The sequence below is a fragment of the Trachemys scripta genome, chromosome 8, assembly GCF_013100865.1.
Source record: "Trachemys scripta elegans isolate TJP31775 chromosome 8, CAS_Tse_1.0, whole genome shotgun sequence".
Lineage (NCBI taxonomy): Eukaryota > Metazoa > Chordata > Testudines > Emydidae > Trachemys > Trachemys scripta.
The window spans coordinates 16,566,458-16,631,170 of NC_048305.1; the positions used below are offsets into that span (position 1 = coordinate 16,566,458).

The following is a 64,713-nucleotide window of genomic DNA, read 5'->3' on the forward strand; positions in this document are numbered from 1 at the left end:
GGAGGCAAGGGGGCTGCCCGAAGCCCAAGCGCTACCGGCTTCACGGTTTGCCGGACAGCCTCCAGACCCTGCGCCCCCGGCTGGGCGCTTCCCCTCCCGGGCTTCAGCTGCGCTGGGGAAGTGCCAGCCGGGGGCGCAGGGTTTGGGGGCTGCCCAGCAAACCGTGAAACCAGTAGCGCTGGGGCAGCCCTTTCCTCGTGGCTGGGAGTGGGAGGGAGGAGGGGGCGGAGTTAGGGTGTGGAGGGGGCGGAGTTGGTGGGGCTGGGGGTGGGGAAATGGGCGGGGCCAGGGCCCGTGGAGGGTCCTCTTTTTTTATTTGCTGGATATTGTAACCCTACCCAACCCTTCTTGACTGTTAGTGTTTCAATATAAAGTTATAGGAAACATGGCCATAGCAACCAGACTAACATGGCTGAATGGCATCCAGACATCAGCCCTGTGTATATTAGAATGAAACAAGTTCTCTGCAAGATCACCCTGCAAGTTTTCCAGGGACGATATCCTCATGAAACCAACTTCCTGTTGAATTACTATGAAAATTCAAGGGGCTATGGTTTAGAGCTTTAGCATGGGGGTATTAAGGATAGGAAAGATACAGATTCTATACCAATGCTCTAGTTATTATTATACAAAGCCTCCTGTCTTCAAGATTCTATCCAGTCTGTATTTTCCCCCAGGTTCTGGGATTCTGCAATGATTCCTTTGAAATTAAGAATGTAAGGAACAAGAAATGGCCAAATGTGATTATTCCAGGGACTCTTTAGAGATCCAAGTTGAAAAAAACAAAAAACAAACAAAAAAACCCACCTCAAACATATTTCCTGGAAATAAAAAAAAAAAAACAAGGGAGAGAACCAAATAAGAATATTTCAGAACCACTTAAGGCACAAAAGAATTAGTGTTCCCTCAATGAATTTTTCACACACACAATACACCCACTCACACATTTAAACAAATGAACAAACAAACAAACAAAACCTTATAAATCAATAACTCTATTTCTCTTACAGAGTACAGAAGAAAGAGAATAAAAAATAATAACAGTCTCTCTCTTTATGTATATAGAAAACTTTCCAGATACGACGGTGATGGGGAACTTCTGAATACCTACAGAAGATGCATCAATAGAGATGTATTACCTTTCCTTTCTGCCCCGCAGGAAGTGGTAGAAATTCATGGTTTAGCATATTGAAAAGTAAACTGGGCAAAGCACAGTAAAGAACAACCCTGCATTAGCAGGGAGACGGATAATGTGACTTAAAACAAGCATTATTTTAAATTGCCGGTGTTTTAAAACCAACCAAGGTTCCAAGCCACCAAATGCACGCTTAGTTTCCTTCATGAGCGTAGGCCAACTGAAATCAATGGGCGTCTGCATGTTGGTAAAGTAACTCAAGTACATAAGTTTGTGCAGAACTGGGTGCCTGTGATTAGAAGAACACACAGTAAGAGCAGTTTGCGGTTATTGCAACTGTGGAACAAATAATAATTTTGCATATTGACTTGTCAATGATATTTCTGACCGTGTATTGCACATAATGTACAGAATGAATGGGATTTATTTTTAATGACAAAATTAGTCAATCTAATGACCTTTAAAAAGCACGACACAGTATTCAAAATATATTATAGCATGAACATTGGGCAATTTTTAATACAGTTTGAGTACTTTCTTATCTCATTCATATATTATTGATGGTGAATAGTAGATTGTTGTAATAACATCTATTTGATTATGAGTAAAAGATGAATATCTGGTTTACTGACCTGACAGTTGCAAAAATTAGGTTTATGAACATTTTTATTGCTTTTATTTTTTTATAATAATTGTCTCAGTAGCTTTCTGTCACACCCAGACATATACAGCACCCTTCCTCGTCCTGCAAAAATGTACAACATTCATTACTGCTGTTAACCTTTCTAAGCACAGGCTCACACAGTCAACAGTGAGCATAGTGTGGGGGCCTGCAACTTCTTGCATTTGGCTCCTGATTTTGCAAAGGGCTCCGCTCATTGCAGAATTGGATTTAAACACTACCCTTTGCATGCAGCTACCTTATTTGTGTTCCCATCAGTGGACTTGTTCTCTTTTTGCTTGCAGTGATTCTCCACCTATGTAACTACATTGACTTCAGGGGAATTATTCCTGATTTACATGCGTGAAAGGAGAATCAGGCCCTTGGCATGCAAATGAGAGCTCCTGGAGTGCAACAGGGACATATGTATTTTTGCAGGTATACTTATGACTCTCAGATTTTAAAATGTGGCGCTCAGTATTTATTCAGTCATCCTATCCTGCTACATTCTGTTTTTTTAGGAGGTCAAGAGGAGAGCCAATACGGGATGCTTACGTTGCCAATGTTCAAACCTTCCCCTAGAAGTAGAACAGTATCAGTTTAACTTGAAAGCCTTCCAAGTAATAAGTTATTTTTTTAAACCATTTTCACAAGCAAAGTCAGATATAATCTTTCTCCGAGTTTTCCAAGTGACTTAATGCTGCTTCTCATCTCCCTCCATCTTTCTTGGCTTCCTATCCATCTCGTGTGATCTACAGCTTACTGTAGCTAGCCTGTCCACAACTCAGATCTGATTTATAAAGGCAAAACAATTGCTCTGGTCTACTTCCTTGCATTGTACTTATCACTAGTGATGCACATTGCTTTATTTTTAGTGGATGAAAAAATAACAATAGTTAGTTCTATGTTAATGAGTACTAGATCAAGGCTTTGCATTGTGCGGATTTGTTACACACAGAATTATACTTTGAAAGGTTTAGGTTTATAAAACAAGTAGCTTATTTTTAAAATTCTTTATATTTTTTAAGTGGTCTATGTCATTGTATCCTGCATCTTTTAAATGGAGAGGAGTTTCCTTGTCTGTTCAGAGGCAACTGCATTGCAATTCAATGGCAAAATGTTGCTCACAATCCTGCAATGAGCCCTGTATTTACTCATACAGAGCTTCATTGGACTTCAGTAGGGGTCCACCTAAGTGGAGCTCCTAGCAGAATTGAGGCATTAGTTTGCTTGTCTCTTTCACAGAGATTTCTATATTTTCCTTATTACCTGTTTTTTAAAATCTGTAATAAAAGCATGTTTCTCCTTTATGCATGTGAAAAATGGAGCTTGGCTTTTATGTTTCTTTCACTTCTCTAGGATAGGAAATATTTCTCAATTAAGCCCATTCTTTCTTTACAAAGCAACCTTTTCAACTCCCTCACATCAACTGCACTGAAATAAACATTACACAAAGAACAATAATGTTTTTTTGCTAACTGATCTTTTATAACAACTCTACAGGCACAAGCAGGTTCGGGTGTGTTCTGGGCAAAGTGCCTCTCTGAGTCTACCTCTCACTCCTATATATAAATGGGAAGGGAAGGAACAGCTATTTTTAAGGATAGGGCTGTGCATGTCCCTAGTTCCACCCCAAAAACAAGGGTAAGTTTTCTCAGGTCTCAGTGTAATAGCTGGATTCTTTCCGTGTGTGGAATTTCTTTGTTCCATTTCATCGCTAAGGTCCTGATCCTGAAACCACTCCTCCATGTGAGTAACTTCATGCACAAAAGTAGTCCTACTGAGCTTAATAAGGGTATTTGTGGGTGTAACTGTTTGCAGGCTGAGAGCCCCCAAACAGGTTCCTAATAGTCATATAGGAGTCTACATGTCCATAAACAAATTGTCTTAAGATGTAGGTTGATGGGATGGGACGGAAGGTAGCCAAGGGGAATGCCTTTAGGAAAGAAACTTGCTATATAGAATTATACTACTGGGGAATTCCACGCCCCAATTCAAACCTTCCGCAGATTTCTTGGCTCCCCTGCAGAAAAATGGGGGAGCAAAGAAATCTGTGGAGCACACACACCCCTTCCCCAGCAGCCCGGGCACATCTGCTGGGAGCAGCTGGCAGCAGAAAGCAGATCACTGCGAGGAGAAGGGAAGAGGGAGGGGGAAGGGGCATGCCTGTGTGTGTCAATGGAAAGATGTTAAGGGGGTGGGTCTGGGTGCCTGCCTGCATGTGAAAGAGTGAGAGAGACTCACTCTGTCCCTCTCACTGGCTGTTGCTGAGAGCTTGTCTACACTGGCACTTTACAGCGCTGCAACTTTCTCGCTCAGGGGTGTGAAAATGACAGTAACAGAATCCTCAGCTAGGAAGGTTTATGTGCTTTCTCGCTTTTTTTCTGGTGTCAGAGAGGCACAATGGGGTTAGATTACAGCCCAGGATCTATTTTACTTATCCATTAAAAAAAAAAAAAAAGCAGGACAATGATTAGCAAAACTGTATGACTTTCATGTGTGAAAGTCTGAGCAATTGAAAGCAACATTCTACTTTACAGAACACCAAACACCAAAATAAAAGTAATGGCATTTAAATGAAAATCCAGGATTATAACTGAAATGCAGGGCATTGGTTACCAAATATTTATAACTTAGCTTTCAGCTGTTTAGGAAATGCTGAAGTTATTGTGATTTTTCCCCCCCCCGTATGGTAGTTTAAATAAATTACCAAAATAAAATTAAACTGGTGTGATATATTTCATTATTTGACAAAAAAATATGCAGAATTTTGGATTTTTTTTGCGCAGAATTCCCCCAGGAGTGTCATACACTATATATGTGTAGTTCTGATTTATTTGTAACTGGGAAAGCTAAAAAAGTATACTTTCAGAACTGTTCCCTGACTTTCAATATTAATAACTTTGCAGCCAGGGAACATATTTTTCCTTTCTCTCTTTTCCTGTGTTTTACATTGTCATTTGCTAAACATATTATGACTTACTATTTACCTCACTCTGAAGCTTTGAGACCTTTTGTGGCTTACCCGCGCCTGGAATTCCTGAAATAAATCATTGTATATTTGCAATAAATCTTATGAAGAAGAAAAGGGCTAACACATGCAAAATGTAATAGTTTTCCATATGGGCATCTGTTTAAACGATCTGCACTGAAGTACATTAGCAGGTAAAGGGGAAAAGGAATGACTTAGTCTATATCTTAAATCCATTAAAATCTGTGTCTACTAATGGAAAAAGTTAGAGCAGGAAAACTATCAGTTATTTAATGTGTGTATATCTTTGGTGTGTTTAGATCCTAAGGTAACTGTCATAGCAAAGAAGCTTGCTGAGAGTTAAACTGGGTTCCAAAAATGGTGGTGATGTAAGATTGAAGTAAAAGTAGCTTTATTATCATTGTTCTCGTGAATGTGTGTGCAGATAATTTCAGAGGAGTTGAATGTAGAGGCTTTAGACCATTTCTGTTCGGTCGGTACTTATACTTAAATTGTAAGCTCTCCGAGGCAGAGACTGTCTTTTTGTTCTGAGTTTATACAGCACCTAGCATAATGGGGTCATTGTTCAGGATTGGGGCTCCTAGGTGCTACAGTAATTCAAATAACAAATCCAGGATAACAAAGTTAGTCTAAGATCTTGTCTACGCTTGTGGTGGTGTGTAAGGTACATGCAGCTATATGCCACAGTGAAAAACAGGCTGCATCCACACTGCAGCATGTGGCTACACACCAGCAGTGAAAGGCTCTGGAAGGGGGGATGCAGCAGGGGTCCTGCAAAAGGGAGGCAGTGGGACACCTCAACCCTCGTAGGGTCCCAGGGCTCCAGCTCCAGCCCAAGCCCAAATATCTACACCTCAATTTTTCAGCCCCACAAGCCTGAGTCAGCTGACCGGGGCAGTCGTGGGTTTTTATCCCTGTGTAGACATATCCTAAGGCATCTAACCTCCAGAGTTAGGAGCCTACATCCCCATACGCAGCACTACTGCAATCCTCAAAACTCCTGCTTGTCTGTTCCAACTCTGAAGGTGTCTAAGCTCACTTGGCACCTAACTCTCCATTGTAAAAGTTTCCTAGGCACCAAAGTTTTAGAACCTGGGGTACGCGCACTGCTACCTCCCAGAGTGATTCATGACCTGGGGGAAGATAGGCTTTCAGACGCCTAAGTCAGATGTGGGCCCAATCTGGTAGGCAGCCTCTGAACACACCTACTGGATTGGGTCCCATTCAAAAATGGGGAGGAGGAGGAGATGGTGATTAGAACACATACCTGCCAGAGGGGGACTAAGGATTTAAATAGAGTCTCTCACCTTTCAGGAGAGTGCTCTAACTACTGAGCTATGGGATATTCTGATGTGGATAAATAATGAAAGAGGGACTAGACCTGGGGTCTCCCACCTTCCAAGTGGGTGAATGCCCTAACCACTGGACTACAGAATCATTTTTTTTCTTTCTGGTACACAGTGGATAAATACTTAAATAATCATTGGGCATGCTGGCTTTTGTGGATCATGTTCTAAGGCGCTTATCTCTCCCCATTCATTGTATAGGCCAGGGGTCGGCAACCTTTTGGAAGTGGTGTGCCGAGTCTTCATTTATTCACTCTAATTTAAGGTTTCGCGTGCCAGTAATATATTTTAACGTTTTTAGAAGGTCTCTTTCTATAAGTCTATAATATATAACTAAACTATTGTTGTATGTAAAGTAAATAAGGTTTTAAAAATGTTTAAGAAGCTTCATTTAAAATTACATTAAAATGCAGAGCCCCCCGGACCGGTGGTCAAGACTCGGGCAATGTGAGTGCCACTGAAAATCAGCTCGCGTGCCGTGCTGTAGGTTGCCTACCCCTGGTATAGGCAGTGTTCTTCCTGTGTTCTTCTTTTTTTTTCTAGGCACCTGAATGTTAGGCATTGTGACACTTGGTATTGCAACACCCAAGTCCCTTTGTGGATCCCATCCCAACAGAATATCAGGCTAGTAGACAGGAGTGGAATGAGAAAAGAGATTCCTCTTTAAAATAATTGGCCTTCAATGGTAAGATTATGCTATTTTAACTTGTCTGGGTTTTTTGTTTGTTTGTTCTTCTCTGTTGAAGGACCAGGGCTTCAAAATTGGGATTCAGATTGTACATAAATTTGAATAAATTGAAAATGGATGCAATATAATGAAACCATTGAGAGATACTGGGAACAAGTTAACAAGAAACAGCTGGATGGCTCAAGGGGTTGGTAATGCTATACTGGATTTCTTTATTTCTTGACCACCATATCAAATCTAGTGCAGGATGGTAGATAAATGCATTTAGTTTAGGTAACACAGTTAAATAAGCAAAATTCCTGGAAATTATAAAATAGAAAGAGGCTGATTTTTAAAACCAAGCGTAGCTAATCAAGTGATATGGACCATTCCTATTGAAAATCATATTTAGGCTCTCTTGTTTCCACTCGACAATATGTTCAAAGATCCCTATGTATTTCTTAACCATAAGCAAAGGGCAAGTATAGTTATAAAAGGGGTCAACTTCTGTGAATGTATTCACAGTTATAGAAATCAAACACTAAGTGTGCTGTATTCATAATTTCATTAAAGTGCATACATTTAGTAAAAAAGTACTGAAGAGACAAATCACTGAAATTGATTCTATTTGTATCACAGTACTTGGCTTTTGACTCATATAGTCAAAAATGAAATTACTTTGCTTTGCTTCTGTCAGTGTTGTCTGCAACTTCCTTGAAAGAAACCAACCCCAGCCCACTATCGATGTATATAACATTGCTGTGTGCCCATTCTAAAATGCTCCAGATTTTTAATTTATGAACTGAACTTGGGCCAAAAAAGGCGAACTTTGCCTAAAACTAGGCTTTTAAATAAATGACCTGGTTTTCAGAAGTGTTCAGCTCTGACTTCAAACAATAACAATTCAATGGGAACTGTGCTCTGAAAATCAGGCAACTTTTATTCAGCTACCTAAATGTGTATAAACAAATAACTTTAAGCATCCAAGTTGGCCAGTTTTGGCCATACTGGCATTTCTGATCCCTGAAGAGACAGAACTGCCTATTTTAATTATAGGACAAATATAGCATGGGTTCTAATAATGAGTAATGCAAGCTTACCCTGAATCAAACTATCAGCACACACAACCTCGTTTAGGTTGCAATATTATTCAGACTAGTGACTGGGAAGCCCACCAGAATTCTTGGAAACATATTCAGCAGATTAGATCAAGATTAAATTAACTATGAATAACACTGTGTTTGTACAGTTCTTAAAACATCAGCCTTCAACTGCAGTAATCAAATTAGTATTGTCCTCATAAGTGAAGACTGCAGGACTTAGTCCATTGAATCTTAGCCCTCTAATTACTTTCACACACACCTGTAAGTACACTGACAATTTCTCTTAGAGTTGGTAGGACAACTCCCACCTTTTCACGTTCTCTGTATGTGTATATATATCTCCTCATTATATGTTCCATTCTATGCATCCGAAGAAGTGGGCTGTAGCCAGGGCCGGCTCCAGGCACCAGCCTGGCAAGCAGGTGCTTGGGGTGGCTACTCCGGAGAGGGGCGGCAGGTCCAGCTATTTGGCGGCAATTCGGCGGACGGTCCCTCATTCCTGCTCGGAGCGAAGGACCTCCTGCCGAATTGCTGCCGCAGATCGCGATTGCAGCTTTTTTTTTTTTTTTTTTTGGCTGCTTGGGGCCGCCAAAACCCTGGAGCCGGCCCTGCCTGTAGCCCACGAAAGCTTATGCTCAAATAAATTTGTTAGTCTCTAAGGTGCCACAAGTACTCCTGTTCTTTTTACACTGACAATATTCATCAATATCTTATTTGACCACCTTCTGCTCCATCTGATGTTCTTTTCCTGAATATTCAGGAAAAAATGAAGTGACAGCAAGGTAAAGAGAGAAGTGACTGCCTGAAATGAAGTGGAGTGATGGTTTCAAACCCACTGGATGGATAGCACGTTTCTTATGTCATATGTCTAGCACTGTTAAAAAAGAATCCGTTTTACTGCAGATCTTTGCCCTAAAATATACAGGGTGCAAAGGTTTGCCTTTCTACTATCTCCACTGTCTGTATTTTGTGGCTAAAAGACTTTGGTCACTTGTGCTGTCAGGCTAAGATCTTTCACAATCACTTCCTTGATATTAACACATTTTTTACATTCTTTAAAAAAAAAAAAGCTTTCCACTTTATGTAGTCTTATACACCTCTGCAAAGTGATAAGTTTTTAAAGGCATCTATTTTGTGAGGTATGAAGGCAAAAATTGGCCTAAAAGATTTTAACTGTACATACAGACCATGCATACGACATTTCAGGGGTTTATGATTAGAAAATGTCAGGCATGGAGAACTCAATGCATATAGCACAGCCTTGGTACAGCTCCTCCTGCTCGACACTCACCAGGCTGCTGTTTGGGCCTCACACACTGGGCCCATATGCTTTAAGCTTCCTTGGGTCTCAGCAGGCTGCACTGTCTCTTTCCTTGAGCTCTCTAGGACACGTCCTGGACACAGGTTCTTCGTTGCTCCTTCACCGAAATGGGACTCAATAGTCTAGCTCAGTGGTTCTCAAACTTTTGTACTGGTGACCTCTTTCACATAGCAAGCCTCTGAGTGACCCCCCCCCTTATAAATTAAAAACACTTTTTTATATATTTAATACCATTATAAATGCTGGAGGCAAAGCAGGATTTAGGGTGGAGGTTGACAGCTCATGACCCCCCAGGTAATAACCTGTCAACCTCCTGAGGGGTCCCGATCCCCAGTTTGAGAACCCCTTGTCTAGCTGCCCTAGATCCCCAGGACTAGTACTGACTCTTCCATCCTCCAGCCCCCCATACACACCCCAGTTGCTTAAGCATACCTTTTCCCAGAGTTCCACCTCGTGGATTCTCTCGTGTACAGGTCATCTCTTCAAGAACATGGGATAGTGGAAGCAAAGAGAGACACAGGCTTTGCCAAAATCCAATTACTGCAAGAAATATACTGAGCTACACAAACAATAAAACACCTAAACACATTTTCCTGCTTTGATTTCCTCACCATCCTTGAGTGTTCTTTGAGCTTAGGTCAGTGTCCTCTAAGAAATCCAGGATCTCCTCCTACCACCACCACCGCCTGTGGCTTCTCCTCCAAATCATGGAGTCTCTGTTTTCTGTGCAGCCAGCTTCCTTCTTCCTTGGCTGGCCTTATAATTAAAAAAAGGCCCCTCTATTCTTCTTTCCTACCCAAATTTTCTCAGTCTCTGAGTTTATTCTGAGTCTCTCAGGACCTGTAATTTTTAAGACCCAGCATTAACACCTTGCCTGTCTCCTGAGCAGAAGGCATCTGAGGTAGAACACAGTAAAAGACAGTCATAACTTAAGACAGAAGAATATGAATTCCAGTTTGCATGAACTGTCTGTAAATTGTATATAGATTCCTCAAACCATTGCAACATATCTTTCCAGAAAGAAGAATCAGACATCACGTTACCATAAATATAAGGAGAAACCTGTAGAACACGGGTGAGCAAACTTTTTGGCCCAAGGGCCACATCTGGGTGGGGAAATTGTATGCAGGGCCATGAATGTAGGGCTGGGGCAGGGGATTGAGGTATGGGAGGGAGTGTAGGTGTGGGAGAGGGTACGGTGTGCAGGAAAGGGCTCAGGGCAAGGGGTTGGAGTGCAGGAGGGAGTGTGGGGTGCAGGAGGGGGTTCAGGGCAAGGGGTTGGGGTACAGGAGGGATGCGGAGTGCAGGAGGGTGCTCAGGGCAGGGGGTGGGGGGGTTGGGGCAGGGGGTTAGGGAGCCCAGGGCAGGGGGGTGGGGTGCAGGGTGCAGGAGGGGTGTGGGCTCCAGCCCAGCGCCGCTTACCTCGAGCAGCTCTGGGGTGGTAGTGGCGCGCAGCAGGGCTAAGGCAGGCTCCCTGCCTGCCCTGGCACCGCGCCGCTCCTGGAAGTGGCCAGCATGTCCGGCAGTGGCTCCTGCTGCCTTGCCTGTTGGTACCACCCCCGAAGCTCCCATTGGCTGCAGTTCCCCATTCCCAGCCAATGGGAGCTGCGGGGGGGGGAGGGGTGCCTGCAGGCGAGGGCAGTGCACGGAGCCCTCTGCACCCCTGCCCCCTCAAGGGCCTCAGGGACGTGGTGCCAGCCACTTCTGGGAGCGGTGCAAGGCCAGGGAGCCTGCCTGAGCCCCACTGCACCACAGAGCTGGCAATCTCGTGGGCCAGATTGAAAGCCCTGACAGGCCAGACCCAGCCCATGGGTCATAGTAGAACATTGGATTTTCCCTTGAAAAATCTTTATTTAGGGCAGAATAGAGATGTAAATATGTATGCCACCCTTAGACACGTTAAAATCCAGAACTGTGTCACCCAAAGCGGGAAGAAAAACAATCAAATGATGGCTTTACAAATTCTATTTTATGTCACTACTTGTTTGTATGATGTTGTTTAAACACGTTTCAAAACAAGAGAGAAATGGAACAAAACATTATTTCATCCAGGAAAAGTGCCGCATGTTTCTGGATCTGTTCCAGGTGACAGACCAAAAATGGAAGCAACTTTATTTTTTTTTAAATGAAATTCTCATAGAGTGATGCAAATGTTGCTGCATTTTTTCCCTACTAATATATATAGACCACATAGTCCACTCCTGTGTTAAAACCCATGGAAGGAGACTTTGTGGGAGGAGTCTCTTACAGAGATTTTCCTGCATTGTCCTCTTGTATGGGAGGTAAGATTGCCTTTCTCTGCAGAAAGGGGTGCAGGTCACATGCTAGGACCATCTGGGTATATCTCACTTAATCAGTTCCCTGCACTGGTAGGGGCCTTGGGCATTGGTGCACCTTTATCCCTCCTGTCTCTGCTTGTGCAGAGTCTCCTAAGGACTGTAATACTTTGGTCTGACTGTAGTTATTGGGCTTGGTGGTGTTCAGTGGCCTGTGATATACAAGAGATCAGACTAGATGATCTGGTAATCCCTTTTGATCTTAAACTCTCTGATCCACAGGAGGTCAGAACAATGTGAGTAGAGACCCTGTGCCTGGAACCTGGCCTCCAGCTCTCTGGCAATATGGTTCCAATGGAGCTGTGCTATTAGGACATCCAGGAAGCTACATAGAAGGGAAAATCTCATGGTGTTAATTTATGGGGAAACAATGTGTTAGCCCCCAGCCCATACTCTTCCCTTCTTCTTTCACTGGATCTAACTGGTGAGAATGGTGCCATAGGCACCGACTCCGTGGCTGCTCCAGGGCTGGAGCACCCATGGAAAAAAATTAGAGGGTGCTCAGCAGAGCCGGATTAAATCTCCTGTGGGTCTGGGGCTACTAGATTTTGTGGGATCTCTGGGAGGGAGTTTGGGTGCAGGAGGGGATTCTGACTTGGGGCAGGGGGTTGAGGTGCAGGAGGGGGTGTGAGGGGCAGACTCCGGCCGCGGAGGCACTTACGACAGGCAGCTCCCGGCCGGTGGAGCAGCAGGGCGCAGACAGGCTGCCTGCCTGCCTGCCCAAGCCCCACGCTGCTCCTGGAAGTGTCAGGCTGCTGGCACATCTCTGCGTGCCCCTGGGAGGAAGGGGACAGTGTGTCTCTGTGCGCTGCCTGCGCCTGCAAGCACGGCCCCTGCTGCAGGAACAGTGCTGGGGGCGGGGGCAGTGTGTGGAGACGTGCCAGCAGCAGGCCTGCTGCTTCCAGGAGCGGCATGGGCCATGGCATGCAGGCAGACTGAGCCCTGCTGCGTCAGGGCCCCCCTTAGCCCAAGGGTGTGTGTGTGTGTGGGGGGGGGGGGGCTGCAGCTCCTAAAGCCCCTGCGTTAATCCAGCCCTGATGCTCACCACCCACCGGCAGCCAGCGGCACTGCCAATCAACTCCTCCCTCTCCCGCCCAGGCCAGTGCCTAACGCCTGCTGTGATCTGCTGTTCTGTGGTGTGCAGGAGTTACTGAGGGGGCCAGGGAGAGAAGTGGGGATGGTGCGCTTGGAGTGGGGGGAAGGGGCAGGAAGGGGTGAAACTGTGTGGGATTAGGCTGGGTTGGAGGTTTGGGGGAAGGGGTAGGGTGGGGCCTGGGGCAGACCGTGGGGGTTGAGTATCCCTGGGGCCTGGGAGAAGCCAGAGGAGGAGCTTGTACCTGCTTCAGAAAAGGGAGAACTCCTCTACATGCAGTCAAGGTGGTGGTGGGGTGGGAACGATCTGGCTGTGAATTCTTCTGAGTGGGAAAGATGTATTTCCACAGACCAATGATAAATATTCACTGAATAGAAACTCTCTGCTAAAAGCTCCTATCCTGGAGCCTGATGCTAACTTCACTGTTAACTTAATAAATCCAGATTTATAGGTGAAAATTATAGATTTTTTTCTACAGATTTAGTTAATAAAAATTCCTCTTATTTTTTCCTCATTCCTGTCTGTCGTATTAAGTGTAGATTAGTGGGCCCCCAATTTAATAGTTATTCTTTAACCTTTAAAATGTTATTTCACAGTTAGCATTTCTGAGACAGTTCTCTTAGCAGATGATTACAGTTTGAATGTAAGCGCTTCGAACTCACTGATGTTCTCTGTGTTGTCTTTCTCCCTTTTCTCGTCTTCCCCTACATTTGTTTTCAATTTGTTCCACAATTATGATCCCATTTACATTTTGTAGGTCAAGTTATTAGTATTTTTGTTCAGTAAATAAACTATAAAAATACTCTGCCCAGGGCATTTCTATATGGAAATAAGGATTAGACTAGTAACAAAATGCATTGATTTTTTTTTTTTTAGTGAATTTGGGAATTTTTTCGTACTTTATTATCTAGGGGCTTGTGCAACCTTCTCCAATAAATCTGGCTAATGCACTTCAGTCTGACTTGTGGATCTACCTGCTGTTCCAAGCAAAGGATTCTTCTGAGAGCGGAGGTTGCCAGTCATACTGAATTGTGGGATGATTCAGAGGCATCAACAAAAATTTAGTCAGGTCACATCTGTTTTCAAATCACCACGTGGTACTTTTGACCAGATTGGACCTAGATTTCCCAGAGATCAAGCCCTAAAGTGTGAGGAAGTTCAGAAGGCCAGCCAGCGCAAGCCCTCTGCATTATTAAACCCTACTTTGGAGCTGTGTGGTAGGACTGAGGGCAGAGTATCCATTCACATTAGCCTCCACACCTGATGCAGACAAGGGGACAGCTAAATAATCTGGATTTATGCTGATCCAGCATCCCAGTACTCCTCTGCAGAAGGGCTTTGGACTGTTACTCCAACTCCTAGTCTGACATTGGCTGCATGGGGCTTCAGTATTAACCCTACAGTCCAGGTTGGATGGTGGATTTCACGTCCTCTAAACCCTCCCAATCACTCATGCTTTATGCAGGGAAATAAATTTTACCTTTGTGAATTAGTATCAGGGGTAGCCGTGTTAGTCTGGATCTGTAAAAAGCAATAGAAGGTCCTGTGGCACCTTTAAGACTAACAGATGTATTGGAGCATAAGCTTTCGTGGGTGAATGCCCACTTCGTCAGACGCATATGTCTTGCGTCTGACAAAGTGGGCATTCACCCATGAAAGCTTATGCTCCAATACATCTGTTAGTCTTAAAGGTGCCACAGGACCCTCTGTTGCTTTGTGAATTAGTTACAATATCTATAAAAGATAAATGAAATTGGGGGGTGGCGGAAGAGTCTTGGATTTTCAAAATGTGTCAGAATTTTGGTTTTACAAGCTGTTCAATAATTGGGATTCTACTTTGCTCAGGCTGAGTCTGCGTGTGGACAAAGTGATGAGGTAGAGGAGAATTAGACAAACATCTCTGATTTTGCACTATATCTATTTTCTAGAGTACCCCACGCAACTTCTTGGGCACTGTCTATTCCAAAAGACACAAACCTCTCTTGGGCTCCTCCCGAGAAATGCTAAATTTTTCTCAACTCCCATTTAAATCAACAAAAATTAAGGACCTTGCAAGGTCAGGCCTGGGCATTTTGTAAATAGGAACCGAATGGGTGCTTGGCAGAATGTGGTAAAATGAATCTGGTAGGAAAGCAGGAAAGAGCTATGGAAAGAAATGTGGTGTCTGCTGATGGCTTTAGTAAAGCATGGATGCTGCAGTCTTCAGAACTCCTAACCTCATCTGAACTGATAACTTTTAATTGGAACAAGAAAATCATCCTGAATTTGAATGTTTCCATCTGTGATTCTATAAAGCAGCCACAGTATCAATAGAGTTTTGCCAAGATGCTGGATTATCTTCTCTTGTTGACAATTAACATTTGAACCACCTACTGAAAAATCAGACGACTGACTTGTTTTAATAAAGTGAATATTAACTGAACAAAGCAGAAGGCACTAAATTCATTAAGGTTCCCAATAACCTGTCAGGAATCTTCAGTGTTTGTCTCTATGGTGTGATTATAATAATCTGAGCTCCAACCCTTTTGGATAATTTAACAGGTTATTAGAATTCTTTCTTTCTTTTTCCTGTAGGCAGGGCATAGTTTATTTATTAAATAAATTTGAATTTCTGGTGTCAGCATACCTTTCAAATTGAATCGGAACACTTCAAAGGTTGGGTATGGGATTGGCTTTACTCTATCTCCATTTCACAGAGACAAACCTAGGCAGACAGATTAAGTAACTGGGCCAAAACTATAGCGTGAGTCAGTATCAGGATCAAAAGACACACGAGCTCCTGCCTCCCCCTTCTGCAATGTGAAGCATGCCTCATCTACAGAGAAAAGGGTTTTATTTGTGATAATCATACTTATTTGACAGTGTTATAGTAACGGTCCAAATCCTGAGGTTTCTGATTCAAGGAAATCTCCCATTGATTTCAAAGGGAATTTTGTCAGAGTGAAAATTGAATATTGATCCAATTCCTATTGAAGTCAATAGGAATCTTTCATTTGACTTCCATAGGAGCTGGATTGGGCCCCAAGTTAAAACCTCAGGATTTGATCCCATGATTAAAAATCGCTTTGAAGATGTGCACATGAATTGAAATCTGCTGACTTAAAAGTGAACTTCAGCAATAAAATCCTTGCTGATGCATGCTGCTTTGCCAGTGGGTCTGGAAAGCATGTGAAATAAAAGACCTGGATTAGAGCTCAGCTGATTCACTGGAGTATGTTTTACTCCAATGATTTATCTGTGAGATTCCTCAGAGCAGAAAAGCTGGGTGGGAGGAGATCTATGTGAAGTTCTTGGAGGTGCTGGCCAAGGTGTAACAGCATGCTGTAATATATTTAGCAACTAATGTTTCTGTGGTTTGCAACCCACATGAGAGGGGAGAGTACACCCTGTGCATGGGGAGCTATTTAATGCTTTGGGCAAGAGAGCAGAAAGATTAGAGGTGGGGACTTTTCCTGGCTTTCTCATAACAATAAATCACTGCTTCATAGACTTCCTCCCAGGAGAAGACACAGGCAGGTTAAAAGACTATTTAGCTTGATCTGGTCCAGAGCATGCTGGTAACTTCATGTCAAAACAAGGATTGTGTGTAGTGGGAGAGAAGTGGGAGAATGGCTAATGGTATGGTCTTTCCAATAGAACCACACAATGCTACTTATTTTCTGGCATCAGCTCTTGAAATATGCATCTGCTTTTATGCCTGGCTGGGAAAGCAAGTGGATCTGGTAAAAAGAAAAAAAAAGAGAAAAAGAAAAAAAAGATGAGAAAATAAGGCAGGTCGCCAAGAAGAAAACTAGATTTCCCTATGTTGCTACAAAGGGGGAGGAATTAGGGAAATCAACATTCAAATATCATTAGTAGTGATGTAGAGCATTACTTGGCAAAACAGCGCTATTACTATTAATGATGTGGTGGAGTTGGGGTGTGTGAAGGGATGGAATGAAGCATCTCTTAATAAAGAGGAGAAATTGCAGTGGGAGGCCAATTCAAGGACACTAATGCCTCATGTTATACAGGTTTCCACTTCATCAGAATTTCTTTATTAATGAACAGCAGGAAATCCTTGCTTTCTTCCCTCAATATTTCCCACACTGGAAGCAAAGAAATCAGAGGAAAAGTAAGAAAAACAAACAAACATAAGAGCACAATGCTTAAGCCTTTTCCAAAAATATTGAAGTGATGTCTTGCTAATGGCTTGACAGCTTGAAGTAGGAAAGAACAGAGGGTAAAAAAGGGTTGGTAACAGTTAATAGATTCTATAGCAAAGTTTTCTAACGGGGGTCTTAGAGAGCAGGCTGGAGAATTCATACTTGGAGTGCTAGCTGGGGACAGGGTGCTAGAGCAGTCCAGTGGTAGGACTTGGAAGACCTGGGTTCAAGTCTCCACTCTTTGAAAGACTTCCTGTGTGACCTTGGACAAGTCTCTCTACTTCTTTTCTTTAGGTTCCCCATCTGTAAAATGGGAATAATAGCACTTCCCTTTTTCACAGGACTGTTGTGAGACTAAAAAAAATTTAAAGATTGTGAGGTGCTCAAATACTATGGTAATGGGAACAGATAAGAACCCAAGAGAGCGTCTCTGCCTTATTTACAGCTGCTAAACCGAAAACTAAAAACTCTTTCATGTCACTTCTCCATGTAAGCCATGGCTTTAGTTGCCATAGGGATGTTAGCAATTTCAAATAGAGGGTGGGGGAGGATATGTCTTTATGAATGGAGGGGGAGGTGCCCACAAGACAGTCTGTTATAATGGGATCCACACTATGAAAAAGTTTGAGAAGCCCTGATCTGATGTGTTACTCTGGAAGGGGGGGAATTACACTAAGCCCAATCAAAATCTTTCTTGACTTTGTTATGGTCGCTGAAGATGAGCAGGCTTCCCGCACGAAAGGGAGGAAAAACTGGTCGAGACTGCAAAATTGGAGCACTCAATGTACAACATGAAGTGGCAATGCTTTCTCAGTCATCACCAGGGTTACCAGTGCACTGAGGCTTACACCAACATCTGTGCTAATTTGAAAGGCCATGATTGAAATGAATCCCTTGTTCTTTGCAGGAAATAGAAATCTGAATTGGTAAAGTTGTGAGTTAACTGCTTGGTAATTGAATTCCTATTGATGTAGCTGGGTACAGATGAAGAGGGAGGACAAAAGGCTTTTCTTGTGATCAACTGTGGTAGATGAGAGTTTAGCTGCTTTAGAATGAGCAATACTGCATCAGACATGCTGCAGGCCCACCTAGTGGAGACCTAAAACATAACAAGTCCTAGTAACTTCTTTTTCTTTTCTTTCTTTTAAATGTGTGGTATAAAATAGTTTAAGCCATGCCATTTAGCTTTAGTTTTTAATCTGTACCATTTACATGTGTATCACCTGTGCTGTTAACTTTAAAAAGCCTTAGAAGACACAAAGACGCTATTTTCATTGAAACAAAAACCCTCTGAACTAATGGAGGGAAAAAGCCAGTGGTGGAGATTTTCAAAGGCACTAATAGCAGTTAGGAGCCTAACTCCCAAACTTCTCTAGCCTGACTCACTCTTGCTTGCATATTTATACCTGCCTCTGGAAATTTCCACTACATGCATCCGACGAAGTGGGTATTCACCCATGAAAGCTCATGCTCCAATACGTCTGTTAGTCTATAAGGTGCCACAGGACTCTTTGCTGCTAACTCCCAATCATTTTCTTCAGTGCGAATTAGGGGCTAGAGTCACAAGGGAATTTAGAGGTGGCAATGCTGAGCATTGCCATGCCTAACTTTTAGAAAATCACTGGGATTTACAAAGCCTGGGTTAGACACCTTGGCTCCCTATACAATGAATGGGGGGAGGGATAAGTGCCTCAGAATAGGATTCACAAAAGACAGCCAATGGGAGGTGCCAAGTTGTGTGCTAAGCCCCACCCCTTTCTCAGGGATAGGCACTTCGGAAGCTTGTCTTTGGGATTCTCTGCTGCAAACCCTTTCTCGCTATTAGGCGCTAGGCTGTTGTGGCAAGAAGCTGGAGAGGAGGAGGATCTCCCTTGTGGGGTGACCAGACATCAAATGTGAAAAATCGGGATGGGGGTGGCGGGTAATAGGACCCTATATAAGAAAAAGACCCAAAAGTCAGGACTGTCCCTATAAAATCGAGATATCTGGTCACCCTACTCCTTTGTATCTTTTAGCCCAGTGGTTGGGGTACTCATCTGAGATGAGGAGGAAAAGGGAGTTGTCATTTCCCAGGAGAGGTGCCCTAATCATTGGGCTATGGGATATTCTGATTTGGGATTCCCTCAGTCTCACCTGTGAAAGCTATTCTGGTTTGGATTAATAATGAAAGAGTAATTGGGGAAAAGCAAACTTGAGCAAGACTTGGTAGCCTCGTGGTTGGAGCACTCACCTGGGAAGCGGGAGATCCAGTACCCCTGCTCCAGTGACCTTTTAAAAATTATTTATCCAGTGGAACAGCTAAGTTCTTTTGTGAATCTAGCCCTGGGTGCCTAATTGCCATTTGTTCCTTTGCAAATCTACTCTAAGATTGGACACTTGAGGCTGACTTTAATCCTCCAGCCTTCTGGAGTCTGCAAAACTTGGCTGCAAACCTGCATGATTAGGCTTTATGGGAAGATTCTGGTAATTTTGCTTTCCTCTGGGCCTGAGATACCAGAAAAACAACCTTGTTTCCAGTGTTTCAGCAGAAATAAGGAAGTGTAGAAGTGCACAAAAAAGTAGAGGAAGAAAAATTGAACTTAATACTTTCCAACCCCCAAAAGGAGTTGGTTCAAATTTTAGGCAACAGTTCGTGTCTATTGTTCTCTCTCTTTCTGAATAGAGTAATGCACTAGAAATCTCATAAGGGCTTTCTCATAAGATTTCCAGCCCAGCTGTTTTTGACCCAAGATGTTTATCCAGCAAAAATATTCTGAGATTCCCTTTGCTCCTTGAGAGCCTTTTCAAAGTTCTTTGCAAATATACTTTGCTCTGTATTTTTGTGCAATACTATTTGGAAATCACACTTGTGTTCTCAGTTATGTTCTTCTGAATTCACCTGTATGGGAGAACTTAACATATGGATTATAGTGAAAGTGCATCTTCACAGTCTCAGCTAGGAGTAGCCTGTCTAAAAGCAGGTATACCAAATGGTGACAAAAGGAGACAATTTCATTGCTGGATCAGAATTAGGCTCTTAAACAGCTGAGGCACCTCCACAGCTGTGTCCCTGAGCTTTTATTTAATATAGCCCTCAGAGAAGGATCAAGTGGGTTATGTTTTCTTTTCAATTTCTTGTTATAAAAAGTTGCATAGTATGAAATTAAATTATGGTTCTAGACACGTGCTGGCTCAGCAACTTATGGGGAGATATGGTTGTAACATAGCTGTATGTGTATATGTTGATGAAAGATTTATAGCCCTGGAGACTGAAATCTACAAAAGAAGTACAGGCAGAGGCAACAGCTATGCAAACTTTTCCCTTGCAGCTCCACAAGCTTTTTGGCCAGGACATGGTTAGTTATGCATGTCTTTGCAGATTAAGAAAAAAACCCTCAAATTTATTAGAACTGGTCTGGACACTTTTACCATCAAAATTTTTGACAAATAGTAACCCTTTTGTCAAAGATTTTCTTTGAAATTGTCAGGTTATTATAAAAAAAACTATTTTTAATGAAAATTAAATTCACCCCCAATATATACATTTAATTAAAAAGCCATTTTTTTGGACAAAACTTCTTTGTAACTAAATTTTTCAATCAATATTATGGTGGCTAAGATGTCCTGATGGGAGAATTTGAAGAACTGAGTAGTGTGGATAGATCAACAGCCTGATTCAAAGCTTGTTGCAGTCAAAGAAAAGACTCTCATAGACTTCAGTGGACTTTGGATCAGGCCCCAGATGAGGAGATCATTTTAGCTGTGGCATTTGGGGTGGCTATCAAAGAGGAGGAAGTTACAATAACTAGATCATGTTAGCAAGCCGATCGTAAAAAATCAAATCACTGACTTCAGGGGATTGTTTCCCCTCTAGTATGTCTAAGTAAGTAGGTTTTATTACAGTGAATTCTGTGTTTAATATCTTTCATAAAACAGATATTAATCTTTGTTCAGACATTGTGCTCTTAGGGAAAGGGCATAAGCAATCAGAACCAGCCGCTAACTGAAAGTCAGTCAGCTGGGATTTAAATGTTATTAACTTGTAGACATGTTAGTGAAGGCCATATTTGTTTCAAGTGAATGGCCTAACAACTACTCTGACATGGGTCTCTCTCAATCTCTCCTGTTAAAGTTGTTCTACTTTAAATATGAATTGGGCCACAGAATGTTAGAATGACTCCAAGTGGTCGGGGCACTCACCTGAATTGGCTGATTCCTGATCAAATATCTTCTCCCCGTCAAGCTGAGGGGACTTGAAGCAGGGGTATCTCATAGCCCGGGTGAGTAGGTACCCTGTCTACTAGGCTACAGGTTATAAGAAAAGGCCTTTCCCTCAGCTGTTTTGTGTTTACTCACATTGGGGGCTCAGTCCAGTAGGCAAGCTTCGAGGAAACCTACTGGTTTGGGCCCCTGCACATGACAGGCAGATGAACACCTGTCTTCTCCAGTTGGTGAATCAGTCTGGGGTGTAGGCAGGAGGTAGGTACCTAGGTGCCAGAGGGAGACAGCAGTGCATGTGCCCAGAGGCAGAAACATAGATGTCTAGGGAATTTTTACTGCAGAATCTTAGAAGCTGAGTGAGTTTAGGCACCTATAGGATTAGGAGGTAGCTGAGCAGGAGTTTTGCAGATCTCAGTAGTACATAAAAATGGGACTTAGGTGCCTATGTACATTTGTGAATAGCACTCTGTCTTTTGATGGGTGGGTAAAATATCACTCTCTTCCATTACCATCAATAATCATGATGAGTGCAGGTGAGTTGACTGGGCTGGTAACACTTTCAAACAATTTTGTGAGGCAGTGGTATGCTATTTAATAAGTTGTACAGTGTTCCCTCTAATTTTTTCCATCCATGTGCAGAATGAAATGTGTCACACAACACCTCCCATATTGGTACACATAACAAAATTCATGTGGCAGAGTGGGGCCATAAAAGATCAAGATAGTCTATGCCAAATATTTAATCTTGAGATAATATAAAAGGGCTTTAAAGGAATGTCTTTTGGAAACCAGAAAATACTGCTTTTCCTCCTCCCCGGTGTAGGAAACATTACTTTTCTTCTGTATTTTGAATGGAATTGAAATGTATCTATTTATTAAGCTTTCCATAGCAGGGCTATACTGTAAATGCTTTTAAAACACTAGCCCAAATACAGGTTGCTTCTAAACCTCTTAAATATTTGGTTCCAGATCTCTTGCCTTCCCCAGAGTGTGGGGTTGTTAGGGCAAACCAAATGGGAGTTGGGAAGGGTGGAAAACAATCAGAGGAAGAACTGGAAATTGAGAGAAAAAATATTCAGAGGTGAATTGATCCAAATAAAGGCCTTTCCCATAGTTCTGAAGATGATGAATGAGGAAGAGTCTCTTGGAGAGTCCAAGAGAAGAAGTCACTGAGGAGGCCCTCCGTTGGCCTGATCTAGTTCACAGAGCAGACAGCAAGAAATGTGTTTTTATGTTGCTGTTAGGAGGCATAAGCAAAGATGATCATTGGGTCTCGACCAGAGGGACTTACTAAATGTTAGCAACAGAATAGATGGCTGCTTTTCTTCAGCAACACTTATGCCAAAAACATCTTGGTTTGTGTACTAGCATAATCAATGCCTGAGGAGATCTGGGAAGGTGGTTAGTTTAAACAGATGCAGCAGAGGGAGAGCATGGTGTCTCTCTTAAACCTTTCATTTGGCAAACCCTTGGGGGTGGGGGGAGGGAGAGCCAACTAATGTGCTTTGAGCAAATTCTCCATGAGGTTTAATTTGGGAGAGTCATAGAAAATGATAAGTCTTTGGTTAGAGCTATTGGTGTCTGTACAAGCCCACTCCATGCCTGCTATTGTGCTAATCCCAAAGTTTATAGTACATAGGAACAAGTGTGTTGGATTGTTTTATATAGTTGTGTACTAGTTACTTGTCATATACATAATATAAAAGTGATCATTTTAATCAGTATTAAGCCCATCAGTAGTTAGTGTTGTGGGGCCACCTGGTAGACTCTGGGAGAAGGATGCTAGACCAGTATGATATAAGGAAATGTTATTTAAGTACAGGACTGGCTCAAGGCCAGGTAAGACCCTATGAAATGGCAGACAAGCAGGGTCATGACCAGATGCTTGCTGTTCTCCTAGCACATTTGCAGAGGTGCCACATTTCAGTTTCAGATGATGGAGAGCTGGGAGATAGGGGCGTGGAAGATTGCACACATCTTCCCATTTCTCCTTTTCCTACAGTCCAGCACCGCAGACCTTCAGGCTGTTAGGAGCTGCACCCCAGAATCCTTTCCTCACAGTCCTTTCTTCAAACAAGATCACTTCCTCCTCTAACACCAAACCATATGTATTTTACTGCACATCTTAAAATGACTTCTCAGTCTGTAGTGGCCTGTGAGAGGGAATGAGTTCCACCATGTGCAAGATTCTCTTCTGAAAATATCTTATGGTAGTTCCCAGGAGTTCAACAGGGTGTATGTGTGGTATGGGAGGGGAGTAGGAATGACCACAGGAGCTTCCTAAAGGGTCAAAATGATCACAACATATACTAGGGAAAGAGGTGGTCTCTACAGTAGCTGACTCCCAAACCATTCAAAGCCTTTATGGATAACAAACAATTTGAACTGACAAGAGTGCACAGTCCACAGTGCTGCTGTGACACTTAGGTTGGGTCTACTAGGTAAGTAGGACTCTATTGACAGCTGAATTATGGCCTAGCAATGGCTCTGGAATAACAGCTGCCTCTATTTATTTAAAAGTTCCAAATCAATTAGTAGTAGATTAAAACATTTGTTCTGAAGATGTTTGTTAATTATAGGCAAAGACAAAATCCAGAACAGATAGTTTTTATATTGGGCACAACATGAAGTTCAGCCCTTGCCAGAGTTGTTACATATAGAAACAAATCAAATTGCAGGCACTAGGTACACTGCTACTTCGATATAACGCCATCCGATATAACACAAATTTGGATATAACGCAGTAAAGCAGTGCTCGGGAGGGAAGAAGGGGGGAGGGGCTGCGCACTCCGGTGGATCCAAGCAAGTTCAATAGAACACGGTTTCACCTATAATGTGGTAAGATTTTTTGGCTCCCGAGGACAGCGTTATATCAAGGTAGAGGTGTACCTCAAAGCAAGTGACCTGAAAACAAAGTTGCTGACAAAATATCCCTTTTAAATGGACCAGCCAGAGAAAAGTAATATAACTGAGGGTTGTCGCCCCTCCCCCGCAGCCCAGGTGGTGCTGCAGGGACAGTCCGAGCTGAGGGGAATCCTCTCTCCCTGGCCCCACCACAGAGCCCATACCCCCAGCTGGTGCCCTCACTCCCTTGCACTCCAACCCTCTGCCCCAGGCCTGAGCCCCTTCCCACACACCGAACCCCTTGGCCCCACAAATTTTGTTATGCGCACCAATATAGAGGCGGTGTCATATTGGTGCACATAATACTGCACATAGGTGGCTGATCAGCATACAGCCACCACACTTATTAAATCGCTTGTGTGTGTGAACATTTGGCTCCTGGTGTTGGCAGCACTTGTACTGATTTTATTGTCAGTGCTGAGCTTTGTAGGACAGCTCCTGAAATCCAGTAACAGTTGACGCAAGCAATGCGCTGACAACGCGTTGACCTAATTATATTGACCATGACTCTATGCTGCTCGGGGAGGTGGTGTTACTAAATCAACATAGAGAGGCACTTACGCCAGCAGATGCCAAATTTAAGTGAAGCCACTTCCACAGGTAGGGTGGCAAGGCACTTTGTCAACCTAACCTTGAAATGTAGGCCTGAGTTTGAAAAGATGGGGAAAACATAAGATCTAAACTTTTTTTTTTTTTTTTAAGTGATATGCTAAAACCACATTTAGGCCTCAAATGTTAGTGTGAACATGCATTCCTATATATTTGTGAAAGATACCCTACGATAAGGTATATGAAGGAATCCAGGGGTGGGGTGACAGAGAACCTGATTATGGGAAACATAGTTCATTTTGGAGAGTTGGATAAATGAACTCAATGGACTCGTATTACCTACTGTTTTTTTGGAAATTCATGACAATGAAAGTAATGCCCGTCAAACTAATTTAGGCCCAAAATTTAAGTGTGGCTTTTAAAACTGAATTTATAATTGAAAAATGTTCAGTTAACACACTTTAAAAACTCGCTTCTGTAGCAACATGAACCCCGATACCACAATTTGCTAGTATTAGTTCACAGGAACTACCTACTGAATGTAACTAGTCTAAATTTCACTGTCTGAGCATAGTAAAATGCAAAAAGTGAATTAGGCTTTATTGGTAAAAGAGTTTTTGAGGGGAGTTTTATTCTGACAGTGTCCCTCTAAATGTCAAAACCTATGTTTTATGAATCTACAAAAATGTGGTATAGAAATTGTAAATATTTTCTCCCATTGCTTTTAAGTTTTCCCTTTCTATAAAAAGAAAAGACAACTAGTAGACTAGAACAAAAAAATGAATGAGTTTTTCTTTGCACTTAATTTTCTTATTGTGCCACAGTGTTAGAAAAGCTATTTAAAAACAGTTTAATGCATAATTAATCACCATGCCAGCTATCTGCAGATTTACTGCTAGTTTTCAAACATTAAACAATTTATATATTCAAGATAGGACTAATTAGTCTAGCTCTCAAAAATGCAATATGAATTTTAGAACCTAATGTGCTCAAAGTATTTGAGCTCTGAAATTTATTAGGGGAACAGTTCTCTAATTCATTACTTCTCATTTAAAAAGGTAATCATTTTAATTTACTTGCAGAAACACAGGACATTGTGCTCCATCAGCAGATAATGTTCTTCATTAAACAGAGTAGGAACTTTGTGCACTGGGGCAGCTGTGGTATTTCCATCTATGATGAAAACCAACTACAAAATATTGAGTAAAATGTTTTTAACTTTATGACAAAGAAAACTGATTTTCCTAATATTGATTTGGATAATTTGTAATAAGGCACTGATAGGATAAGACTGTGTTGACAATCTTAATTACTCTCATGAAAAGAAATTCAAAGTTAAGGCATATACACCTCTACCCTGATATAATGCGACCCGATATAACACGAATTCGGATATAACACGGTAAAGCAGCGCTCCGGGGGGGAAGAGGAGGTGGGGCTGCGCGCTCCAGTGGATCAAAGCAAGTTCGATATAATGTGGTTTCACCTATAATGCGATAAGATTTTTTTGGCTCCCAAGGACAGCGTTATATCGGGGTAGAGGTGTATAGTGTAGTATCTACTATGGCTCATAGCATATAGCTATACTATATTATATGACACTTCAAATCAATTTTGAGAAGTCTGCCACATTGAATTAATAGTATGTGATCAGTTAAGGATAAAATTCTCTCCTTACTTTGTGGATATGGGAGCATCCAGTTCCCATTGTGGGATTTGCAGATGGGGATGTTCAGCATCTCTGAAGAGTAGGCCCAACTTCCACGGATGTTACTGCGAGATGGTTACCTATACTCACTTTCCCACAAGTGGGAGAAGGGTTAATAAGTGTCTCTTATACTGTCCCTTTAAAACTCACCATCCATGCAACAGCAAGAGACACTTGCAATGTTATGATCAGAGCCTGCATTGAAAATGGCAGTAGCTTTTAGTATCCGATTGCTTTGTTAAATCTCCCTTTAAAATAAGGCCAATTGCAAACACAGAACTTACCGTCCCTTGTGATTCAACAACTGAATTTAAAAAAAAAAGGTTCAAAAGTGCAGACAGTTTGTCAAGAAGTTATTTCCAGGATGACTGCGTTACCTTGGCACATGAGCATTAACTGTTGAAACAAACACTATTAGGGCAGAGAAGGAAAAGTGGAACAATCATTTACGTTAAAATAGATTACAGCTTCACTTCTGTTAGATGGAGTAGTATTAATATTTCTCACCAGGGAATACATAAGTAACTTGGCCTTGATGTTTACACAGAACAGTCTTTCTGGGAAGACCCCTGCCTAGTCATTGTGCAAAGACTAGTGAAAGAATACCAGAAAATATTTTAGTTACACAAGTTTTTACAACAGCTACTCAAAGCAGTAAACTGTAGTTTCCAGACATGCAAAATTTCAAATTATGTAAAGTATTTTTATAACCTTTCTCTATAATATTAAGAACTAGTTGAATGGTAAGTCATTTCCCCTCTTTTAGTCCTATCAAAAAGTATTTAAAACTACACGTATCTGATTGGCAATTCAACTCTAAAACTGTACAAGTAGATTATACTATCTGATAGTTACTCCAGTTTTATACCAGTGTAACGACAATGCAGTCAACTGTTACTCTACCACCATAAGAGCAAAATCTCAGCCAAGAACTTGTATTTGATACGAGCTTTTACCATTTCACCAATATTTCCCAGACAGGAACAGGATTGGAATCTTTAAACCAGACTCTACTCATAGAAAGAAGAATTTCATAACCACAAGTGTGTAAAACAAAATTAGAATGGTTTCTTTCATGCATGTTTTAAAACTAAGCAAAAAGTGTATAAACTAACACTACTCATCTTCCCTTTCCTACTTATTTTTTCCATGAAATTATGACAATGCTGAGTCTGAGAGTTGACTGTCACCAAAAACAAGTTTATGCTTTTACTGCAAGCTTAAGCAGAGTAAAAAACTAATTCAAACGTATCAAAAGAGTAACCAGAAGGGAAGAGTATTGCTGTTTTATTTAAGTGTGGTTTATTCCAATGTGAAAGTTCCAATTTCATTTTAATAGCTGAAATTCTCTAGTTGTTATGGTCATTCAAAACCATAAAGCGGAGAGAGGTTAGAAAGTCAACTCCAGTACCATCTCAGAATTATTTAGGGGAAAATTTAATCAATATGCATCAAATGACCTTTACAATAACTGCAATACTGACAACCATGACACTTTAATATGCTTTTCAAAATAGTGGGGGTAGTTTCACTGGAAGTAAATACCAAAAAAAAAAAAAAAAAAAGTCTACTCTTGAGCCATTAATATGTGCATTATTAGAACAAGCTCCTGCAAGTAATCTTGATAAACCCAAGATAAGGTATAGCCACTTAAACTGATGCTAATATCTAAACACATTCACATTTCAAATCTGAAATTTATTTGTATACTTTTGACTAAAGGATTTGTTTTCAAATTAAACAATTTAAATTGCATATTGAATTCTGAAATACCAACACATTGTATAAATAACAGCTTAAAGAGTATTTGTTAAAATACAGAAAATATGCAATTTTCAACTTGCTTGAGAAACTCTTTGCAATAGAGGTGACAGGAATTGGGTTGGCCAAAGATTGTTTTTCTTTTTGAATAAAGACTGCAATGTCTGTAGTTTCATTTACTTTTGCTGATTAAGAACCTACCAAATATAACTACAACTCCACTTCTCCCGCCCCCAACCCTCCCAAAACTCCCCGAAGTTACTTTTCTAAAGGCTGTAGAAATGGTAAAGAAACATTACATTTTTAACTGTATAAGCATGAAAACTTAAAGCTATAGACACTGCAGGTCAATTCAAACAGTATTCAAGAGTCCTATAAAAGTGAACGAGACATGTTTGTTTCCATTGCTCCATCAGACAATTCAAGAGTTAAGTTTGCATGATAGCAGCGACGTAGATCTTTGCTGGTCCAATTAAGTGTTCCAAGTTGATTTTTTTTTTTTCAGTTTGGCCCACTGAAGTCCAGTAATCAGAATAGTCAGTTCAAAACACAGAAATAAGAGCAAAGACTCCATATAATAAAGCACAGGGATATGCTACTAGAAGCTGTTGTCCTTCCATTGCTAAGGCAGAAATGAAGATTTTGGAAGCAGAAAAACTGCACCATCCAATAATCCCAGCAGTGAGAATAATTCCCATCATTCCCCTGTAACATACAAGAAAAGAGCAGTTTAAAAAGGTAGGTGTGTGTGCGCGCGCGCTTAGACAAATGCAGGAATTAGAATATTTTCTAGTAAGTTAAATATGTTTCAAAGGTTGATTGTTTTTAAACTTTATACTGAATTTTATCATTGAGGGTTTTTAAATAAAAAGTACAAGGAATTTCAGTAAATATAAAATTAGTATTACTATTCAGTAAAGCTTTGAGAATGACTAGTTAAAAAAGACAAATTAAGTTCTAAGTACAAAAAGGTTTAGAACTGAGTAAACTCAAAACAAGGTGTTCCTTTGTACTTCTGTACAAGTAGCTTTCTGTGATGAGTAATGAAGTTAGTGATTTTCTTTTATACTGGGCATTTAACTTAGTTTTCCGACTCAACATTAATTAAAATTTAATCTATATTTCTTAAATTATTTTAGCTTTCTATATCCTGATATACAACTTGTTTGAGTTGTTTGACAAGTAAATATGTCTGAAGTATGCTATAATTTGAATCTAAAAGTAATTTGTAATAACTGAAAATGGACAGTGTGAATAAGTGTTCATGCTGTGTAAACATTTACTTCATTTGACAAATCAATTATTAATATAGTATAAATTCCATCTAACAGAACTCCCCTGCAATGGGAGAAAAATCCGCAATATATGGAAGCAGGTTTTTATTATAAATAGTTAGTATTGATACTTACTGCAAAGAAAATATAACTGCAAAACTGGAAAGCAGGATCATAGGAAGAAGACAGTATCCCAGGACACTAGCAACGCAGCCAAATGAGACGCCCGTCATGCTCATTAAGTTCAGCAGGCAAAACATTCCTAAACATCCAATTGCACTAATTCCATACACATACCCAAACTGAATTTTACCAACCTAAAGATGAGAGGAGTAACACAAGTTAAACATGTTTTGTCTTCAAGTTGACTAAATACTGCATTTTACAAATAATAAGGAGAGTATAAGATTGTGGTAATCTTTGACCTAGTGATGAATCTGAAGTAGAATTTAGGGGATAAAGATGAAGAGGATTAAGAAAGGCATCCCACAAATAATCCAAACAGAGTACTTGTATAATGTCCAATAGGCATATTTACCATATCAGTTTTCAATTACAAAAAGTGGTGCATCTAACCAGCTGCAAACTTAGTGTGCTTATGTAACGTAGTTCTAGTTGGGCTACAAAATCTTATGAAGTCTGCTTGATTTACTCCATTATATTTGCATATTGATCCTACTCTGAAGATTATCTGAATGTTTTTTTATCAGCACCTTTACTATGGAAATGATCAACTACTAAATAAAAAATGTAAATTAGCAATGCACTGAAAAATGTTCTATGTGACATAACTCTTTCCATCTCTACCAATGATTCAGATTCTTGATTTTTGCCTCAAGGGGGTAAATTGTTTTTTGTGAAGTGCCATGCATAGCTATAGCACAGTGTAAATTCATCATCATCATAAAATATTTCAAGTTTTGTGTTTCCTATCTAGAATTATTTTTGGTCTTATAAAATAGTGTTAATACACTATTTAAAAATCTGATTCCATGATATTTAGGTATGTATCCTCTCAGAGCATGACTTGGAGACATGGCTTAAGAATGCCTCCAATATGGACAGAGCTGCGTGACTGCATTAGATTGGCAGATAGGAAAGTGTTTGAACTACAGTGCTCAAAGCACAGGGATTTCATTCTTTAATTTTTAGACAGAGCAAAATAACTGTACCAAATGACTGAGTGCTATAGAGAAATAGTGAGATATCTGGGAAAAGCAGGCTATGACACGCTGAGTTCTAGACCCAAAAGCAACGCTGTTCAGAGGCAGTATCAGCCAAATGCCTGATATTGCAAAAAATTCAAGACATTCAATAAACAGAATCCTGAGTTTTATTGATATACCCACCATTGTAATATCCTCCCATATACCACGTTCTCAGCTGTTTTCATTTCAGTGTATTTCCTATTGTCTTAACCCTACCTGTTATGCCTACAGTACACATGACCATTTTCAGATCAGTTTTCATTTCACTCTCAAACTGATAACACATACAAGTGGTTATTTTCTTCACTCTAGAGCAGGCGGGCTCGGAGTTACTACAGAGAATTCTTTCTCTGGTTGGTCCTGCCCACATGCTCAGGGTCTAACTGATCGCCATATTTGGGGTTGGGAAGGAATTTTCCCCTGGGTCAGATTGGCAGAGACCCTAGGTTTTTTTTGTCTTCAGCATGGGGCATGAGTTACTTTCAGGTTTAAACTAGTGTAAATGGTAAATTCTCTGTAACAACATTTTTAAACCATGATTCAAGGACTTCAGTGACTCAGCCAGAGGTTAGGGGTCTATTACAGGCGTGGGTGGGTGGGTGAGGTTCTGGGGCCTGCAATGTGCAGGACTAGACTATCACAACGGTCCCTTCTGACCTTAAAGTCTGAGTCTTAAATTGGTTAATATTACAAAATAAAAACAAATGGTAATGCAACTTAATAGATAAGTTTAAATAACTAAAATATTCTTGCTGATGACAGATTGGATAAAATGTAGCTGAGCATGTCAAGGAGACACTTGAAAATCCATAAGATAAAATTACATCTCATGACCTGTCCATTACAGAGAGAATGTGTTCCTTTCAATACGAGGGCCCTCAATACTAGGGGCCCCATTTTCCTTAAAAATAAGCATGCAAAGTTGAAAATTATTAAAAATACTGAAATGTACAATGACAAGGAAGTTGGCTTGTTCCTACTTTGTCATATACTAAATCATTTAAGCTTCAGAAAACTAAATATTGCTTTATACTTCACTGACACCAATGATGAAAGATTATGCTTGCTTTCAGCCCTGTAGATAAAAGCAATAACTTTAGGTCAATCTTATTCCAATTAAGTTTAATTGGCAAAACACCTATAGCAGTGGTCACCAACCAGTCGATTGTGATTGACTGGTCGATTCTAGAGAATCTCCCAGTCGAACATGATCTCTGGCGGTGTAGTGAGGCTGCTGCTAAGGCAGGCACCCCGCCTGTCCCAGAAGCGGCCAGCCTGGCCGTAGGGGGGCAGGGGTCTCCTACCGTGCACTGCTCCTGCCTGCAAGCACTGCCCCCAAAGGTCCCATTGGCCAGGAACGGGGAGCTGTGGCCAATGGGAGCTGCGGGGGGCAGTGCTTGCAGAGAGGGGCACCGTGTGTAGCCACATGCCCCCACAGTGGCACGTTGGCCCCATCTGGGAGTAGGCAGTGAGCCTGCCCTAACCTTATTGCACCGCTGATTGGGAGCCGCCCAAGGTAAGTGCCACCCACCAAGAGGCTGACCCCAATCCTGAGCCTCCTCCTAGAGCCAGCACCCAAACCCCCTGCCCCAGCTCTGACCCCTTTCAAGAGCCAGCACCCTGTACTCCCACACCCTGCCCAAGACCAGAGCCCCCTCCTGCACCCAAACTCCCTCCCAGAGCCATCACCCCTCACCCCCTCCTGCATCCCAACCCCCTGCCCCAGGCTCAATCCGGAACCCCCTCCCACATTGCAAACCCCTCAGCCCCAGCCTAGAGCCTGCACCCCCTCCTGAACCCCAACCCCCTACCCCCAGCCCGGTGAAAGTGAGTGAGGGTGGGGGAGAGTGAGTGACAGAGAGAGGTGGGAGAGTGAGTGAGTGGGGCGGGGTAGATCCTGGGTTGCCATTAAATTCAAAAAGTGATCCCGGGCATAAAAAGGTTGGAGACCACAGGTCTGTTCCCATTGAAGCCTATAGGTCAATCAGCAAACATTAACAGTTTTGGCTACTGTTTTGCTGATTTGGTGGTAAATCATGCCTAATAATGCTGACATTGTTGGTGGTGTCCACCAAGTCTAATGTCAACCATAGCAATATAATTTTAAAAAGTAATTGAATAATTGTGAACCTCCTTTATTAGTAATTTTTTTCTTAAAGACAATCAGCTAAAAACACCACCAACAATAAACCAAGGGCTTTTCTACATTACCCGCTGGATCGATGGGCAGCGATCAATCCAGTGGGAGTCGATTTATCGCATCTAGTCTAGATGCGATAAATCGACCGCCAAGCGCTCTCCTGTCGACTCCGGTACTCCACCAAGGCGATAGGCACAGGCAGAGTCGATGGGAAAGCGTCAGCCGTCGACTTAACGCAGTGAAGACACCATGGTAAGTAGATCTAAGTACATCGACTTCAGCTACGTTGAAATTGCATAACTTAGATCGAGCCGCCCTCTCCCCGCCCCCAGTATAGACTACGCCGAAGTATACTGAACAAAGAAATACTAGAATAACCCAAAGTAAAATTTCAATGCATCAGAAACTGGCATGATAGAAAAATCTACTAAATGTATAAACGGAATATGTATCAAGAGCCAAAACCATAGATAAAGCAACCAAATTAAAACATTTTGTGCAAATAAAACAATTACATTCTATTGAAACTGTGTTTCTGACATCAAACAAGACATCTTGATTTGTACAAGGAGAAGAAATTGAAATATGGTTAAAATTGAAGATTTAACTTTATAAAACTAAGGACAATGAGTCATCTGATCTCTCCCCCCCCCCCCCCCCCCCTGTGACTATGGTCCTCAGTCTTCATGACAATAGAAGCCATATTACACTACACAAAAGCAAGATATGCGAAGAAGTCACTACATAAAGCAACATGGCACATTACATACTGAGCTTGAAGGGCTTGACCCAAAGTGTGGTGAGGACAATGGAAAGACTTCCATCAAGGGGCTTTGAATCAGGCCCAAAATCATGTACTAATGAACCATAAATCCTTGGTCAAGGCCTGTTTTGTGACTTCCAGGCCATGGAGATTCTTATGAAAGACCCAAGGATAATTTAGCTTTTCTCAATGTTTTTGGACTATGATTAACACATTAATATTTTGCAATCTGTATCTTACCAGCAATAACGTGGCTCCAAAGGCAAGACAGAAGACCATTGGTCCTGCCAAATCAGTCTCATTCATGATGCTGCCATCTGCTACTTTTAATGGGTGTAGCACTGTTAGTGTCTTCTGCCAGATGTGGTCGAAATTGATCCCTAATTCTACAGGTTACATGAAAAGAATTATGCAGATTTGTTTCCCTTTTTATTTCTCCTTTGCCCCCATTTTCTTCACCATTTCTTTTTCCTGCCCCGTCACTTTCAAATCTGCTCCAGACTGAAGGCAAGACAATGAAGGTTATCAAGTGCCGTTCTTTAGATGACCAAAGAATGTTGGAGACATTCCATCTCTCCTTTATGGGGTTGAGCGCACTGTCTCTGTGGCACTCCAGTTCTCAACTACTCAGGAGTGAGGGACTGCTAGTCTCTAAGGCCCAGATTCTGCAATCAGATCTCCTTGGGCAGACCCAATGACAGGATTGCTTCTAAGACTGACCCTCTGCATTGTACAGTTTTGATTTACCAACTCAAATCTAGCTATGTAGATTAGTAAACGAATTTTGCTTAGTAATAGAATGTACATGATCTGCTTCCATCCAAAGTGTACTTCCCTCGTCATTAGTAACAGGAAAGGTAATTTGTCATAAACTCTGACTGAGAGCATAACAATGTATAGAGAAGGTGAAAAATCCAGCCATCAGTCCAAGTATTCTCAATATCTATCAATTCCGGCACCTTGTATTCTATGTAGGACATATCCTACATCTTTATTACTTCCTTCCTCAAATTAGAATTTGGGTTCTAAACACCAAAAAGTCAGTTATTTATAATTAAAGAGGCACTATCAATTTAAAAAAAAAGTAACCTTTTGTTGTTGCAAACAACACCTATTATAACAGACTGAGGAAAAAAATCTGTGCTTTTATTCCCACATTTGACATAATGCCATGTACAGTCAATTTCCCATTTAATTTGTGTGACTTTCACAGACCAATAGGGGAGAGAAATAAAGATAATGTGACTGTAAAGTGAGAAATTGGTAGGGGAACTCAGAGGCAGGCATGACAGATGAAATTAAAAAAAAAATTAGAAGTTAGTTAACTAGAGAGTACATTCCTTACTTCTCAGATTACCCCCAAGTTAGGGGCAGTTTTGGAGATGAGTAGTAAAGAACAAGTTATACCTTCTAGTAAGGGTGGCTCATCCTCAAAATTGCTTCCATAGAAAGACTGTGCTGTAGTTGGAGTGTATGTTTGTGTTGGCTGGTAAATCTGCCCTGTGTAAGGCTGCTGTTGCTGCATCATCTCTGGAGGGACAAATCCACTTTGCTGAGAGTAGTCATAGCCACTATATTGTCTGTAGAGAACAACATAATATTACTGGCAGGCACAGATTTTTTGTAAACCTTTCCCCAGTCACATAAGACACTCTTTCGATAACAACTTAATATACAATATACAATCTCGTTTAGCTAATTTTTTAAATGAAGTTAATTGCTCCTCCCACCCTAAATGTGTAGGTGCACAGATGCACTCACCCCAACCCACCACAAGGAGTAAAGTGTGATTTGAAAAGGTATATGGGTTTATGGACTCCTTATCTCCAGGTCTCTAATTTACGTAATCCGGTCAAATCTTGCTTAGCTTATAAGATTTTACACCTTTTTACCATCAGATATCACATAGTGATAAAAAATTTAGACACCTATAAGTACACCTCTACCCCGATATAAGGCGGTCCTCTGGAGCCAAAAAAATCTTACCGCGCTATAGGTGAGACCAAGTTATATCAAACTTGCTTTGGCCCCCCTGCTCCTTGTCCCCTAACTGTCCCCTCCAGAGACCCCCGTCCCTAATCACCCCCAGGACTCCACCCCCTACCCAACCCCCCTGCTCCCTGTCCCCTGACCTCTATCCACCCCCCCTACCCCACCAGGCACTCACCGGCAGCGGCGGGAAGCGGAGCAGCCCAGCCCCAGCCCGCTCCACTCCACCAGTTCCCAGCTGCGGCACTCCGCTTCCTGCCGCAGGTGAGTACGGGGGGCATCCTTTTCCCAACCTCCCCGCACTCACCAGTGGCGGGAAGTGGAGCGCTGCGGCTGGGAGCTGACGCACTGATCCGCCGGAGCGCTGCTTTACCACATTGTATGCGAACCCGTGTTACATCGGGTCAGGTTGTATCGGGGTAGAGGTGTAGTAGCATTTTCAGCCCAAAATTAATCCAAGCCCATTTAATTTGAAAATATGACAAGATTGGGCCTACAGAAGACTGGCAAAAGGTATCTGTCAATTCAAATATAGCCCCTTCAGTTGTATATCTGATTCCTATAATTTATCAAATGACAGCATGAATTTATACTCAGTATTAAATCCTATATTTAACAGAGCTCTATCTTGAAAGGAGATCCCAAGTCTTCATATTGTTTAAGCTTCCTATATGATATTTTCATAGAGTTAAGACAGCCTGGTCAAATTGACTATCTTCCCCCTTCCCATATAACATTTGTATCAGACACCACTCTTAGCATACATGTGATGAGGATTATGACATTCAGAGAGTAAGCACACATTATGACATCTACCATCATGACCTGATGCAGATGACAACCTTAGTAATATTTCAGTTTCTAACTCAAATTTTCCAAAACTCTGGTCACAGAAGACTTTTGAATACAAGCTGTTTGAACTGTGTGGTTGCGCCCACACACTTCAAAATAAAAAGATTTTAGCACTTTACTATCTCACAGGTAGCCTGAAACTAGTACTGCAAAATTTCACCAGTAAAGAATCACTACTGTGACACCCAGAGGGGTACCTAATCACTTCTGAGAAACCTCCTCTTATAGATGTTACATAAAAATATTGTTATGTTGTATATCTAATACAGTATTGTTCAATAGTTCTCTTTTTTCCATTCATTATGTAAGTGTAAGTACATTGTATAATTTAATGCTAATAAGTTCTTTCTGCACATCAATGAAGGAAACTGCCAAGACTGTAGAGAGACATTTAAGAAAAAATGTCTAACTTCATTACAATTGTCTGTATTTTCCCTTTCTCCATCTGCTCAAAACCCACGCCCAGAAGGGACTCTCCACAAGCAAATCTCCTTTTCCACCCCTATGGAAGGAAAACTCAGACACCTCTGCAGCACTGTGATCCTCTGGACCCTTCTGCTCTTTGTCCCCTACCTCTTCCCTACCTGCTTTTCCCCACCCACACAGAAATTCCCCTTTCTAAGCCTTCATGCCTTCTCAAATAGATGAACACGACTTGTCGGTGAAGAATCAATATGGCTTTTTGTACAGAGAAATCATGTCTCACCCATCTATTAGAATTTTTTGAGGGGGGGGGGGTCAACAAACATGTGGACACGGGTGATCCAGTGGATATAGTGCACTTGGACTTCAGAAAGCCTTTGACAAGATCCCTCACCAAAGGCTCTTGAGCAAAGAAAGCATTCATGGGATAAGAAGGAAGGTCCTCTCATGGATCAGTAACTGGTTAAAAGACAGGAAACAGGGTAGGAATATCAGTTTTCAGAATGGAGAGTGGTAAATAGGACTGTCCCCCAGGGATCTGTACTGGGACCAGTGCTGTTTAACATATTCATAAATGATTTGGAAAAAGGGGTAAACAGTGAGGTAGCGTAATTTACAGATGATACACAATTATTCAAGATAGTTAAATCCAAAGCAGGTTATGAAGAGTTACAAAGGGATCTGACAAAACTGGATAACAAAATGGCAGATGAAATTCACTGTTGACAAATGCACAGTGGAAAACATAATCCCAACTATATATACAAAATAATGGGATTTAAATTAGCTGTTACCACTCAAAAAAAAAAAAAAAAGATTTTAGAGTCATAGAATCATAGACCTGTAGGACTAAAAGGGATCTTGAGAAGTCTTCTAGTCCAGTCCTCTGCACTTTAAGGCAGGACTGCGTATTATCTAGACCATACCTGACAGGTGTTCTTAAAAATCTCCAGACAGATTCTACAACCTCCCTAGGCACTTTATTCCAGTGCTTAACTACCCTGCATTTAGGGAAGTAGAGCGGAAGAATTACTTCTCGTGTCTTGATTACAACACTCCTGCTAATACATCCCAGAATGATATTTGTTTTTTTTGCAACAGTGTTACACTGTTGTCTTCTATTTAGCTTGTGATCCATTATGATTCCCAGATCCCTTTCTACAATACTCCTTCCTAGGCAGTCATTTCTCATTTTGGCATGTGTGCAACTGATTGTTCCTTCCTGGATGGAGTACTTTGCATTTGTCCTTATTAAATTTCATCCTATTTACTCCAGACCATTTGTCCAGATCATTTTGAATTGTAATCCTATCCTCCAAAGCACTTGCAACCCTTCCCATCTTGGTATCATCTGCAAACTTTATAAGTGTATTCTCTATGCCATTATATAAATCATTGATGAAGATATTGAACAGAACCGGACCCAGAACTGATCCCTGAGGGATACCACTCGATAAGTCCTTCCAGCTTGCTTGTGAACCACTAATAAATTCTCTCTGGGAATGGTTTTCCAACCAGTTCTGCAGCCACCTTATAGTAGCATCTAGGTTATATTTCCCTAGTTTGTTTATGAGAAGGTCATGCAAGACAGTATGAAAAGCTTTACTAAAGTCAAGAAATACCACATCTACTGCTTCCCCCCATTCTTTGAAAACATCTGATCAATGTACAGTGACAGTCAAAAAAAGCTAACAGAATGTTAGGAACCATTTGGAAAGAGAGCAATAAGACAGAAAATATCATAATGCCACTATATAAATCCATGGTACAGCCATATCTTGAATACTGTGTGCAGCTCTGATCACCCTATCTCAAAAAACATATATTAAAATTGGAAAAGGTGCAGAGAAGGATAACAAAAATGATTAAGGGTATGGAACAGCTTCCATATGAAAGGCGATTAAGGAGATGGGGACTTTTCAACTTGGAAAAGAGATGACTAAGGGCGGATATGATAGAGATCTATAAAATCATGAATGGTGTGAAGAAAGTGAATAAGGAAGTGTTATTTACTCCTAGACAACACAAGAACCAGGGGTCACCCAATTAATAGGCAGCAGGTTTAAAACAAAAGGAAGTTGTTCTTCATACAACGCACAGTCAACCTGTGGAACTTGTTGCCAGGGGATGTTGTGAAGGTCAAAACTATAACTGAGTTCAAAAAAGAATTAGATAAGTTCACGGAGGATAGGTACATCAATGGGTATTAGCCAAGTTGGTTAGGGCCACAACCCCATGCTTTGGGTGTCCCTAGCCTCTGACTTCCAGAAACTGGGAGAGGATGGCAGAGGATGGATTACTCGATAATTGCTACTCTGTTCATTCCCGCTGAAGCACTGGGTATTGGTCACTGTCAGAAGACAGGTTACTGGACTAGATGGACCACTGGTCTAACCCAGTATGGCCATTCTTATCTAGAACAGTTTTGTTGTTAGTGTGTGTTTAAGTGTTAGAGATGTAAAGAAATGCAATCACAGACAGGATAAACTAATACTATACAAGTTAGAGAATGGAAAAAAAAATACAAATTACTTATTGTATGGTTCTCCACTTCCACTGTAATCATAGGAATGTGTCTGGTCATCAATGCTATAACTTGTTTGGTAGAAATCTGTATTGAAGTTGTCAAACCCAGACATTGCAAATTATCTGTAAAATAAGAACATCAAAGCTTGTATGAGTCACAAAGGGTTACTTTGGCCTCTGGCTGTCATACAACTCTAATAAATTGTTGATATGGCAGACGCCTCATTGTTTTTGTGGATACAGATTAACACGGCTACCCCTCTGATATACGTAATACTTTAAAAATGGTGTCTACATCTCTGTGTGTGTAAATGTATAACATTTTACAGCACTATAAGAGATCAAAAGACATAAATTATAATGGATATAGTGTTTCCTTCCATACTAATACATAAGTTAAATGTGTCACCAGTATGATTAATAGTTACAATGGAGACGTGTTAACGGTCCAAGCAACAACAGGCGCTATACAGCCAGGGAGCTACACCACAAGTACGAGGCACAGCTTTAAGTAACAACAAAATGTGTGTTGCCCACACAGCACGTTCACGGCCCTGACCCCCCAATCCGTACGCCCATCCCCAATTCCTGCCACGGTCTCCCAGTAACCTGGGGCCAATCAGCTCACGCCTCTGTGCCTCAGTTTCCCCCTCTGGAAAGCAGGGACCCCGACTCAATCTCCTGCTAGGGGGCAGGCACTCGGAGCTGTTGTCAGGGGCCTGGGAGAGCCGCGGGACGGGGTGGGTCGAGCCCCGGGGAGAATGGGTTGGGCTGCGGAAGGGGCTCACCGTTGGTGTCCGCTCGCGGTCAGGGGAGCGGCCCCGCGGAAGGACAGGGAACTAGCGGCCCCTACCTGGCCGCAACCTCACCTGGCAACCCCTCCTCGCAGCGCTGAGAGAATCCCCCCGGCTGCCGCCCCTCACCCTCCTCCGGTGCGACGTGTCACGAAACAAACGAACCACTTCCGGATCAAGCGGGACGGGGCATGCGCAGCGGCGGTTCCGGCTGTCCCCGAGACCTTCGAGGGACTGAGCATGCGCCCTAACGTCTCTCGGGTGGCGCTGGGTGAGCATGCGCAGGGGAGCGTGTTTGGCGCAGTGAGGGTTACGGTGCTGGGGCTACGTGAGGAGACGGGGGGGGGGGGAACAGGGGAAGGCGGAAAGAGGGAGGGATGGGTGGGGAGGCGTTGGCTGCCACTCCCCCTCTTTGACGGGAAGGGGTCTGGGTCCCGCTCCTGTCATGGCTCTGGCCTCGCTGGAGTCTGCCCCTGTTCATAGTAGGCTCGAGTGCTCGGGGTGGGCGGTCACCTGAGGCTGCTCTCTGCGGCCCCCCGACTGCCCATCTTGCACGCGGGTTTCTAGCTGTGTGAAATGAATGGAAACGTCCAGCATGAACCGGTGCTCCACCCGGTACTGAAAGTATGCCTGCAACTGGGAAAGGGCTCGCTGAGCTAAACGACTGTTTGGGGGACTCTCTTGCATAAACCGAGTTCTTGTTTGTTGTTCCCCGTGGTCTGATTTGTTCACCCTGTTTTACATTAGTGAAGTTTGGGGACTTCTCTTGAGAGAGTGCTCCACGGCCCAATAGCTCTCACTGTTTGGGGATGTTTACTATTTATGGTTCTGGTATCCTTTCCTTTCTCTCTGATTGTTTCATTATTTTACTAATGACTGAAATGAGATTTGCCTATGGAAACTGACATGATTGCAGAAGCCACAGGTAACTGTTGGGGGTGGAGGGGCACAATTCTGAACCCACTCCCCTGGAAAAATATAAACCCTTGCAAAAATCTGGGCAAGCATGTGACCTCCCCCCACCACCTCTGCTTGATTGTTTCAGGGAGGAGTAGTCTAGGTTTCTGTTTTTTGTTGTTTTGTTTTTTCATTTTAATGATCATATTTTTTGCAAACTTCTTGTACTTTCCATGATTTTAAAAGAATAACAATAGTCGTTGGTTCAGAAAGTTAATTATCTAACTCCCTGGGTTCAAAACATGCTGATTTTTATAAAATCTAGCTTTTAATTTTTTCATTTACCTGCTTGTATTTTTCCATGAGTGACCGAACATATTAACTTATTATGAGATGATAGCACTTATGAAATAATAGGGTGGAAAAATCATTGTGTATTTCTACATAGGAGAAAACAAGTTTTAATAGCTGAAGAAAGAAGATCTAAAATGTTTTATACAATGGTAGTTAATGTGAATTACAATAAACTTTCACAAAAGGAGGGTAACACTTTTGACACATGTGACACATGTATCACTAGTGTGTGTGTGTGTATATATATATATATATATATAATATCAGTTTGCTTAGGTTGCTAGGGTTTTTAAATAGAACTGCTCAGTGTTCTTTTTGCTACTGCTTCCCACAGTGTTATCTTATAGACAAATTTCTGCTGGTTATCATTAGAATTTAACAGGATTCAGTATTTGCCTTTAAGAGTGCCAGCTTGTATTAGTCTTGCATGATACAATATTACCAGGACTAACTGCAGCTTCTGGTGATCCAAGACAGTCTCCATAATAGGAACCCTGGAGAGGTTTTTTACGAAGAGATTTTCACAGACATAATGAAAATGTTGGTTATACCAATGGGATTGTGGGCATTTCATCTAATGTCTTGTCACATATTGTAAACAAAGATGTTATTAATGTGTAAACATTGCAAGCTGGAGACCCAGAACAACAGTGCCAATATTAGTGGCTATTTTCACTTTTTAAAGTGAATCAAGTGCTGATAAAATTACATCACTGGAAACTGAAAAGCCTGATTCTGATCACAAGACTGTTTTCGCACTGGTGTAACCACACTAACATTGTTGATTTACACTAGAAGATCAGAACCATGCTCAGAAATCCTATCTTTATGCAAAGGTATAGCATGTGTTGTGGCAGAGCAAGCTTCCCCCACATGACGACTCCACCAATGTGCCTCAACCCTGACATGGTGGAACCACGTCTAGGGAATAGAGATTAGTTTATTTTCCTTGCCTGTTCATTCTTTGGCATCTTTGCTGAGGCTGCCAATAAGCATACCAATTAGTAACTGTGGTGATATTTTTTATGTTAATTCTTTCCCGTATTATGCCATTAACTCCGTCCAAATAGGCTATGAAACAGTCATTAGATAGATGGTAAGGAGCAGTTCTTAATGAGACAAAAATTAACAGTGACATCTTGCTTTAACAAATTCACCCTTCACTTAATAACAATATGTATTGTAGTGTTAGAACAGTAACTAGTTAATCTTCATACGAAACCTGTTAGGGGTATGAAACTTTTTTTATCTCCATTTTACAGACTGGGAAACTTTGCAGAGAGGTGAGCATCAGGACCAGAATTAGTACTCAGGAGTGTCTATTTTTAAGCCTGCGCTTATACCACTGGCTCATTCTACTTACTAATGCATCATAGATAAGGTTGTTTGTTTTGATCATCTTTTGAGACTGACCTCATGCATGACCTTCTTTAAACAAAAAAATTCACCAACCGTTATTTATACAGAACTCAAATCACAACAAGAAAAATCACCCTGTCAGGTTAAGAGATCCTGTCTGCCTGTAAGTGTGGTGTTTTTCAATAATTGGCATTTTCATATTAAAAAGATGGGAAATAGTGTGCCATCAAGTGATAAGCAGAACCCCACTGAAGTCGATGGAGAGATTTTCTTAAAATGTAATGGCTTGAAATGGCCTGGTTTTAGATTTCATGACTTTTTTAGGTTATTGAATCACAAGTTTTGGTATTAAAAAGAAAAATTGTCCTCATAAAGCATAATTTTTTTATTTTGCTGTCGTAGATGCAAAAAAGATGTAAAAACTAACCTGGTAAAACCAACAAAACAAAAAAACTCATCAGGAAAACTACAACTGACATTTCCCCCTTTATATTTTATACACAAGCCTCCTCCTGCACTAAGGAATTGCTTGGAAATTTAATCCTATGGAGATTTTTAATGCAGAATTATAATGCTTTGAATATTCTTGGCCCCTACTCTGCTGCTATTGAGGTTGCCTTTGAAACTCCCCTTGAACTGACTGGGTATATGATCAAATTTTTTTTGGTCTATAAGCCAGAGAGATTTTTAAGTGCAGTATTGTGGATGGTATCACTGTAATACATTTCAAGTCTTGTCTTAGTCCGCTAATGAGGCACTGTGATTTTCTTTCTCTGTGTATAGTTAGTGACTGAAATCTAAAGAAAATTTTAGTCAATACATTTTCTACTGAGTAGTATTTGGTTCAATTTTTCTTCAGTTTCTGAAATAGCTGATTTACAACATTTAAGGGCAGTATCTCAGGGATGAACAGGCAAAACATATATTAAAGATTTTTTAAATAATGATTTTAGAGACTTACTGTGATATTTATGTCAGTGTTTTGAAAGAAGATTCCCCATTCCTCATGAGTGAAGAATACAGTTTTCTTTTGATGTTGCTGTGGATACCAAAGGACTCAATCTTGCAAACCTTTCTTCATGTGAATAACATTATTGAAAACAGTGAGGCTACTACTCATGGAAGTAAGAGTTTGTCAGAAATGGTTTATTAATCAAAATGTGCCAAGAACATGCTTGTATCCAGATTTAAGTCTTTATTTGGGACATTGCCTGGAACAGTTTTTTGTGAATCCATTAAATCACCAAAATGTTTGTGTTCATGTGGAATTGTTATTTTCTCCTGTTTTATACTGTGTGATGGATGTTGCAGGGTGTTCTTTGATCAATATGTCTCGCCTGTTTTTACTGCATGTTTAAATCTTCCATTTTCCATCAGAAGATGAGCTTGGGATTTGCAGATGTCTGATTTATAGTGGTGTAGACACCATCTTTCCCGTAATTCAGTGTGTCAGTAAGAAGGATCACATAATCTTGAACTGCAGATACTGCAAACTGATAAAATCTTTCTATTTTTTATATATTTTTTCAAACTTTCAGTTTGAATTACAGGACTTAATTTTTGTTTTTTTGCAGTCCTACAGAGAGATGTGGTAAAGTGACAAGTCTCAGTACCTAGTAAAGAAATAGAAAACACAATACAAAGTGGTTAATAAAGCATTTGGAGATTAATTTTACATCATATTTCCAGAATGTCATGCACGCGCACATGTAACATATAGTCAATGTTAATTATTTTATATTTCAGAGATCTCAGAGCTGGGTCGGTTTTCCCCCCTGACTTCCTGATAATTCATTTTCATAGTTGATAGCATGAAGAAGTCAAAGCTATCTGTTTTTCTGCTGATGCATGAGTCTACTGTAGATAACTCCTATTAGTGAAATTTTATGTCTTCACCATTTCCCATGCATCAAAGGAAAACAGGCACCTTATATATTCTGATATATTGCAAAATTGTTGCTCATCATGAACCCAACCCTGCTTTAGTTATGCATTGTGTGTTTGTATAGTGCCTAGCACAATGGGGTTGAGGCCTTTAGGAGATACTGCTGCACAAATAAATAATAATAATCTAAATCTCACCCAAGTTCATTGGAAGTTTTGGATACAGAAGTAATGCAAGACCAGGCTCCAGCAGGTGTTAAAATAATAAAGAATTAATAGTCTCTGTTGCCCAACTCAATGGGAGTTAGGCACTTAAATATCTTTGAGAATCTGGGCTTATGTCCTTTAGAAATCTTAATTGATTTGCATCACCAACTTCTCTGGGCCTCAGATTCTCCATCTGCAAAATGGGAATAATAATACTACCCACTTATCTGAAAGGGGAGTTGTAAAATGTTATATTATTGTTAAGTGTTTTTTTTTTTATTTTACTAACCTATTTGATTAGGGCTGGGATTAAAATGTAAAGGTTAATATTGGTCATTGTAATTCCACGCGGTAGTATTACTCTGATATGGAGGGTCAGCGCAAACGTGCCACGCCCATGAAACCTCTTGCTGTGATGGTGGAGAGTGAATATGCCAGTTTAAGCAGGAAGAGGACCTTCCTCTGTGCAGGAAGGGTTATCCATGTCAGCCCTGACCCCGCGTAGGTCAATGTGTCTGGGGCAGACCCGGGGGAAGGGACCATGGGATCTGCTTTATATGAATCCAGTGAATCTTGCACACAACATGAGTAGAAGGGTTGGGATAGCTATTCCAGCCCATAGGCTAGAGTATTGGAGCTAGAACAGTGGTCCCCAACCTTTCAGTGTGGTGGGCATCGGACGACTAGCCGTGAAGAGCGTGGCCGCCGGACAAGCAGCCGCCAAAATTCCGCCGAGAAGCAGCGTCATCAAGAGGCGTCGCCGCCGAAATGCCGCTGAGAAGCAGCATTTCTCTGCTGCTTCTCAGCGGCTGCTTGTCCGGCGGCCACGCTCCTTGGTGGCATCTATATGCGCCCGCTGGCACCGCGTTGGGAACCACTGAGCTAGAGGCTTTAGAAGCATGTGCTGTAACCTCATGGCCTGGCAACGGCTTACCTCCTTAATGCTTCTCCTGCTCTGTTTTACTTTTGTAAAGCCAGCTCGCTTAGGCTTTATGTGGGTGATGTGAATTTAATTCTTAGCAAAGATTTTATTTTTAATCTAACTTCTGAAGCTAAAACACACAGACTATCAGGTTTATAGTATGTGCCAAGTTCACCATGTTTACTTATTTATGCTTATTTATATTGCAATAATCAGCTTTCATCTGGATGGACACATTTTGGTTTTATCTGTGGAATATGAGCACAAACAGCACAAGAGAGAAAGGTTTCCACTTCAATGTTAAGGTATATGAGGTTGCTGTGGATTTTTTTTTTTAAAGTAACTTTATTCTGTTGTGAATAGTCTCTGCCTCTCCAGGATATTTGTTCTGTTATTCATTAAATGGAAAACCAAACCAAACTGAGTGTTATTGTTACATCCTGTGTAACTGTGGGGGAAAGTATGGATAAAATCCCTCTTGCTTACTCAAACAGAACTCTCATTGGCTTTAAAGGGGAATTTTCTTTAGGTAGAAGAGCAGGATTTGGCCCTACAGCTTGTATACTTTGTATAAATAAATGTTAATTTGACATATTTTTCCTGAAGTTCACAGCTTAGTAACATGAAGTTGTTTTACCTACAGCTGTGCCACCTTGGGCTATGATCTGCTAGCCTTAGATCACCTAAATCAGTGGTTCTCAAACTTATTTGATCAACCCCCTTTCCCCCCCTCTTTGTATCTATAGTTGTTTACTCCCTCCCTCAGAACCCCCAACCCCACCCCCACTTCTTGTCCCCTGACTGCCCCATCCTGAGAACCCCCCACCCTAACTGCCCCCTAGAACCCTACCTGTCCCCTGACTGCATGGGTGGCAGGTTTTTAGAAATTTTGGTGGTGCCCAGAACCTCCCCCCCCCCACCTGCCTAAGGCTCTGGGAGGAGGGTAGGAATGTGCACAAGCAGGGGAGAGGGGCGCATTGCTTTCTTTCAGCCAGGGACGGGGGTGTGGGGAACGCGTGGAGGGCAGGGTGGCAGGTGGAGGCCGGGGCCTGCTCCAGACAGGGCCGGGGGAGAGACCCAGCTCCAAATATTGCTGGAGCAGGGCCCCCGGCCCTGAATATTGCTGGAGATCGGGCACCATAAAAGAATATAACCCGCTGCCCCCCCACCCCATATTCACACCCCCATCCCAGACAGACCCATCCAACCCTCTGCCTGCTCCCTGACTGCCCCCCGGGACTCTCCTTACTATGCCCATGCCGGTCAGATGCTGGCTCCACGTGTAGGCAAAACATGCTGCCGGGCTTCAGGCAGCAGGGGGGAAGCAGGGAGGGGCTCTGGCTGCTGGAGGCCAATGGGAGCGGCTCAATCAGGCCCAGCAGCCCAATCACCACGCTGCACTCTGTATGGAAGGGAGGGCGGGAAGGGAGGGGGAAAAATCCCAGACCTTTTAACCTTGTTACCAGTTCCTCCCAGATGGCTATTTAAAGACACAAAAGCCGGACATGTCCGGGGAAATACGGACGGGTGGTAACCCTACCAAATCCAGACCATGAAACGCTTCTGAACAGACTGTAAAATCTTTTTATGAACTTATTATTATCATTATTGTTACTGTGGTGTGAAAAATGTTTCTCTGGAGTCTGAACCTTGACTATAGCTTGACCAAGGAATTTGGACCTTGACAAAAATAAACGACTACCCTTGCAGGGGGGGAGTGACAGACATTGCAAACACATGCAGTATCTGTGAGGTTTTAACTTTATAAAGGCTGTCTGTATGGTTGAGCCAGACCTTGAACACATGAACACTTAAATACTGTTATACTGAGATGGGCCAGGAGCTGTGGGCCTGTAGAATATTCATAGACCATTGAATCAATACATATTATGTCTGTTTGTGTGTTCCTGACTGGCTGGGTGGATTTCATTTTGAATTGGAATCACCAGGAGGTGATTAATGCAAAATTCTAGGGCTGGTTAAGCCGATGTCCAGCCTTTGAATCTTTGGCCCCTGGGGAATGGAGCAGTGACTGATTTTACATGTTTCAGGAGGCCTGGGGACAAAGGCTTTTGGGATATAAAGGGCCAGGAAGACCTTCATTTTGATCCAACAAACGGACACCAGCTTTTGTCTAGGGATGGGAAACCCTGCGGAAGGATTGAAAGGACTGGAACCTGCAGGACTATAGGACTGAGGGGAGGACTACTGGTAAGCCTAAATATGCATTTAGATCTTTTATTTTTTTTTTCTGTTTTTTTTTTTTTCTGTAAGGCTTTTATCCTAAAAAAAATTTACTCTGCTTTGAAGGAGCTATTTGGTTACTTGTAACTGCTGGCATACGCTGGTTCCATAGAGCCCTTGGAGAGAAAGCAAAGTGCAGGGCCTGGACTGTTGTCAGATGTGCTGGGATAAACACACTGAAGTGTAAGAGGGCTGCAAGCTTAAATCTGAAAGGGAGACGGATACGGGCCCCTGCCCAGAGAGGTGATGGTTGAAGGCTTGAGAGGGCATTCCTTGGGCAGACCATCAGGGCTACTGAAGGTGTAGTTACTCCAAACTGTGACAGTGAGGAGCCAGGCCTGGGGTAGATGAGGGAGACTCAAAGAGTCTGGAGTGGGAACTGGGACAAGTGGCTGAAGGGGTAGGGCGACTGGAACTGGGATGTGGAGCTGAGAAGACAAGGTGTGCATAGGGGGACTGGCGCAAAGAGCCAGCGGATGGGTGGGGAGTGGTATGACAGTCTGTGACAAGGAGCTGAGAGAGGATTGGGGGAAGTCAGGCAGGAAAATGGACAGGCTGGAGGGGCCAGGGACAGAAGAGGTCAAGTTTGGAGGGACAGTCTAGTGGAAAAAAAATAGTGTGTGATCATATAGTAAAAGACTGTATCATAATGCATATGCACAAAGGGACTGAATTTGCACAGGTAACCTTATCTCTAGCATTCCTTAACTTTGGAATGCTGAACTTTGCAACTGTAACATTTGTTTGAAGTAGTTTTTGTATGTAATTATATATAAATATTAAATACAACTCTAGAATAGTTCTGTATGTTTCCAGTGCTCTCAAATTGTATTGCAGCTGGCCTGTTGCTAATTTGTCCTCAGAGCTTTATCTTGCATTCCTTTGCCAGTTGCTCTGTGTACTTCTTCCCAGGGCCGACTCCAGGCACCAAGCTGGCAAGCGGGTGCTTGGGACGGCCACTGCGGAGAGGGGCAACGCCTCCAGCTATTCGGTGGCAATTCAGTGGATGGTCCCTCACTCCCGCTCGGAGCGAAGGTCCTCCCGCTGAATTGCTGCCGCAAATCGCGATCACGGCTTTTTTTTTTTTTTTTTTTGGCTGCTTGGGGCGGCCAAAACCCTGGAGCCGGCCCTGCTTCTTCCAGTGTCATCATTTGCTCCTCCTTCTCATTGTAGGGCCCAGGGAAAGGGCATATTCTCAGACTGTGTTAATTAGGCTTTGTTTTTATGAGCTCTCCGGTAGAGCTATTTAGGACAGGAGGAAGCAAGCATTCATTGCTGACTAAGATGAGCTTCCATGTGGGCAGAGACAGGGAAACCTCCAGCTGAGGTAGTTTAGCTGAGAATTCATAATAATATGAATCATAATTGCAGGTTTGTTATTGTTGCTGAATAAGTGCATGGTAATAAGGATCGGAAAATGTGTTAATTGAGCACTTACCCTGCATGTGAGTCTGACTTGTATATGCACATTGGGATTAAACACTTGCCAGCTGGGCACATGAGCTTTAGAAAATGTGAGCCTTTATTTTTGAAATAGGTGCACCTTTTTCTTTGCCTTTGCGTTTCCATTTTTGGAATATGTTCACAGTTATTTTATTATGAAGCTCTCCGCTATGTAATGATCTCTTGGTGAGATTACTGTATTCAGATTTTAGTTCTATTGAAGTCTTTTATCAAATCTTCCTGATACGACACGTCCTGCAATGAAATCTAAATGCTGGCTCTCCTAAGAGCAGTCCTGTAGAAAGTATGCACTGTGTCTGTGGAAACTGAATGGAATAACAGTGCTGGAATTATAACCACAGGTAGAGCACAGATCAGCAACCACAGTGCAGACTTCTTTTTGCAATTTTGTTTTGTTACAGTTCACTAGACAGTTAGCTAAGAGCCCTCAGTCCCAAATCTCAGTCTGCATACTGTTCAATTGTGATTTGGTGATTAAATTTTCTGTGGTCATAAATCTATTTGGATTCATTTAGATTATTAGGTTCTGCTTACTATTACAGGTCAGGATAGTGCTTTCATTATTTTAGGCCTGGTCTACACTAGGAGGGAGATCGATTTAAGTTACGCAACATCAGCTACGTGAATAATGTAGCTGAAGTCGACGTACTTAGATCGACTCACCGTGGGGTCTTCACCATGGTGAGTTGACTGCTGCCGCTCCCCCGTCGACTCCGCCTGCACCTCTCGCCAAGCTGGAGTACAGGAGTCGATGGAAGAGCGCTTGGGGATCGATTTATCGCGTCTAGACTAGATGTGATAAATCAATCCCCACTGGATTGATTACTGCCCGCCGATCCGGTCAGTAGTGAAGACATACCCTTAGCTCTCTCTGTTTGCGCTAGTCAGAATGACTTTACTCCAGGGCATACCCTGGCCACTGCAATGGTTAGGGAGAAATTCATTCTCATGTGCAGCAATGCACAGTTGGCTAGGTGGTGCAATGGTGAGGTTTTCACCATCTCATGAAGTACCAGGTATTGCCAATTGCCAAAAGTAGGATTATGTATCAGTATTGGGTTAAAAAGGTACCACAGTGATGAGAGCAGTATATGAACCTGAATAGAATAGAATGTAGGAGGGAACAGTAGAAGATGTCTCCCTTTTCCTCCTCTGCCTAACATGGGGGACCTGATCTCCTTCCGTGTTCCTTTTCCTTCTTGGCTAGTGAGGTGAGGATTTACTGAAGTGGGAGCAGCAGGGGGAGCTGATGCCAAGTTAAGAAGTTTCTGGGCCTGCCAGTAGGTGGAGCAGCATGATCTGAAGTCCCTATGCACCTCCACAGGAATAGCTATCCACCACAAAGGAGAGAGAAGAAGGAAACCTGCCACCACCAGCATCCTCTCTCCAATGGAGGAAAGACATCAGCAGGCAGAACCAGTATGATACGTAATACATAGAGGTTTTGCATAGCATTTTCATTTTGAAATGTTTTAAAATCTAAAATACAGGACATTTCATTGGATATTTCACAAATTTCTGAGGATGGACCTTCCCCGAATCATTATATCTATTTGTTTTTCTGTCACTATAGACTATCTATTCTGGTCATGCCTAATTGATCGCTTTTATAGGAAATGATGTGGTCAGGGATGCGACCCTACCCAAGTAGGCACTTGTGCGTGCACACACATACACACTACCATTGTACATAAATCTGCATGGGGACATGAACTCCTTCAGATACTTTTCTTCTCTTGTCCTTTATTGATACTTCCTGTTGCTGTAAGATGACGGTGCACTGCGGCTGCAAGACACCACTTCAAGAGCCATGATGACAGCCACCAAAATTGGTAAACACGCCACATGTTGTAGTTCAAATCCTAGACTCCAGCCACCTGAAGTGGCTGGGTTGTATGCTAGGAATTCTGTAGGTGCTTGGATGGGGAGGGTCCTCCCAGTGAGCTGCAGTGGAGTAGCCCCTGTTTCTGGTGCACTCTGGCTCCATGCATGAGAATTAGAAATTGAATTTTAATTGGGATATCTTCTCATTACTACTACCAAGCACATATTATGCTCTGTCACAAAGACGTACTTCCAAACAAAACAATCCCCGCTTTGGTCTCTGAAATAAAAGGATAGATAGTTGTGTGCTGCAAACCTCAGCTCTGTACCCCTTTCTGCGGACACACATTTCAAGAAGGTTGTTATGAATAGTCTCTGTTTCTTTTTTCCCGCTGCATGTGCGTATTTCAGAAGCTCATTAGGAACAGGCTCTATTGTTAAAGTTCTTTTTCTGGGCTGACTAATTTAGATTTTATACTGATTTTAATTTGGGTAATTTGGATGATACAATGCAGATGCTTCTGTAATAATGCCTTCTTCATATCTATCTTACCTACAAGCAAATCTGAGATGTTCAATTTATCAGTAAATCTCAATGGCAGATTTGACAATACTCTTAATTTTTGACTGATGGATTGTCATTTCTCTCTGACTTTCTTCTTCTTTTAATTCTATCATTTTCTCAAATTAAAGGTGCATGAAAGGTGTCATCCCTTCAAAGTAGTCTTTATTTGCCATCATATAAAGCTAATGCAGGCTTTCGCTTTCAAGTTGCCATCATTTACATGGTCTTTCTGGGGATTTCCTGACCTTATTTCAGAATAAAGCATTTGATTTTTCAAAAGCCTGTCTTGCACAGCCAGACCACCTTGGTGTTTTAAAAACATATTGCAGCTATTGAATTTTCATACCTCAGAGGATGAAAGAGAAATTGTTGTGCTCCTGTCAGTCGAGTAAATCATGTGTCCTTGAATTCTTGCTGGGGGAGAGTCAGCTGCAGAATGGGGACGTGCCAGATCACAACATGCTCCTTCCTTTTCCCAAAACGTCTCTCTGAGGAACCTGCTCTAGAAGTAGGGACGGACACCCTTGCAGAATCTGCAGTAGTTTGTTTTCCCCTTCTCTACGGTTTCTTTATGTGGCCAATAGCGGTTAGTAGTCTTTTGAAAGAAGGTTGCTAAAAGAGAATCTACTATTTCCCTGTCTTATATAAGTGTGACACATCACTGTAGTATCTGAGTACCTTGCAATCTTTAATACATTTATCCTCATAATACCCCTGAGAGGTAGAGCAGTACTATTGTCCCCTTTTACAGATGGGAGACTGAGGCCCAGATCCTCAAAGGCATTTAGGCACCTAATCAATGGGAGTTAGGTGCCTAATTACCTTTGAGGATCTGGACTAGAGAGACTAAATGACTTGCTTAAGGTCATAGAGAATGTCTGTGGTGGACCTGGGCATTTTACCTGGGTGTCCCAAGTCCCAGGCTAGCACCCTAACCACTGGTCAGCCTTCCTCTAATTCTACTTGTTCCTCCTAGGAACAAGCTACATATAACAAGGCTCATATGCTGTCCATGCAGTGTTTTTTCTGGGAATTGAAATTGGGGGGGAGGGGGAGGTAGGGAGGATTCGAATTTATGGGGGGGGGGGTGATGAGGGGTGAGACTGTGAGGGTGAAGGTGGGCTGTATGGCACCATAGTAAAAGCTGAAAAATATTTCATGACCATTTTATTAGATTTAACTCCTGTTTTAAAATCATCACACAAATAAAGTTGGCTACTCAAGCCTTCTATGATGCACTACATCTACATCCTTCTTGGTTTCTTGTTATAATTTTGCACAGCTCTGTTAATGAACTTCTTGAATTATAGCCTATAAGATTAACCTACTTGCTTGCATATATATATCTTTTCTTATAGTTTAAATATTTGGTTTATTGTAATAGGTTTATAGATTTATATTAAAGTAAGTTCAGCTGTAATGCAAGGGACATACAGGCCATATCCTGTATGTTGAGCTAAGGCAAAGTTAGCATATCTATGTCTGGGACCTTTCACCCAAATAGCAAAGTCAACACACACATATGTCTGCGACCTTTAACCTTGAGAGATAGATAATGGTAGAATGGCAAGGGAGAGGGGGGTGTCCAAGTCTGTACCCTCAAACTTAACAAGTACACCACAAGGAAAGAACCGAAATAACCGGGAGAACAAAAATAACATATGTGTGTATGATCTAATATCATTAATATGTATGTACATGTCATCAATACGTACAAACATACTAGCCTATGGAGTAAGTGTACCTTAACACTTTTGTAGGTGGGAAATGAAGTTTGGGCATAGGAGGAAGGATTTCAGACACCTGTGCCCTATAAAAGAGGTGACCCATCTTGCTAGGGACTGACTTGTTTTCTTAAACTTTCTAAGTTCCAAGGGAACTAGGCTAAGCTGGGTTTCCCTATGCTTTTGTTCTTAGTTTTGTTTATTAGGTTTTAATTTTAAGTTTATGTTAGTTAAGTAAACTCTGTTAGCTTCGATAGCTCTTAGCTCTAGCTTCTTCTAAGCTCTGCACCTCTCACTCAAGAATTGAGGAACCTGAACTGCCAGAGGCGAGGCTGGTCCTGTGTCTCTCACCACCAGGTTATCAAGGAAGGGTGTGAGTATATTAACCAAAGCTTTGTCGCATATAATACCATAATACCATATGTATCTTTTGAATAGCAGTAATACAATTGTAACTTTTTGTAACTCTGATTATTTTACCATTTAATTACTACTTCATTTATCTTAATAAAAAGTCTTTAAGGCTATATCTGTCTCAGTGTGAGATTCCTGTCCCGAGGGTCCTTTGTAAATTCTATGGAGTCTGATTCAGGACAAGAACCTTTTTATCTTCTAATCAAACAGATTGGCGAGCCTAAAACTCATACTATCCAAATTAATATTATTAACCTTATAAATCAGGCAACAGAATGCACTATGTTCATTTTCAGTGGCTTCTCATGTGTCCAGTACTTCCATTCCTTCAATTGATATGCGCATTAGTTCATTCACATGATCAGGCAGAAGGCAACTTCTTTCAGAACACAAAATTCTATTCAATGACAAAAAAGAATGCTCAACTGTAGCTGTTGTGACTGGGAGTGGCAAGAGATGAATTTCTACTTTCATCAGAGGAAACAGCACAAAGATCGGGTTGAGCCACTAGTGATGATAAAAAAGAAGTTGAAGTCAAATATTCATTCATTCATTCATTCATTCATTCATCTGTGTTCAAATTCGCTATTCAGTCCTGATCACATGGCAGCCCCATTGTTGGTAGTGCCTCACTCCACTTAACTGTTGGTATTCTATAGGACCGGTGTGACGGGTTAAATCACAGAACCCCCCTTGGGAGCTGCCACCCGATGTGCCAAGACTACCTCTGCCCCTGCTTTCCCTGCCAGCTCGGGACCCCAGCACCCTGTCTTGCTGAGCCAGACGCTCCTGTCTGCTCCAACAAAGACCCAGAGTCTGAATTACTTGCCCCAAAGCTGCAGGTTTACTTGAAAGCAGCTAACAGAAGTGTTCCTGTCTTTAACACTCAGATGCCAACTCCCAATGGGGTCTAAACCCAAATAAATCTGTTTTACCCTGTATAAGCTTTATACTTATAAACTCATAAATTGTTTGCCCTCTATAACACTGATAGAGAGATATGCATAGTTGTTTGCTCCCCCAGGTATTAATACATACTCTGACTTAATTAATAAGTAAAAAGTGATTTTATTAAATACAGAAAGTAGGATTTAAGTGGTTCCAAGTAGTAACAGACAGAACAGAGTAAGTCACCAAGCAAAATAAAATAAAACGCGCAAATCTATGTCTAATTAAACTGAATACAGATAATCTCACCCTCAGAGATGCTTCAGTAAGTTTTTTTCCTCAGACTGGACACCTTCCAGGCCTGGGCACAATTCTTTCCCCTGATACAGCTCTTGTTCCAGCTCAGGTGGTAGCTAGGGGATTCTTTATGATAGCTTCTGTTCCACCCCTTTATATATCTTTTGCATAAGATGGGAATCCTTTGTCCCTCTCTGGGTTCCCATCCCCTCCTTCTCAATGGAAAGACACCAGGTTAAAGATGGATTCCAGGTCAGGTGACATGATCACATGTCACTGCAAGACTTCATTGCCCACTTGCCAGCACACACGTATACAGGAAGACTTGCAGGTAAAACACAGCCATCTGCAGTCAATTGTCCTGGTTAATGGGAGTCATCAAGATTCCAAACCACCATTAATGGCCCACATTTTGCATAATTACAATAGGCCCTCAGAGTTATATTTCATATTGCTAGTTTCAGATACAAGAGTGGTACATTTATACAAATAGGATGATCACACTCAGTAGATTATAAGCTTTGTAATGATACCTTTCAAAAGACCTTTTGCATGAAGCATATTCCAGTTACATTTATATTTACTCATTAGCGTATTTTTATAAAACCATATAGACTGCAATGTCACAACCGGGTTCTGTAAAAGCTACATAGAGGTTGAGTAGAATCCAGAAGTCGCTGTTGTAGATTTGTAAGAATCAAATTTGTATACTTTTTCAGGTGTCTTAACAAACACTTCTTGTCCTCTTCACTTAAGGATTCAATATAAATGCCTTCATTAGTCAACTTCTGGACTGAAGTCTTTGCTTCTTTCAGTATGTTTTCAATGGATATCTCTATGATTGATCCAAATATAGCTTCTATTGCTGGACAAAGAACTACTACTGCTGTAGCAGATGCCTAGATGGTATTGTTTAATGACCCAAGTAGTTTCAACAGTAGACTTACAAGAGAGAGAATGGTGATGGTCTTCTCTGAATGAAGTAGCAAAAGTAGTCCACCAGCCTCGCTACTTAGTTTCATCCCAGCTTGGTAGATTCTATCTAAAGCCAGTAATAACGGTTGCAGTAATTTTAAGACAACAGCCAAGGATTGCTCATGAGAAAGCCAGTGAGTTTTCCCAGGTTGGACTAATTTGAACTTCAGTCCCAGTGTATCTTCTATTTTTTCCAAGATGTTAAGTCTTTTTGGACTCTTGCTGAAAAAAGAATATAATGAAGACATTACATTTATGGCGTTTTAAATGTCTTTTGAAGAGTCTGCAGCTCGTACTAGTGCTAGTTGGAGTAGATGGCCTCTGCAGTGTGTATAGGAGAAATTAGGGTTACACTTTTCTCTGAGCAAAACTTTTGCTCCACCATGTCTTCCAGAGAAGTTTGCAGTTCCATCAAATGCACAAGCAGCTATCTGTTTGGGGTCCAATTTACAAGCATTTAAGTCTTCTTAAATGTGTGTTCTCTAACTTGAACATTTAGAAATGCATTTATTGGCCTACCACTGACATCAAGATAACGTACGCAATGACTTAATACTTGACACCCATTTGCATCGGTGCATTCATCAGCCATATATGCAAATTTTTTGAATGTGGTGACAGAGTTCTTCACTTTTTCAATTGCTGAGTCTTTCACTGTTGCACTGCATGCTTCTAGCCAGTCACTTGAGTTTCTTGCAGAATGATTGTGAGCATTTGCTGGTCTTGTTTGGAACTAGTGTCCAACTACAGGATGAACAAGTGACAATGCACTTACCACACACTGCAAACTGGAGGGCAATGTTATCTCTTGCTTAAATAGAAAGTATAATACCACAGCCATGTTTGTTCTTATGAACTGCGTTGTGTCTTTAGCATTCTTAACAGCCTAATTTCTACATGTTGATGCAGTCCAGAGGCTTGGTGTTTTGCAGCCTTTTCACATAGTTTGTCAGCATTGGCTTTGCTGATCAGTCTGGCAAACCAAGCTCCTCCACTTTTACCGATTATAGCATTTGGAAGCTTTCTTGCAAGAGGTGTTCCAGTAGTCATCTTTTATTACGTCAATAAATGGGAAAACTTCGACGGACAAACATCAGGAACTACCTTTAGGTTTTGGAGACACCATTTCTTCAGTAGGTAGATGTATTTGTGCTTCAGGCTGGTCAGATGTAGATATATCCCTTGAACGTTCAGATGACACGTTGATACGTGCTTGGTGTGTTCTTTACCTTGGATGGTTTTTGTGACATATGAGTAGAAAAATTGTTGCATTGTTTTTTGTCTTTTCGTTTTCACTTTGGCCTACAACATAGAAAAGAGATGTGAATAAATTAAATGTTTTGTTAGGATAATGCAAATTTAACATAAGGATAATACAAATTACACCAAATCACATAACAGTTCTAGATTTCTAAAACAAATATAAAAACATTAAAAATGTATTTATTTAAATTGACTTTTGAAAAGTAAGCAGTCATGAGAGGACCTTCCCTCTTAACCCATGGATCAGTAACTGGTTAAAAGATGGGAAACAAAGGGTAGCAATAAATTATCAGTTTTCAGAATGGAGAGCGATAAATAGTGGTGTCCCTCAAGGGTGCGTACTGGGACCAATACTGTTCAACATATTCATAAATGATCTGGAAAAATGGGTAATCAGTGAGATGGCAAAATTTGCAGATGATACAAAACTACTCAAGATAGTCAAGTCCAAAGCAGACTGCGAAGAGTTACAAAGGGATCTCCCAAGACTGGGTGACTGGCCACAAAATGGCAGATGAAATTCAATGTTGATAAATGCAAAGTAATGCATATTGGAACACATAATCTCAACTATATTTACAAAATGATGGGGTCTAACTTAGCTGTTACTATTCAAGAAAGAGATCTTGGAGTCATTGTGGATGGGTCTCTGAAAACATCCACTCAGTGTGCAGTGGCAGTCAAAAAAGCTAACGATGTTAAGAACCATTAGGAAAGGGATAGATAACAACACAAACTGTCATAAAGACATTGTATAAAGATATATTGGAATTGGAAAAGGTACAGAGAAGGGCAACTAAAATGATTAGGGGTATGAAACAGGAGGAGAGATTAATAAGACTGGGACTTTTCAGCTTGGAAAAGAGACAACTAAGGGGGGATATGATAGAGGTCTATAAAATCTTGCCTGGTGTTAAGAAAGCGGATAAGGAAATGTTATTTAATCCTTCACATAACAGAAGAACTTGGGGTCACCAAATGAAATTAATAGGCTGCAGGTTTAAAAAAAACAAAAGGAAGTATTTCTTCACACAACACATAGTCAAACCGTGGAACACTTTGACAAGGGATGTTGTAAAGGCCAAAAATATAACAGGGTTAAAAAAAGAACTAGATAAGTTCCAGGAGGATAGGTCCATCAATGTCTATTAGCCAGGATGGGCAGGGATGCAGCACCATGCTCTGAGTGTCCCTAGTCTGTGTTCACCAGAAGCTGGGACTGGATGATAGGATGGATCACTTGATGTTTGCCTGTTCTGTTCATTCCCTCTGAAGCACCTGGCATTGGCCACTGTCAGAAGATAGGAAGAAGGATACTGGACTAGTTGGACCATTGGTTTGACCCATTATGGCCATTCTTATGTAAATATTAAGTATAATAATAAAAGTGTTTAATTCAGAAACTCCCCAAGATAATGACCTCTCAAGGTAGCAACGATGTGCGATAATGATCTTGGCAAATAATGCGTTTTAAAAATCTTGGCCTACTGGGAAACATATATTTATATAAGTTTCCCAGTCACAAATCTAGCATTCTGGAGCAAAGTCACTAAAACATAGTCCAATAAATAAATAAGAACAGCCATACTGGGTCAGACCAAAGGTCCATCTTGCCCAGTATCCTGTCTTCTGACATTGGCCAATGCCACAAATGTTCCTTTAATGTGCCCCTCACTTTTCCCTCCACCCCACCCTACCCCTCCCGACCCCACTCACTGTTGTCCTTGGTCAGTGTAGACTCAGAGGTGCTTTCACGTGAGTTCACCTCCTGGGGGCGGGGTGGGAAGAAGGCACCTTGCTCTTTCCTCCAGCCACCCACCGTTCACTCTGGCCACTGTTGTTTGTTGTGCCACTGTTCATTCAACTGCTTTGTTGCCAATGGCCCTGCACTGTCACCTGCTGCCACCAGCCACTGTGACCTCTGTGAGTTAATCTCTTGAGGTTCCACCCAGCTCTCAGTGATTTCAGCTCTCAGTGGGGAAAAATCACTGCTAGTGCAGGCTGAGCAGTCCCTTCTACAGAAACACTGTCCCACAGCAGATCTAAGCACTTACACCTGATTATCAATGATTTCTGTTCTAGTGGTCATTTAACAAAACAAAAATCTCTATGGCGCCTAATCAGCTCTATCTTTAAACAGTGGAAAGGGGCAAGTCAAATAGTACTTGTGACTCTTAGGCAAAACACGTGTCCCCACCCTCTCGCTCGCCACTAAAATCTGGCATCTGAACCCCCTGCTCAGTGACTGTATTTCAGTTCAGGGTGACTCCCTCAATCAGGAGAGGCTAAGCACAGTTCTGCTGCTCTTTACTCATACAATAGGGATAACAACATTTCATTACCCCCACATTCAATACAAAATCGATCACTTGGGCAACACAGTTCTGTCTGCTGGATACCTAGGCAGATTAGGTGTGTTCATGTAAATACAGTCTGGTCCTGAAGCCTTTCCCCCCAACCCCCTGGCTCATCAGTAGCTGTCAGTGGAGAGCTTATTTAGACCTTACTTACACATCATAATTTGAGATTATTAGGTTGGCCAACATCACCAACAGAAATGTGCCAACATTGTCATAAAAACAGCTGTGTGAGGAAGCTAGTCTTTGTTCATACTTTTCAAACCTATTATGCTTTCAGGTACAGGTATTTTATCATATACTGTATATACTTTTAAAGTGTGTATTAATGTTTCAGTTTCAATTCAATTTTCCAACCAATGGCCAAATTGACAACACTGCATGTAACTAGTTGGCAATTGAGGAGGGAAGGTGTTGGGGAAATTCCGGGGGTGGGTGGGAGGGAGGAGTACAGGGAAATCTCTGTGTCCATGAGCCACAGGATGTCAGGAACCAGGTAGTCAAGCAGAGGCAAGGAGCAGTCCATAGGCTCCAGATGATCTCCCAAGAGACATGGCCTTTTCCTCTGTCATTTCTGCAATGGAGAAAAAAGCTTGCCCTTCTCCCTGCAAGAATTAGAATTCAAGGCATTTTCATTGCTACATGTGAGTTATTCCCATGTTGGGAGAAAAGGGCCCTATTTTATTAACGTGAGATTATGTACTGTACAAACACCTACTATACATTGAGGATCAAATTCTCACTCAGTTGCAATACTGTGTATCCACTGAATCCACATTGATTTCAGTGAGGTTGCACTAGTGTAAATTAAAGGGGAATTTGGACCAGAGGCAGAACAACACTCTTAGCTCTATTGTCGATAAATATGTCACATCTTAAGAGGGCTTTGAAATCAGATGAGGATTTGTCAGATAAGGGGTATGATAAGGAAATACTTTTGAACAGAAATAAAATAAAACTGCCTTATAAAAGGGTAATTGGATAATAAACAGGACAATTTCTTTACAGTTTCAATTAATCTGTGGGTGTTTTTGTGGATGAGGTCTCTGTGCACCCATCGGTCTGTGCAGTGGTGTATTGTTGTGTCACACAGGGCCATTTGTGCCCACAGTTGTGGTTTTACACTGTGCTATTGGACAGAACAAAGAAACGAACGAAGAAAATCCTAACATGTTTGCCAACAAAGGATACATCAGTTCCTGGTTGAAATATTGTCCGATGTGCAATGACAGTCACTGAATTTGATTGAACATGCTCCCCTTGCTGTCAGTTTCTGAAAACATGAGCCTTGTGTGATATGTTTGTCCTTTGGATGGTGGTTGATAAAGGTAGCATGCAGTTTTCTCTGCAGAAGCTGTACACACATTCTGTATTTTACATGGCGAAGAAACAATGTTTTCCCACATCCCATATTTCAATTGCAGGCTCTCTCCCCTTACACCTTGCCCACATGCTGAGCAGCTGTAAAAGTCATTCTTTTTCTCTCTCTTCTGATGGACGTACATTATGTACTTGGCTTATGAATAAAAGATCTACAGCAGAATTTTGTAATGCCTGACTATGTATATTTTAATGAATTGTACTTTATGGTATTCAAGGTTTTTGGCTGGCAAGCCCTTTTCTGGGACAAGTCTCCCATTTCATGTTTCTTTATGTAGCTTCTTCAAAGTGAAAGATTTTATTAGGACTTCTCATTCACAAGAATTGCTGAATTTCAGCAGGTGAGACTTTTACCACATGTAACTCATACTGCTGTATCAATAGGCAACTTGTTATTCCAGCTGATTGCTGTACCTTTTCTTGTCATATTCAGAACTTGGAGTTCTTTGTCAGTTTTCAAACTTCCCGGAGTGATGTGAAGACTGCTGAGTGCTAGAAAGTGAGCACTGAGCACAATGCATTTTATAAACATTTCTAGAACAACTTATTTTATTTAAAGGTACATTACTTTGGAGCAGCGTGGAGCTCGCACATTCAAGTACTCTTTTGCTTCTCTGTGAAAAGAAAAGGTCACAGGTTTAGATGGAGGTTTGATTGCAATAGCCAGAGTTTATCTACTGGAGTTGGTGTCTGATTCTTATTTATAGTAAGGCTTCTTTATAGTGCTCTGGCAGTATAAAGGGGCCTTAAAGTGTACATAAGGGTTAGTGTAAATGTTCCCCAGGAATAGCACCATATGCTGTGATCTGCTCCTCTCTCATAATATAAGCAGGGTTGGGTTGGATCAGGATGTAAATATGGAACTGCCAAAGAACACCAAGTACTGCAGGATATGGCGCTTTTCCCTCCCAGTCATTTCTGAATCAGATGTTAGAGAGCACTATGCTGCTGGAATGTGTTGTCTTTTGGGTATCGCGTAAAAATTAGATTCTGATCACTTGTAGTCATCCAAGTTCCCCACTCAAATGTCCCAGCCAAATTCCAGCTCAGACTATTATATTCTCCCTTTCAAAATTCTTAATTTTCAGCTGGGAACTATATTCTTCACTTACTATCTTAAACTATTGCATAGTGTTGCTGTGTGCTGTTAAACAGCTTCCACATTTCACACTGTAGATACATAAACTGATTCCTGTATATAGTTTGTATATTTGTCTTTAAAGTGGTTCTGGGGGATGGAATGTGATATATTTCTATATATCTGTTATGATTGTTATAGATTTAGGCAAATATGTACTCTTTACTTTAAATAATCAGTGTTTCTTTATTAGAGATAGACGCCCACAATATTTGTCTTACACATTAGTCCCATGAATTCTAGAAAGCCTTAATGTTATTATGCCACTTCGCAAAAACAATTGCATCTAAATGGTGATGTTTCCAGGAATGATGTCACACCATTGATTTACCAGATTTGAGCATAGCTTTCCTGTCACTTTGGAAGCTACACTTTATGCCAGGACTAAATTTTCCTCCAGGAGTATTGAAGGTGGTTCTGGTATTAGTTAAAAGGAAGAACATGTTTCATCTTACTCCCTTCTGGTAGATGCTGCACTTCCTCTACATTGGATTTCAGATGAGTTGTGGTTTTACACTGGAGTAACTAAGATCATAATTTTATACCTGACCTTATATGTGTATATACCTTATATATATTTTATACCTGACCGTATGTATATCTTATGCCAATATTTGGCTTGGAGAGGTGGGAGTTTTACTTTTTTCAGGGTGCATTTAGCTGAATTTGGCTGATGGCTTGTGCTTGGCTTTGAAGCTTTATGTGATGCTTTACTAAGGAAGCAATTGTACCAAAAGAAATTGCATTACATTTCAGCATTGAAAAATCCTCTGTAAAGAAACAAGATCTTGGACTGAATTTATTTCATTTGTTATTTGAAAAGTGCGAATGCATTTCTAAAGCTGTTATGACTAAGATTCTAAAGGAATTGTTCTTTTCAAAGGGCAATTCTGATTATAATGTTTCAAAAGGACTTGGCGCTTAAACACATCAGTGTTACTAATCACACTGTTTCATTGCCAGAGTACTTTGTGGGAATGTTTACAGGCACCACCATGCTCTTTATTGGAATCTGTCTATCATTGAAACACTCAGTATAAAGTGAAGTGAGGCAGAGTGAACCTGATGCCTCTGCAGTACTTCCAAGACATGCTCTCCCAAAAGGTTGGAATTGGAATTCAGATCTTACTCATGGTAGCATGTTGTGTAGTCACTAGGGGCAAATTTAGCTCTGGTATGAGCAGGCTCAGCTTTTACTGACCAGTGGTGAACTGATCCTAAAATTCCCACCCAGTCTGTAGGCCACGATTGGCCTCGTCTAGATTAGGATAAAAGATGTGTTGTTAGAACATATAAATTAGCATATTCCACCTAACATATTTGAGAACTCTAGAGTGTGTAGACAAGGCACACTACTTTTAACAGGTGCTAAACTGAGTTAAATCCTAGTGGAAGCCTATGCATCAACCCAGCCTAAACTCTACACTACCTTGTTTGTACTAGGCTTTTCCAATGTGTTAATTCAGACATGTTAACTAACATGTTCTAACATCACATCTTTAAATCCTAGTCTAGACAAGGCCATTGTGATCTTGACATGGCAACTATTAAATTGGGCTAAAAGGATTGCAACCAAGTTATGCAAGATTCCCTATCCTCCTCCTTCTGATGCTCAATTGCACAACGTCCACAGTGTCCCCAGGCCCTGCTGAACTGGAATTAGAAGTCAAATCCAGAAATCTAATTGAGATACTTAACCTGGGAGCCCAACCATTGCCTCCAACTGAAACCATTTTAAGAAAAAATACAGATTTTGAATAAATGTGTAGCTCTCCTTTTGAACATCAGCTTTAGATTTCATCATTCACTTTTTAAATCAGAAGGTATTCAAATAAATAATTTTCCCCTTTTAATTTTGATACATTACAGTAAAGTAATACATCTTTCAAATCATTGTGTTGGTATTTTATGTACATAAAATTAAGGATACATTTTCAAAATCTCAGTCTGGCCTCTGAAATTGCAGGCACAACTTTGAGCAATTTTTGATTACCCCATTTTTTGCAAGCACAAAACCTCAGATTGAGTACACACATTAGTTTTGAATGCCCAAGACAGGCATAGACAATTAAACCATGCAAAAACACAGTGATGAAAATGGAGTTGTGCTTAAAACTGTGCTTTCGGGTCTTGGAACTAAGACTCTTATTTGATTATCATACTCTCAGAGAATTTTGAATAGCATTTGTTTTTGGGTAAAGATGATGTGAAAGGCATAGGATCCGCCTTTTAATGCATATGTAATTTCAGGGTGATGTTTGTTGTAAACAGTTACAACATGTACTATTATGACTTTGATTTAACATGTGCTTAAGTCCTATTGATTTAACTTTAATCATGTGTTTAATTCTTTGCTGAAGAAGAATGGACTTTAATATATGTTTTCTGATTGGGGATCTTTATAATTAGAAGTACAGCATTCCATAAAAAAGTTGTTTCCCCAATGTATAATTGGTATTTTATTTGAATTTCTGACTTAATTTAAATAGCTAAAAACAAAAAGCAAAAATTAGTTCACACAACAATGGTTCCTGGATAAAAGTTGAAAGCTAGCTAAAGATGTAAAAGTACAGCCATCATGTTCTTAAATAATAACAACAAAGAGTCTGGTGGCACCTTAAAGACTAACAGATTTATTTGGGCATAAGCTTTCGTGAGTAAAAACCT

General features: G+C 41.3%; 1 protein-coding gene and 1 long non-coding RNA gene across 4 annotated transcripts; one reads left to right on the forward strand and one right to left on the reverse strand.

Moving 5' to 3' along the window:
- Positions 1 to 27,581: 27,581 nt before the first annotated feature.
- YIPF5 (Yip1 domain family member 5) lies at positions 27,582 to 40,119 on the reverse strand. Of its 3 annotated transcripts, none has more exons than XM_034779650.1 (6): positions 39,966 to 40,119; positions 39,103 to 39,219; positions 34,714 to 34,886; positions 33,547 to 33,692; positions 29,331 to 29,512; positions 27,582 to 28,626 (listed from the first exon to the last, which is right to left on the reverse strand). In XM_034779650.1, exons 2-6 carry the CDS (start codon positions 39,207 to 39,209, stop codon positions 28,464 to 28,466), a joined length of 771 nt encoding a protein of 256 aa, XP_034635541.1. In that variant the 5' UTR covers positions 39,210 to 39,219; positions 39,966 to 40,119; the 3' UTR covers positions 27,582 to 28,463. The 3 variants fall into 3 exon arrangements, with proteins under 3 accessions (XP_034635541.1, XP_034635542.1, XP_034635543.1); XM_034779651.1 differs by having other exon boundaries at positions 39,885 to 40,067; XM_034779652.1 differs by having other exon boundaries at positions 40,020 to 40,041.
- Positions 40,120 to 45,436: 5,317 nt separating this feature from the next.
- LOC117881782 lies at positions 45,437 to 52,635 on the forward strand. The gene is made up of 3 exons (XR_004646862.1): positions 45,437 to 45,818; positions 47,565 to 47,724; positions 50,429 to 52,635. It is a non-coding gene; the product is annotated as an uncharacterized LOC117881782 (long non-coding RNA).
- Positions 52,636 to 64,713: the final 12,078 nt, after the last annotated feature.

Bases quoted from the DNA above. Each gene is read 5' to 3' on its own strand.
- YIPF5 (XM_034779650.1), bottom strand. From the start codon at position 39,209: ATGTCTGGGTTTGACAACTTCAATACAGATTTCTACCAAACAAGTTAT. The intron at 34,887-39,102 runs GTAATTTGTATT...TGTTCTCTACAG, and splicing joins AGTGGAGAACCATACAATAA to ACAATATAGTGGCTATGACT. The intron at 33,693-34,713 runs GTATAACTTGTT...TGTAACCTGTAG, and splicing joins TGAGCCACCCTTACTAGAAG to AATTAGGGATCAATTTCGAC.